The 60,948-nt window shown below is 41.5% G+C and overlaps 6 protein-coding genes across 6 annotated transcripts in view; 4 read left to right on the top strand and 2 right to left on the bottom strand.

Annotated features, from left to right (window-relative positions):
• Positions 1-4,193: 4,193 nt before the first annotated feature.
• LOC306753999 (V-set and immunoglobulin domain-containing protein 1-like) lies at positions 4,194-8,592 on the top strand (the record flags this gene model as incomplete). The annotated part of the gene is made up of 7 exons (XM_079237911.1): positions 4,194-4,236; positions 4,353-4,513; positions 5,379-5,586; positions 7,800-7,955; positions 8,061-8,177; positions 8,264-8,408; positions 8,496-8,592. The coding sequence occupies 7 exons, from the start codon at positions 4,194-4,196 to the stop codon at positions 8,590-8,592; spliced, it is 927 nt and encodes a 308-aa protein (XP_079094037.1).
• A 2,552-nt stretch (positions 8,593-11,144) lies between these two features.
• On the bottom strand, positions 11,145-18,413 carry tmlhe (trimethyllysine hydroxylase, epsilon; the record flags this gene model as incomplete). Its single annotated transcript, XM_079237910.1, has 7 exons — positions 11,145-11,276; positions 11,462-11,600; positions 13,707-13,943; positions 14,137-14,256; positions 14,414-14,693; positions 17,986-18,162; positions 18,257-18,413. 7 exons carry the CDS (start codon positions 18,411-18,413, stop codon positions 11,145-11,147), a joined length of 1,242 nt encoding a protein of 413 aa, XP_079094036.1.
• Positions 18,414-24,425: 6,012 nt separating this feature from the next.
• On the top strand, positions 24,426-34,082 carry mpp1 (MAGUK p55 scaffold protein 1). The gene is made up of 12 exons (XM_079214196.1): positions 24,426-24,669; positions 28,106-28,234; positions 28,324-28,402; positions 28,821-28,906; positions 29,014-29,082; positions 31,014-31,210; positions 31,361-31,464; positions 31,557-31,637; positions 31,844-31,924; positions 32,025-32,227; positions 32,683-32,757; positions 32,841-34,082. Exons 1-12 carry the CDS (start codon positions 24,547-24,549, stop codon positions 33,015-33,017), a joined length of 1,404 nt encoding a protein of 467 aa, XP_079070322.1. The 5' UTR covers positions 24,426-24,546; the 3' UTR covers positions 33,018-34,082.
• Positions 34,083-40,490: 6,408 nt separating this feature from the next.
• Positions 40,491-41,867, top strand: vamp2 (vesicle-associated membrane protein 2; the record flags this gene model as incomplete). The annotated part of the gene is made up of 5 exons (XM_079237909.1): positions 40,491-40,495; positions 40,923-41,016; positions 41,295-41,453; positions 41,673-41,724; positions 41,851-41,867. 5 exons carry the CDS (start codon positions 40,491-40,493, stop codon positions 41,865-41,867), a joined length of 327 nt encoding a protein of 108 aa, XP_079094035.1.
• Positions 41,868-51,778: 9,911 nt separating this feature from the next.
• On the top strand, positions 51,779-56,243 carry pcolcea (procollagen C-endopeptidase enhancer a). The gene is made up of 9 exons (XM_079214320.1): positions 51,779-51,908; positions 53,643-53,751; positions 53,846-54,104; positions 54,549-54,673; positions 54,801-54,937; positions 55,042-55,370; positions 55,458-55,535; positions 55,614-55,784; positions 55,891-56,243. Exons 1-9 carry the CDS (start codon positions 51,820-51,822, stop codon positions 56,019-56,021), a joined length of 1,428 nt encoding a protein of 475 aa, XP_079070446.1. The 5' UTR covers positions 51,779-51,819; the 3' UTR covers positions 56,022-56,243.
• Positions 56,244-58,331: 2,088 nt separating this feature from the next.
• tmem88a (transmembrane protein 88 a) overlaps positions 58,332-60,948 on the bottom strand; it is a 10,945-nt gene continuing 8,328 nt past the window's right edge. Inside the window, exons 3-4 of the mRNA XM_079237142.1 lie at positions 59,320-59,646; positions 58,332-58,869 (exon numbers count right to left, since the gene is read on the bottom strand). Coding sequence (XP_079093268.1) covers positions 58,582-58,869; positions 59,320-59,628 — 597 coding nt within the window. The 5' untranslated portion in view covers positions 59,629-59,646 and the 3' untranslated portion in view covers positions 58,332-58,581. The remainder of the gene's footprint in view (positions 58,870-59,319; positions 59,647-60,948) is intronic.

Genomic DNA, 60,948 nt, shown 5'->3' with positions numbered 1-60,948 from the left:
GCTTTAAATATATAGTCTTAAACTGATTCTGACCGATGCATTAAGGTTGATCTGCAATCTTTATGGAATATTTTGATTTTTTACAGGGTATAAAAAATGGTTAATGATGCTGAGCTGCTGGTGTTTCAGTGGTGATTGCTGGAACCGTGCAATATTTAAAATGAATCCAGTAATTCAAACAAAACTCACGTCAAACATTAATGTAGACTGGAGACACAGTGGTGCTCCTCATTCAGGGACATGTACCGTTTCCCATGGAACTGATTTTTTCCTGGATTGGCTGGATAGATAACGTCCACTAAAATCATCATTGTCAGTAAACAGTTAAATCTATATTTACCCCCCGAAATCAGAATCACAAATCTTTGCCATGATAAAATGTCAAGCATGCCTCTCCTGTAGCGCGGCGTGTCCATCTATTTTCCTTTTACAGGATGTTCATCTGTGTTGCCATGGTGTTCTTGTTTGGGGGTTGAAAAGAGAGTGAAGAGATGAAGAAGGATGGAAACATAATGTGTCTAATAAAATATTAAGACACATCTCTTTTATGCATTGTGACCACGGCTGAACCACTAAATCCAAACCCCCCCAGGGGGCATCATTTATAGAGGGTATAGAGAAAAGGGTGAGATTATAGTTGCACATATGTGCCAAAGAAAATGCAAACACCGCACATTATTTGATGAATGTAACTGAGGTGGTGCACATGCCATCGGTGTCAAAGTCAATTTTCACAATTAATTGATACTGCCTGGCTTTGTGTGAGCTTGTCATTGGCCTTCCACATTTGCATTATTCCATGAATATCAATCAGCGCACAAGATCTAATTTTAAGACACTGAAATCTCTCTTCAGTATTTTATATTAGGCATTTAGAAAGCACGTAAGAATCACTTAAAACATTAGTTTGGTATGCTGCATGGAAAACACAAACTGCACCTTGCCAAGTGAAATGTTTCACTTAAATAGGGATTAGATCACAAGTCAAACACATAAAATTCTACTTTCCTGGCAAATCTGCTTCTCAATTTATTTTGGCATTTTCCCTGGATTGAAGTCAGTCACCGAAGGACAGATTTGAGATGATCAAAAAAGCCATTAGACAGTGTGGATATGGGAACATAATGTGTCTTAGGAAAGTGTACTTCTTATTTTTGCCAATAAGGGTCAACAATGTGCTGCCTCCTTTTTTACTGCGGGCACTTTATGAAAGTTATAGCTTGAAGGCAACACTGACGGGCTGTCAATTAGACTGTTTGCTGATGTAAACTTTCTTCCTTCCTCTGCCCTTTGTTTTTCATGCTCTCTTCCTCTGACGTTCATGACAGGTCACCTTCACCAATAGGAGATGTTGCCTCTGAAGCCTGTGCACCGTTTATATATATATGTATATATATATATATATATATATATATATATATATATATATATATATATATATATATATATATATATATATATATATATTAATTTGTGCCGTTGTATCTATCTTTGTGAAAGCTGTGTTTCATGCTTACACTTGATTCCAATATGAGATGATATTTCAGTGTCACTGCATGTGGCTTTTTGTGCCAAGAAGAGAAGAAAAAAATAATGCAAAGGAGACCTTTTCGTCTGTGAGACTCAGATGATTATGATTCAGATGCTTATGTTTGTGTGTGGTCTTGTTCTCGCATATGATGGTTTTGTACCATTGCTATTCTTTAAAGTACTGTCGTTGCTTGGGGCCTGTAGGGACAGTAAATGAAATCATGCTAAGGGTCTGGCATATATACTGTATATATATATATATATATATATATATATATATATATATATATATATATATATATATATATATATATATACATATATATATATATATATATATATATATATATATATATATATATATATATATATATATATATATATATAGTATACCCCCTCTCCCCAAGGCCGTTGAGAGCAGGAGAGCGGGCCAGTGTGTGGCGCTCTTGGCCCTATTGCCATCAGCATCAGCTCTCCCTGCAACCCCCCCCCCCCCCCCCCCCCACACACACACACACACACACACACACACACACACACACACAAACACACACACACACACACACACCCACACACTCAACATCTAACAGCCTGGCCTGTCATCTGCTGGCCAGCTTCTGAACTGCACACCAGCGTTCCTTCTAGCAATAAACAGTATCTCAACGGCTACCAAATCCACTGTAAATAAAAACATTGCTAAAATGTTCAACTGATACATATTTGATTGCATGCTGTTGTTGTTGTTGTTGTTGTTGTTGTTGTTGTTGTTGTATTATACACCCTACCTTCAGACAGGTCTGTCGAAAAGGAAAAGAAAACACTGGCTCCTTCTGAGCCAAAGCTCTGATTCACACCTCCCCCCAGTCTACTGACGGGGAAACACTGGCTGTAGTGGGTGGATGAATAAGTGTGTGTGGAGGTATTGCACTGAATCCTGCTGGAGATGTGTGCAGCACACAGTTACAAGCCCAGAAACCTTCATGTCAGTGTGTGAGACATCTCTCCGGTTCTGTGCATCATCGGTCCTCCAGTCACATTAAAATTAGCAACTGCAATAATAACTATTAATGTGACTGGAATGTTATTAAGGTAGATAGATATATGGATAGATAGATAGATAGATAGATAGATAGATAGATAGATAGATAGATAGATAGATAGATAGATAGATAGATAGATAGATAGATAGATAGATAGATAGATATGTATATCCTGTGTGTGGTCTGGTGCCCAGTAAAATGATTTGAATAACTAATATATTTTCCTTTAGCAGCACCAGCAAGTCAAAGTTCACATTTTCATTATTTTATGTTTATGACTGATTTACCTGCAACACTGTAGCTTTGATATGATAACTTTCTGTTTTGGTAAACATTTTGCAAGCAAATATATACACAACAAAGGGGAAAAGGTAGGACATGAATAGTAAACCAAACCTTGCACGCATGACATACAGGATTTAAACAATCTGATGTGTACGGTGTGCAGTACTCAGCATTTATTGAACTTAAGTCAGAATGGATAATTAGCATTTCCAAAATGTAACCACAAGTTTGCATTCTTTTTTTTTTAATTTATTCTTTTTTGGTTTCCCCACTTGACTTTCATTCACCCTCTCCCCCTCTTATCACTTATTTACTCACGCTGGCAACTATTAACACGTGTTTCTTCGTCTGGGATCCTGAGCAGTCGCTCATGAGTCATCCTGTGTTGATTTCATTGTATTTACAGACGGCCCCTTGTTGTTACACAGTACAGTTCTGCCCAAACACACAGCTGCCAACACACGTTGTTTTCTCCAGACAAAGTCTTGAGACACCGAGTCCGTCTCACTTCCCATCCGATCACGTTAGTGTCTCCTCGATAATAAGCTCCACACGCCTCCACCCACTCTCCCACCCGATCCACCGCCCCCTCCCTCACCCCTCCAGTCTCCCCTGATCAACATTTTTCACATTGTTAATCGCTTATGTCAGCTTCTGGTAATTATAGACACTTAATCATGTGTGATTCACTGTCTCACTCCGTCAGCATTGTGCTGCACGTTGCGTTGAGCGAAAACGACAAAGGTGAAACTGCCTTTATTAAGTAGGCAGCGCCAGGGAGTGAACTCCCCAATGATAAGCAGCATGTTGCAGTGCTCTGGCTTACACTTCCTGGAGGCCAGCGATAAAGGCCAGGTGGAGATTAAATTACATTAATTCCTTCGCCAGAAGCCCTGACCCAGAATGACTTACAAGACAAGGAGGATGGAGTGATGAGCTGGAGTGAAACTACTGCCAAAGTACTGAAAAATGAATTAACCATTGGTGTCGCAACACACTGTGGTCCTAACCTTGCCTCATGAAGTCAACAAACTCAAACACAAACAACAGGCTGCACTGACGAAGAAAACACTGGAACGTCATTGGCTGTAATTTACAATTCCCACCGAGTGACTCATAAATGTATGAACAGGGGGAGGTTGGTATTTCCAGCTGCCCCCACCCAAAAATTATTAACGGCCAAATAGACGCTTTTTGAAATACAACAAAGTGCGCACACCCAGTCTGGCAAACATTGATATGCAAACATTGTGTTATCAACATGCTCGGTAAAAGCCAGTTGGTGTTGGAGAGTGCAGGAAGTTCAGTTCTGTGAGTGTACTCCAACCTTGTGTGAAGATGTGCTCCCCGCTGCGCTCGTTGCTGCTTATTAGCATGATAGGTGAGTACATTTACTGCTTGTAACTCTGAGTTTATAGGAGCATTTGTCAGTGTAGGTTTGAATTGCACGGCGCTTTCAGTGATGTCTGATTTTGGATTAAACTTGTTGTTTTCTAGGATGTGTTGAACTGATCTCAGTCACTACTCCGCACAAACATGTCAACGTAACAAAGGGTGAGAGTGCCCTGCTCCAATGTATGTTCCAGTCTACCGTGCAGACCACCACGGCCCTCACCGTCCAGTGGGACTTTGTTTCATCGTCCTCCTCCGTACTGCAGGTAGAGACACACTGCTGCTCAAGATCAGAGCTTTGCGCCAAATGTGCTGGAAATGTGCCGTATTACCTACCCACTGGGACGCTCTATTCTGTAACATAGTAGTTGCTATAGTATCAAACTATTTCAAATGAGATTAATTAACACAAAAGCAACCCTCTCCCCTCAACGTTGAGTTTCGGTCTAGTCGCTCCCAGTGTTTGTTTAATGACTGCACAAAGATTTGAGCGATAATGTTAAGTCACTTTTTTTTCTTCACGTTTGCAAATGCAAGACAAAAATCACCGCTCGACACCAACACGGCCTGTTGGATGGACACTGGAAGAACTCAATATTTTGGGAGATATGCAAAGGTTAAGTCGTTTTGTGCTTTAAATGAACTGCATCCGAATCGTGTGCACGGGTTTGCGCCTTTTTTCCGGTATCCCGCGTGTTTTTGTCGAACCGCCAGGAGACACACCTCGATGAAACAACAGAGCCTGTGACTGCCAAATCAAACACAAGCAGATTTAACAATAACAAAACCCACAATTTTGAAAGATTGTATGAGTGTGATTATTATTTTGAGTTCTAAATTGACATAACAGGGACAACTGATTTCTAATTAGCTGCAGCTACTTTTTGTAATAAAATGGTACCGTCCACTGGGCGCAAATACACTAAAGGTCATTCATTTAGGCCCTGTGGACCTTCTATTTCTACTCTTTTTTTATGATAAGCGACAAAAATCTCTCTTCTGGCGATGCTAATTTAACCAACTGCCTTACTAAAGGTCAGTTTCATACAACTAGTGCACATTGTACCTTGTCACAGTGAACAGAAACATTTGTGTCTTTATCGTGTCTAACGTGTGGCCATCGGTTTTCAGGTATATTACTATCAGGCAGGAAAGGATGTCATCCCAAGTTCTTATGAGGGCTGGGTTCAGCCTCCCTATTCTCCCGGTACGACCAAAAACGCCTCAATATCGATACGCAACATGCAACCATCAGATGCCGGAATCTACACTTGTCAGGTTCACAACTTTCCTGATGTGGATGGACCGTCTGAGGCCAATATCTTTGTGAATGTTCTTGGTAAGTATTCTTAACTCCAGAAGGGGTGGGAAAAAACATATTGGATATATACTTTGAAGACTCTGAGTTTTCTTTACTTCCAGTAGAATGAAAAGTAGTCAAATAACTATTGAGTAAGAGGAAGAAAGTACCACGATCTGTACACATCCGTATAGCCCAGAGAAGTGTACAATGGGTGCGTAGGGGATTTCATACCACGGGACCACACTTGTGCGCGGTATCAGCTTAATATTTGCATTATGACCGAATACAGAAGTAGCTGAGGATGTTTGTGCCCGTATGGTGCCATGATGTTCTGCTTTCATACCCGCGTTCACACCTGGACTTGAGTGTTAGCCGTTAAAACAGAGAAAAGAAGGAGAAAAGGAACCCTACCCAGCCCTAATCTGATCCTCATGTTGGTGTTTCTGCTCATAAGGGCGTGGCTCCCTGAAATGGGAGAGCCAAGGCGCACCATTGGTTTCTTACCTGACAAATACGTTGTGTGTTTGATTTGAGGTTATATTTAAATTTCGTAATTTCCATAGTACTAATTTTGCTTCCTCATATGTCTTCTTATATTTTCCATGTCAAAGTAAGGCTTCATGTTTAAAATGCAGTATTTCCTCACACAAAACCCCAGCGTGAACTACAGAAGGAAGCAAGCGTACGTTGAACTACTTTAGTGCTGAGATTGCTGTATCTGTTATCACTGTTGTGATATTAACACATCTATTAAAACAGTGGCCCTGAATCGTGGGTGATTAGGGAATTATATTCAGGTTGAATGAATCCTCTCGCTCTGAGTTACCAGGGACAACCTCGCAGGCCTCAGTATCCTGAGTAGTTTCCATGGTTACTGCAGCAGTCTCCTCATTGTCAGCATTGGAAATTAGAGAAGGACTGTGACTGCACCCTTGTGCTGCATACAGAATATATATATATATACATGCAAAACACACGTGTTGTATTTCATAAGCTTTATGAAAATGTTTAGTTTCTGGGTGTGATTCTTACTTCAGGGCTGTGTGAATATGTATGAATGCTTTCATGCTGATTATCACGAGATCAAACATTTGTATCACCACTTAGTGTTACATAGAATTATGGTAATATTGAAAAGAGAGGGAGTATTTTATCCTGGATTACAAATAAATGGATGAGAATTCCCCTTATTGTGAAAAAAACAGATGCAAAAAGATAAAAGTTCTGTCATTTTACAGAGCTGTCCGATCAATACACTAATAACCTGATGATTAGTCGGCACCGTGGGGACGCGGTGTGAGCTCGAGAGTTGGAAGGCCACTCCCAACATCACCTCCTGCCTCGTGATGACTAATGGACGGACGCAATGTTTGATTAACAAGAAGCAAAGGATTTGCCATTTTAACAAACTCAAATCTGTCACAAGACGCACAGATTTATACACTTCCTCTTTTCTCCAGAATCCAACCATTCTGTTCAAATGAACTGAAATAAGGAGCAGCTGCAATATTAAAAACCCTTTTGATTTAGTTTTTGACGAATCAAATGCATTAGCAGAAACTGTTGGACTGTGATAAATACACAGGATAAGCCAATCTTAAAGCAGTGGTGCAAAGTCAGTTATGTACTGTACTCCGCTACATATCTAAATATAATGACGTTTTTATTCCACTACATTTAATTGAGAGATAAAGTTACTGGTTATTTTCAGATTAATACTTTAAATAATGTGCTTATAAGGTACAATGCATAGTTGAAGACCATTTAGGCTTGTGACGTCTAAGAGTTGTTAGCAAAACTATAATTTCCCATTTTAACTGATGTACCTTATTTAAATTAAGCTTCAATTAGAGTTAGTTTTTTTACTTTGGATACTTTAACTATATTTTGGTGATACTATTTTGTAATTAAACTTGTGCCGGAATATTCTTTCAAATGTTGTGTTGGTGCTCTAACTCACGTGAAGGGTCTGAGTAATTCTTCCCCCGCTGTTTAAAGTACAATTATCATGGTTAGATGAAGCTGGTAGTGGTTGATTGACAAACGGGAACAGGCTTAATGCATAATCATATTATGACACAATTGTATTATCAAACCGCTCAAGATCATATTCAGTCCGAAGCTCTTTCTGAAATAGTATGATAGTATAGAATATCCATATTTTCTACTGATTGAAGATAAACTTCGTAATATAGGTAGAGTCACTAAACAGTCTCCTGGACTCATGCATCCTCCTTGTCCCCTGACAGAGAAGCCCAGCAAGCCTTATTGCGCCGTCCACGGTGATGTGGAATCGGGTCACCGGGTCACTCTGACCTGCCACAGTGAGCATGGCAGCCCGGACCCGAAATACACCTGGATCAGACTGGATCAAACCAAGACCAGGAGGCCTGTACTGGGAATAGGTCAGTCAGTGTGTGTGTGTGTGTGTGTGTGTGTGTGTGTGTGTGTGTGTGTGTGTGTGTGTGTGTAACATTGTTAATTTTTTTTGTGTGCCCTTGGTTCTTTAGGAACCGAAAAAGGAGTACTGGAAATCAGAAACATATCCCAGTTTGAGTTTGGGGAATACCAGTGCAACGCCGAAAACGCGGCGGGAATTTCCACATGCACCATCGAGCTGAGTGCTGGTACGTTTACAGTTTTGAGGATATGGATACAAATGTTTCAATCAACACAAATGCTAAGAAGGCTTCATCCGCTAATGTTTGTACAGAAGTGGGCGATGGAGTGATTGCCGGCGCCGTGATCGGCGCGCTGCTCGGGTGTGTGCTGATCCTCCTGGTCGTGTGGTTCATCGCTCACCAGCTGAAGAAGCGCAAATACAACCGGGTCAAACAAGCAGAGGCCAACGAGATGAAGTAAGATCCTAGGTTCTTGGATGTTGTTGCATTTCACCAATGTCGTTCCCTACTTTCAAGTGTGTGATGACAATTCTCTGCCACCAGGAGGAGCACTCCTCAGGCCCAGCAAGCCTCAGATCACGCTACCGTGGCAACCCCAGCCAGCAACCTTCATGCTGAGGAAGATGAGCCACATGTCTAAAAAAATAAAAAGGTCTGTTGGAAAACAACTGGAGCAACGTCACTCTTCTGAACAACAGGCTGTCCAGGATGCTCTCAAATGTAATCAATAGGACCGCGCTCATGTCCGTGTTTAGACTTGCATTTGAATCATGAAGTTATTCTGCTCAATCTTGAAAATGTCTTTCATGTGTATGTGTTTTTTTACAAAAAAAATGCGCTTTTGTAGTTCTATTGTTTGCTTTACCGTGTCATAGTTAGTGTGCCAATCAAACCGTGTTGAAGAGCCCTGCGTTAGTCATACAGGCTGCATAATATCAGAACAAATACATTAATTGTATGAAATACGACATAAATAAATGTAGCTTGAGGGTAGAATCTGAATTATGCAAATGATCATTATGATTACCTTTTTATATATATTAAGAAATGATTATGTTTAAAAAAGTCCAACTTTCCAATGTAGTCTGTTATAACATAAAATAGATTAAAGGCTCTATCAAGTCACTCCCCCTCTGTGTGTGTTAGAATCAAAGCTCGTCTGCTTTGTTGACTGAGCCGGTCCGGCGCTTTTGCTGCATGTTTTTGCAAGCGAGTGAGCCCCACTGGCTAGCTCTGCACTCATACGGCGGTTAAGGCCGCAGCACTGAAGTGTAGCACCAACCCTCTGGTTCCCCCCCAGGGAAACTGTGTTTACTCTGCCAGCACATGTTACGCTGTGTGCATCGTTAACACTGTTAGGACTGTTAGCACTGTTAGCGCTGTTAGCGCTGTTAGCTGAGAGCTGCAAGCTATCATTAGGTGTTGCTACGCTGAGCGCTGTTGAGAGGTAATAGAAATGCTCCCAATTTTGTATGTAGTACTTTTAAGTGTGACAATTCCCATATACAATTGAATAATGTTTTACAGTTAATGGACAGTACAAACTAATTAACTCCTGAAGGGATACATTAACTTTTTTCTTTTAACACAAACTGCAACACAGCTATGGATAAGGCATGACTACTTTATGTAATGATATCCAGAGATTCTGATTTAATAAAATATTGTGTTTCCTGAGTCATTGAGTCGTGTAGCTTATAACTGATAATATCAAGTTTCATCAAACACTGGAGCCTCCAAATCAGGTCAGATTTGAGTCTATTGGGTTTCAGTGGCTTTGTTTCTATTTAGTAATGTGAGGGGTCAGATGGCTTTAAAATGTGATTCAAGCCATGTGGCTTTGAAGTCTTTTAGATTTGTGTGTTTCTATACATGTATAAATGATGCGGGGGGACAATTTGGACCTCTTTATTCCAACGGAATAAAAGGAATGGAAGGTAAAGGCCAGACAGCTGCAAATGAATTATGAGCCTTTTGTACTACACTCATGTCAAATTATTTATTCCCACATTAATAAAAGCAAATATTAAACAGCTCCTCGGATCCATAAATTGGCTACCCCTCTGCCAATGCCAAGCTAATATCCACACATTTATCATTATTTAGCAAGTGAGGAGGCAGCACAGAGACCGTAAATATGTTTCCTTTAACTGAGCTGCAACGCAGACATCCTGTACCACGATCGCATTAGAACGCATATGCAATGTGAAGTTTACACACTCATGTAGGGCACAGTATTCAATAAAGAATTATGGATTTTTGTTTGCCAATTGCCAAAATGTGATTCGTCAATAAACAAGCATGTCAGCAAACAAATTGTTATCCAATGAGTACATCTGCAGGTAGGTGTTTGACAGCGATTCTAAAAAATCAATATGTTCTGATTTGTTTGCATTTAGACTTAGATGTCATAAGCATACACATATCTCACAGACCTCACGTATGTGAAATACAATAACCCATAGTGTTACTTGAACTTTGGATCAGTCCACCACATTGGTCCAGACATAAATATTGATTCCCAGGATATTCTGTAGACATTCAGAAGATGACTTTGGCGATCTCTCACCTTTTCATTTTGTGCCATCATCAAGACAAAAGTACTTGAAAACCACTGATCTACCCATTAGCCTCGGCTATCCTGACTCTTTTTTTGGTGCTAATTAGCTGTAACGTACTGTAATGTAAGGGTAATGTTACAGAACCAGTCCCATTCCCTATTACACTATTTCATGTGATTATATGATTGGATGAGATCAATAATTTTTGTTTTTAAAAACACGTTTCTTGAATACATTACTTATACGAAGGCAACATTCCTGTGCTACGTTCTTGTTAACTTTTACAGAGGACCAATAGCACTAATAGGCACGGGATGTGCAGAATACAGCTGATTAATACCGCTCAGAACATCTTTGTTACCAATCTACCGTGCAGAACTGATATCAGTGAGGTGAGGGGCCTCCACAGAGCCCAAAGGATATTAAAAGAAAACACAGAGTGCAGTAACGGCGCGTTCCCCTCTGCTGCCGTCTGGCAGGCGTTACAGAAGTATCCTCCATACTCAACATAAAAAACGGTTGTTCTCTTTAGTTTCTTGCAACTAGAATATTGTTGTTTTTTGCATATAGGCAATATATGAACCGTTAGATCTTTCGGCTAACTGATTACGAGGAACATTCATGTCCAGGATCAGACCCGCAGACCCAAGCAGCGTGCGGAGCTGAGGACGTCGTCTCTGGTCAGGTAGCAGCCGCAGAGCTGCCTCAGGCCAGTGAAAGCCTCCCTGCCATGCAGGACACGCCAGTTGTCGATGAAAATCACCTTGCGAAGAAAAGAGAAGATAACGTTCTTAGATCATAATGAATGACACTAACATCTGGATCCTTTCAACTGTCTTAAAGCTGAAAATGAATTGGTTCAATTGGACATTGGGAGAGCTTTTATTCATTTTTGCTTTCTGGCTTGGTCGTTTCTGAATGCCCCTTCAAGAAGTGTACGTTTCTTACTTTCCCTGGAGTCAGTTTCACCCACAGCTCGTTCTCTGGCCGCTTCAGTTCTGTCGTCAGCTCTCGATGCGCCACGTACCATCGCTGAACAAGGTCATGGGGTATCGTGTTTATCACCGATCGGTCATAGTTGTTGTATCTGTTGATAAAAGACACAAAAAATCTTGTTTTTGATTTGAAATAAAAAAATACGCCATCACACCTCATCAAACTACTAAATATTCTTTTAAAAATAATTAAAAAATGACAAGAAATCAACTTTCCAAACTACAGAGGAACTACAAAGTGTCTCAACCAACTTGTAGTGGGGACAAGTTTGCCTTTTTAATATTATTTTCCAAACGGAAGCATGAATAACTTCATAACAAGACATATAAAGCTTTACCTCAGGGTAATAACCAAACATAAAAGGCCGCAGGAAAAGACTCGGCCTGAGACTCTGATTGTTGGATACTGTGCTGAAACCCCTCCAGCTAGACCTCCGTCACTGGTTCTAAGTGCTATGACGCAAACATCGAAGTTAAAGCGCCATGCCCCTCCCCCGCCTCCACAACATCTCCACAACCATCCTCTATCTCCACTACCTGATAAAGACATTGATCGATATCTTTTGGGTCCAGAATACAAGGTTAATGACACCACTGATTATCTCCAGGAACAGTCGAGGCCCTGTATGAAGTTAGCCTTCTTAATTCCTGTCCTGACTTATTGAAAAGGAAAGGTGAGGCTGCGAAGAAACATTAGTAAATCTGCAAATGTATCCAATTTAACATTCATTCCTCGTCAGCCTGTCCAAAGAAATAGGGCAAATATAGTTTTAAACACATTAAACTTAGCTTTATTAAATGTTAGGTCTCTGTCAGGAAAAACATTTTGAATCAATGATTTCATTATTAGGCACAAACCTGATTTTTTGTTTTTAACCGAAACTTGGTTAGACCAAGATAACAGTGCAGCTGTTCTTATTGAAGCAACACCTCCCAACTTCAGTTTCATGAGTGAAACAAGAATGCATAAGAAAGGAGGTGGAGACATTTCAATAATAATTGTTGATGTATAAAACTCATGTTGAACTATTTTTCTGGGTCAGACCTCCGAACCATCTGTGGGGACGAGCTCTGCCCATTCAATTGAATAATTCCAAGTTTCTGTTTAATAAATGCTTAAAGACATTTAAGTGTTTCACATCGCATTTGTCTTCTCTAAAGGAGATTGAGGAGGTTAATTAATTTCCATTACACACACCAGGCCTCTCTTGCATCTCAGTCAATGAGCTTGTGGATGGCTTCAATTCTAAAGTTAAAAATGTTATTGATGCCATTGCACCCACTAAGGTGAAGGTTGTCTCGGGTAAGAAAAGATCCCCTTGGAGAAATGCCACGCTGGTCAGAATAGAGAAAAGAGAGTGTCGGAAAGCTGAACGCAGGTGGTGAAAAACTAATCTCCAGGTTCACTGTGGTATCTTTGATACGACAGTGATACGACAGTTCTGATTCAGAACGCTGGAGCTCGAGTCCTCACTAAGACCAGGAAAGTGGATCACATCACTCCAGTTCTGAGGTCTTTGCACTGGCTCCCTGTCACTGTGGCACTGGCTCCCTGTCAAACAAAGAATTGACTTTAAAATCCTGCTGCTGGTTTATAAAGCACTGAATGGTCTAGGGCCTAAGTATGTTTGTGATCTGCTGCTACCTTATGAACCATCCCGGCCACTCAGGTCGTCTGGGACGGGTCTACTTTCTGTTCCAAGAGTCAGAACTAAACATGGAGAAGCAGCGTACAGCTTTTCTGCTCCACTTATCTGGAAGAAGGTCCCTGAAAGCTGCAGGTCTGCTGAGACCCTCTGCTCCTTTAAGTCCACATTGAAGACTTTTCTGTTTGCTGCTGCTTTTAATTGCACCAGACTCAAATACTGCATCTCACTACTGCATTTTATTTCTTAAACTGCACTGCAACTTTTATTTAACTTTTATTTTTTATTTTGCTTTTTCAACTTTTATTTTTTATTTTGCTTTTTGACTGTTTTAATGTTTTCTTAACTGTTTTTAAATCTGCATTATGTTTTGATGCTTTTAATGGTTCTATGTGAAGCACTTTGAATTGCCTTGTTGTTGAAATGTGCTATACAAATAAACTTGCCTTGCCTTGCCTACCTCTACATTTAAATCCTAAAAATCTGAATATCTGATAACTCACTTCCACACAAACGCGAGTAACATCGCATCAATCTAAAGCGCTGACGTACCTGATCATGTGCATTTCGTTGTTCCCAGGGTAGACGTTGAGCACAGGGCCGATGCCCTTCATGTGGTTTCGGTGGACGTCAGAGATTTCGATGTACTCGTGCTCGATCGGCACGCTTGTAAGCAGCTCGAAGTTCTCAGGAGACTGCTGGCGCACTTTTTCAGCGGCGTAGAACCCATCTACAAGTAGCGTCCTTCCCCCAGTTCCCTCATGCTTGAGGAGGTGGAATACCTGGATTCTGCAACAGCAATCAGCATAATCGAGTGAGAAAATGCTACTTTTTTGGGCTTCGTTTAAGATATATGAACTGTAATGAAAACGGTTGACTTAAGGTCTGTTTCAAAGCTTCATCCACTAAATCCCTTTCTTTCTATTGGGGCTGCATTGAAACCCCACATAGTGTAGTGTACGCTCATCTCTGCTGCACCTACCCACATGGTTCCTGAAGGTAGGAGGTGTCCGTGTGACGGTCCAGGCCCAGCTGGGTGTAGGCAGTGTCTTCTCTGGAAAGATCGGAAGTAAAACACCACATTCTTCCGTACATAGTCTCCCTTGTGAATCAGCAACACAAACAACACAAGCGGATTAGGGAGAGGAGAAAGGGGCCGAACATCTTCTGGGCTGCCCGAGAATATTGCCATTGAAAGCAAATCGCTGATGCTGAATATGGTCGCATGAGAATAAAGTTTCACAGTCAGCACTTAATACCTGATCAGACTGACCCTCTGGGTCACTGCCTCGGTGGCCTCGACTGTAGCGGGCACATCGTCGACAAAAGCGATGCCATACAGAAGATAGTTTTGAAGAAACTTCTTGACTTCATCGTCGCTGCTCATGAACGTGTCCCATTTGGCGGAGGGGATGTTTGCATTCGTATAGACGTCTGAATTCCACAGGATGCGTTGCTGGACGGTGCTCTGCTTCTTTCCTTCATAGCTGTTCTCAGCGAGCCAGCTAAGGCTGTATTTGGTCACATGACCTCCGGACCCTGGGAGACATGACAATGTAATATATTATTATGAAGTACAGTGAATGGAAATTGCATGAAATCCTATGCATCACATGATTTTGACTCGTCTTAATTAATTTTAAGCCCCGCAGGACCTATATAGGTGCTTTTTTAGACATTTTAGTTAAACTGTGTAAAACACTACAATAATCATGAACAAATGTATTGATGCTACACATCAAATTAAACAAGAGAACGTGGGCTACAATAATTAGTCAGCCATTTCAACACAACTCAAACATCAAATATCATAGTCATAATTTTGTCATGAGTCAGCCCACTCTGCATGTTTCCGGAACTAGCAACCCGTAGCTTGGTGCTATCAGAAGAAACCAGATGGCAAAAAGCAAGACAATTCCACACAGATTCCAAATCTATTCACCAAATCCTTCTGCTGTAAAGCTATGATATGAACCAAAGAACACAGCAACATAAATCGCTGAGTCAGCAAATTTTGAAAATTTTACACTGATACAAGTTTATTGAACACCATAAGTCATATACAAGTGAAATATAAGGTTTGCTACATGAAAAAATTCAAATGTCACAGATGCACAAAAATATACGCAAATGTGCCCAAATGCAAATTTTGGAAACCTCGCCTGAATTCTCTCTGTACTTTACCTCTCTGTCTTTGTTCTGCTTTCCTTTTTCAAAGTCAAACATTGCAGAGAGACTGTTCACATATTGTGCTATGATTTGGGAGAGCTTCAGAGCTTAGTGAAGCATCATTTCAAAGAGATAACAATCCTGAAAGTGCTTTTTTTATAGGCGGACCTGAAACTTCTATTTTGTCTGTGTTTCAATCTTTATTTACTCTTAGTCAGCAACATATATACTAATAATTACACATCTGACCAAAAGCTCACATAGGTTGCCTTTTTTAACACCACAATTGTTCAAACAACCCTTGTGGTTGCAGAGATACACCCTTTTTAGTTTGGGTATGTTATTTCGAGCAGAATCCTAAAAACTGCCATGGGGCTTAAAAGAATGTAGCATCTAATCTCTTATTTTAAGAGCATGTGTCACACTTTTCTGAAACAAACATGAATGGGAAATGAACCTTTGTACAGCAGCACACAAGGGTTATAAATGATTACTGAACATGTAGTAAAGCACCCTCCCCCCCATCCTTTTAGCACCTGACCACACCCTAAGCTAGTGGTTCCCAAACGTTTTCTGTCAAGACCCCCTTTAATGATTATAGGAACATTGGACGACCATTTATATTGTTTTACCGGTGTATGTGTGCGTCTGTGTGTGTGGGTTGGTGATGAAGCCGCGACCCCCCTGTAGTACCACCGCGCCCCCCCCTAGGGGTCGCGACCCCCACTTTGGGAACTACTGCCCTTAGCCTTAGTGTGTCAGCAACCTTTTCTATCCAAAGAGCCATTTTGCCCTTTTTTCCACCAAAAACAAGTGTCTGGAGCCGCAAAAGCTATTTGATATCAAAGCTTATGAAGTTGAATATATAGTTATATTATATGTACAACAAACTATAGTTTGTTGTATTTATGAAATTATAGAACAAGAATAAAGACAATTGTTGACATTGTATTGCTATTTGACCTGTTTATAACTATCAAACTCTGATTAAGAGGAGAAAAAAAATAGTCATTTATTGGCTACATTAAGGTCCATTAAATACACAACTAAGCAGACCTTGAGTCCTATCATATATGTGTGGCTCACGTGGTAGAGTGTTGATCCTGTAACCACAAGGTAGCAGGTGCAATACCTGTTATCCTCACGTGAATTTTACATTTAAAACGCATATCTTTTGCTACGTTTACACTGACCGTCCTCACTACGCCGGACTTTTAGGGCACTGCAAACGTTAAAAAAAAAAGAAGAAGTATATCTACTTTGCTCAGTTTGCTGCAGCAGTTGAGAAATCGCTCTTCTGCAGCTTGATACTGTTCATCAGATGCTTTGTGCTTGTTCTGGAAGAGTCTTTCAACATTAAATGTTTTATTGTTTGCTAACTCCTCGCCACATATCAAGCATACAGGTCAGCAGCATCGTTGGCAGTGAAAGCTAATTAATACGTCCACGCAGAATTAAACTACCTTTCTCCGTTGATAGTTTAGCGAGGGCCGAGCTCTGTGAATCACAAGTAGCACCTGCAGGAGAAGCTGCTTGACAGTGACGTGACAGGATGTGATGAACATTTATTTTTATTTTCAGTGACTCAATATTACCTCAAATGCCAAGATGTGAAGAATTCCCTTTGAAAGATTTTATACTGGGCAAAACAAAAAGAATAAAATAAAAACGTGTTTTTTTTTGTTTGTTTTTTCCAAAGCCTCAGTGAGCCGCAACAGAGGGGCTAAAGAGCCGCATGCGGCTCCGGAGCCGCAGGTTGCCGACCTCTGCCCTAAGGATTAACTAACAACAGAGCTCATCTGCACAAAACACAGCCTGACACAACAGCACTTTGCTCTAATGATCGACTCATTCACAGCTGTATCCACGCGCGTTTGTGTATTTCCATATCTGACAATAGATGCAGTGGCGGTTCTACATGAAATAACCCCAGCAAGCAGCCGCAGAGGGCGCCAACCCCCCACACAGCGACACGATAGACGTTGGAAAACCGCTTTACGGCCCAGATGATTTTTTTTTTTAAGTGGACGTGCCGCCCCCCCACTGCCGCCCCGTGCCCAAAACCGCCCCTGATGCTATGTATGTGTTCATTGAAAATAAGTGACTGAATCTGGCCTCCGGTTGCATGTTATAAATGCCTCATTCAGGGTTCATACACATTTCCGACCAATGGATTTCCAAGACTTTTCCACGATTTCCATGACCAAACATTTTGTGAAATCTCTGTGTATATATGAAAAAGTGAGACAATTTAGAATTTAAACTAACAATGATAATTCCAAAGCATACAGTATACCTTAAATGACACAAATGAATGAGATACAACAGTTTAAAAGAATAAACATGTATATATGCCTGTATGTCCGCCTTCTTATATTTTGAGCGTCTTTCTTTTAAGCATATTAATCATTTCAAACTCAGCGCAAATGAACGTCATGAACATATGAATAAAACAAATGTCAATGACTTCAAGATTTTTAAAATTCCATGACTTTTCCAGGTTTTCCATGACCGTAAAGAACCCTACTCATTTCACATGTTGTTGTTTTGCTTCTTGGTGCTGATGCTGTGATGGGTTCTGAGGTGCGGGACACCGGGCCTGCAGAGTATAATCTCCCGAGGCTCGGGTGGGTAGAACTGCAAATACTTTAAACGGACTTACACGTGAGGACGAGATGGCCATCTTGCACGGTCGTGTGGTCGGGTCGGACGTGGAGGTCGATACTCCCGGTGTCCAGGTTCCTCTGGTTGGTCTGGGAGTTGTAGGAAGAGGGGGAGCGGCAGTGATCCCGCAGCCACAAGTAGTTCAGGCGCATGGGCGACCCTCCGTCGTCGAGCACTGGCGATTGCATATATGTACGAGGTTATGTATCTGTGTGTGGTTTAAGATCGCAAATACACTGCGCACGTGTCACAATGTTATCAAAACTCACCGAGACAGTCTTCCAGTGCCTGAAACGTTGCCCCCGTAGCCCCGTTGCGGGTCAGGGTCTGGAGCCTCCGCGGTGGCTGGGACCGGGAGGCCGGCAGCAGCTGAGGCTGAGCCCGGCTCAGCGCGGGCCGCAGGGTCCGAGTGAACGCGCCCAGCATCGTGAACACGACGGTGTGACGTCAAAAGGGGAATTGACCCCAAACTTAAAATGATAAACTTTCCTCTCTGCCGAGAAGGCAGCACCGACACACCCCCTCCCCTCCAATACAGCGCTCCACCTCTTCAATCTTTAATCTCTAAAGATGTATTTGTGTGCCGAGATTAATTATTAAACACGGCATAATCGGCCCTTGCGATTTCGGTTCACACGGAGGTCGTAAGCAAATTGCGATCCATAAAGTCTACAGAGAGATGCTGACGTTTGGCGCATGCGCGGTCCCCTCGACCTCCATACCCGGATGTCCAGCGCCTATGCTCGTGTGTTGTGTGCGCGCGCGTGTGTGCGTGCGTGTGCGCGTGTGCATGTGTGTGTTGACTCAACTTTATGGTAATAGATAGATAGATAGATAGATAGACAGACAGACAGACAGACAGACAGACAGACAGACAGACAGACAGATAGATAGATAGATAGATAGATAGATAGATAGATAGATAGATAGATAGATAGATAGATACTTTATTCATCCCCAGGGGGTAATTAGTTACATTTTGGAGGCCGTATGTTTGTAGTGCTGTTCATAACTGTGTTATGTTATACTTAGAGGTAAGTCTGTTATTTAGCTGATGCCCTCAGATAGAATAGAGGAGCGATGTCAATGCATGTGAATAAGTGAAAACCCATGTGTATTCAGTGCCTTTGGGCCTCACAGGTAAAGACTCAACAAACAACGCTGTTTGAACCCAGTCTTCGCTTAGTTAAACTCTAGTTTACGGTAAAGCCACAAAGAAGCAGAAATAGGCAAACAAAGATGAGTAGAGCGGCTGACTGCAGGCGTCAGGTGTGCAGGAGTGATCAGATGACTGCAGAATATCCCTCAGGGAACTGTTTAGCTGGGGTGGAAGGGGCTTATCTCTAAATATGTTCCCAGGATCTCCTGCAGGCAAGAGTATCTCTTGTACATCGTTAGAGGCTGGTCGGGGCTATCATCGCCGTTCAAATTGCAAAAGAGCGAAGGGAGATGGACGATTCAGATGCAGTTGGAATGGTAAAAGTCTGTTCAGCCACTGTAAGTGAAAGTAAGTAAAAAATCTATTTGCATAGCACTCTTCACAGACATGAATCACAAAGTGCAGAAGAAGAAAACATAATTAACACAAGGTGAGCATACAAGGGCCACTAATTTACAGGATGTCTTTTTAAAACATGAAACGTGTTAAGAAAAGCCCAATAGACAGTAAAATGCACAATAAAAACATAGATGAAAGATAGATAAACATACATAAAAGCAGACCTTGCGCATGAATAAATGTTTAGCCAAACGCCTGTCTAAACAGGTCTGAAGCAGATTCTTTTTAATGAATTCCCCGAACCCGCGAACCGTAAGGGTGCAGACAGAGCGTTCCACAGTGTTCCCACTACTGCCACAAAAGGTCGGTCATCACGTGTCATGTGTGTGGGACGGACAGAAAATGCGTTTGACCTGAAAGGAACTCGTTAAGGGTCTGACCGTGGAGTGCTCTGCAAGTGAGCGTTAGAGTTGTTGAGTGGATCCTTTACGCAACAGGGAGCCAGTGAAGAGATCTGAGTATGGAGGTGATGTGAGGCCGTCTATTTGTCCTAGTGAGTAATCTGGCTGCAGCATTCTGGATTGCCTGCCAACGGTTACGGTTTACTGATATTTCTGAGGTGGAAAAACAACAAGACAACAAGCTGCTTAACATGGGGGTCAAACGACAGCAATAGGTCAAATATTATGTTGAAGTGGGCCCTGACTGGTACTTGTCGTACACATTGGGCCTGTCCAGAGGAGCAGTACATTGGTTGGCCGCAACCTTCTGTAAGATCTTTGATAGAAAAGGCAGTTTTGACATGGGCCTGACATAGTTCATGGGTAAAGCAGGATATGAGTTAGTTTTCTTTAATATAGGCTGGATAGTCGCATGCTTAAAATAGGAGGAGAACCGGCGGTGAAACAATTGCATTAAATGTGTCAAACACATCTTCGAATTTCTCTTTGAGGAAGAAATAAAGTTTTCAAAGTAAGCAGCTCTCACTTCCTTTACTACAGCATTAAGGAAACTCTAAGATCTTTGAGACATTGCGATGCACTTCTAGCCCAGAGGTTTTCCATAGCCGCTCTGTCGACGCTTCCGCCTCAGGGTGGAGAAGTGTTGCAGACATCCCTCGTCCTATCCTTAAAAGATGCCACTTTGTCCAGCAATGTACAAGATAGCATTAAAAATTCCACATCATTAAGATTTGTGTTAATACCAAAGCAAAAGTGCGTTGAGAACTAATCAGTTGTAATAATGCGGAAACGCAATGTCCATTTGAGACACAAGGGGTCAGCATTTACAGAGAGATCAAAGAAAATACATGTATGATCACTGATCAGTATCTAGACCCAGAGAGAACACATGGTCCAAGGTGTGAGTGGCGCTGAAAACATGTTACTTGAAATTAAGAGATCATTCTTGTACTATGCCCTCTGATCCATGGGGCGTAGTTCAAGAACGATCCGCTCTTTTATTCATTTAACTGTTCATTCATTCATTTAACTGTTCGGCCATCTTGTCATAGCAGCCAAAGTACAGACAATGGCTCTGTTCTCGTCAAGTGTGCCAGTAGGCCGTGACAGAGAGCCAGCATTCACAATACCAGGACCCTGAAACTGAAGCAGCCATCATTCATTAATTGTCTTACTGTGACAAATCCAAATGTCTCCTGTGAAGAAGCCCATAACTGCCCTCGTTAAACATTTAACATCGGCTGTGTGTGCATGTTTTATCATGTCAGCTGTAGTGGTCTTTGTTTTGGATGAGGTGCCCCACCTCATCGAGGAAATGCTAGCATTTAGGAAATGAGGACAACTAGTGGGCAGAAGGAGAGTAACTGGATGCGACATGACAGGAGACGGTAGGGATGCAGCAAGACGCTGATGAAACAGAGTAATTAGTCATTAGAGGGTAAATGAGGGGAGTCTGTGACAGACCAGAGGCCTTTTCCACGATGGAAACCTGACAGCTATTTGAATGAGAGGCAGAGGTGAGGCTAAAAGCTGGCTAACCCCATATTCACAAGGAGCCAGGCGTCAGCAGACGAGGCCATGTCAGTCAGTGGCGGAAGGCTGATACAAACGTGCATGCTGGCTCCCTCTGGAGTGCTCACTGGCACTTGGCTGCTCTTAATACACTAATCACCTGGCTGAACACCGCTTTCCTTCTGCCCCAATTTCCAATGGTTTGTTTTGGCGGGCGTCACAATGAAGAGCAGTCGATGCAGAATCGCTTTGGCCCTGCTGCACACGTTGGTGTCCATATGGATCGGGAAGTTTAAGAAGATTTATGATGCATAAATCATGATAGAAGCATCCAAACAGAAGCGTGCCGATTTCACCGTTACGATTTGTTCTGAAGTAAGCATCTGTAAGAAACTTTTGTACTGCAGGAGTGATTTGTGCATAAGTAAAGAATTCTCTTTATTATAAATAATAATAATACATTTCATTTTACGGCTTCATAACAAGTCACCACTTGTTAGTTCCTCTGTGGATTAATTCATCACTGTACCATACATACTTTGCTTTTTTGTTTATCTAATTTACTTAATTAATGAATACACTCTGCGGCTGTAAATATAAATATATTCTCCAGTTAGTTGTATTCTATTCTATTTTATTGTGTATATTTAAATATATATATATATATATATATATATATATATATATATATATATATATATATATACATATACATATACATATATATATGTATATAAATATATATGACTTTATTTTAATTTGTATATATCTTTCATCCCTGTTGCTTCTTATATATTTGATCTTTTATCTTGTGTGTTTGTATCTTCAATTGCAAAGCGCTACTGATGACGACAAAAAAATTTCCCCTTGGGGATTAATAAAGTATATATTCATTCACTCATTCATTCATTTTTAACGTACTTTCCTTTCAAAAGAATCTCAGAGTGCCACAGAGCCAATATATAGTAAAACAAATAAAAGTAAAGTTAAAACATAGTTATAGCAACCCATAATAATAATAAAAAAAGAATAGCTGACAATGAATTAACACAATATAAAAAATGCCTTCCTGAATAAAAAGGTTTTTAGGCCAGTCTTAAAGGAGTTCAGTGTCTGTCTTGCCCTTAGGTGGTCAGGGAGACGGTTCCATAGGCTGCCGAGCAAAAGGCCCGATCGCCCGTGGTGCGGAGTTTGGTGTTGGGGACCCGAGGAGCGAGCGGTTTGTAGATCTGAGGGTGCGGGTTTAGGTTTGGGGAGTAATGAGTTCTTGCATGTCCATTTATGCCTTTTTGAGTAGTCAGACTTTTTAGTCAATCCAGAATGAGACAGGGACCCAGTGTAGTGTGTGTAGAATGTGTGTTATATGCTCATATTTCCGGACTCTCATCAGGATCCTGGCAGCTGTTTTGAATGTATTACAGTTTCTGGATGTTCTTGCCAGTGATCCCAGTGAAGAGTGAATTACAGGAGTCCAGTCTTGAGGAGATACAGGCGTGGACGAGCCCTCTCTGCATCTGACAGGGTTAAAGTGGGGTGCAGTTTGGAGATTTTTTGAGATGATAAAAGGAGGTTTAGCACAGGTATTTTATATGGTCCTTAAAGGTCAAGTGGGGGTCAAACCGAACTCCCAGTGACTGTGGAAGAGAGGGCCTGAGCGCCAAAGGTGAGATGAGTTCTGGAGGATGACTGAACCTGGTGTGGAGTGCCAACAAGGATTGCTTCGGCCTTTCCTCTGGTAATACATGGTTTGGCATTCTCTGTTGAACATGTCATTGATCAGTTTGGTTTCAGGGGCCTAAAGTGCAGTTTGTGTAAATGTAAATTTGCAATCTGAGGTATACAGGAAAAGGGACTGGAACCATCAGGGAAAATAAACAGATTTTATATTTAAATATGTAACCATATACTAACGCCCTGTTGTCAAAATAAAGTGCAGTTGTATAATTGTTTTGCATCTGTAGCAAACAGGGTGTCTGCCCGAAATGCCTGTGCATTAATACATCACGTGATCAGTGCAGGTCAATTCCCCGTTGACGATTGTAAAAAGTAGCACCTAGGCAAACATCCCCACGCTTTATTTTGTAACGGACATCCCTACAAGTCATCTGCTGGGAGGGGATGACCGCCAGTAGCACTCCGGCATTTCTCTTCCTTGTAGCTTGATAGTGCAGCCCTGCTGAGAACGCTGCGGTAATGCCGCATTCGCGTACTGTCGGAAATTTGAAGTTTCCGTTGGGTGTCCACGAACTGCTTCGAGTGAGAGATCTGAAGGTGGATTCTTTTAATGATCAGAATGTGGCGTTAAGTGGCCATACAACATAGGAGCGACAGCTCTTATCCATGCTTATTATTGTATTTCTCTATTGTTTCTTGTCGGCTCTCACACAGAACTTGAAAGTTAACTAAATTGCAGCAGATTGTGAAATCAAATATTAAAAACGTGAAATAACAGAGTAAAACCGAGCAAGGCAGCCAAACAGTAGGCTATACATATAATAACAATATTAGCATCCACTATTGTTTAAGCTACAGTTAACTTAGTCTTAATTAATGTCTACATCTAAAGAAAGTATTACATAAGCACATATTACGCAGTTAATATACGTATTCAGCTTAAGTACAATCTAAACACATCAGCATAGTAGCCCTTGATGTAGGCCTGACAAGAAGAAGAAAAACAAATCATATTACATGCTCTACTGTGCTGTCGTGCCACCGTAGGAACAGTTACATAAATAGGCTCGGATAACAGAAACAACGCGAGTGTTAGGATTTCGAAGCTTATGTCGCGCACCTGAAGGCAGCATAAGCCTGCCCCTCCGAGCAGCAGTCAGTCGCATGTTTACTTGCTTTGTCAGCGGTGTCCCCGCAGCACACATCTCGTGCTCCTCACCTGCTGCTGATCAAAACCTTGGACTTTCCCCTCAAAGAGTGACTGATCGCGTCGTCCCGGCTCCTTATCGCCAGTTTCCGCTCTCGCAACGCTTGTTTGCGGCGAGGCCAGCAGCGTCTTGCGGACCTTGATCGGGGGCACATCGGGTTCACCGATTTCTTTTCCTCTTTTCCCCTTCCTCTAGCTAGCGGAAAGATGACGTTAAAATCCAATAAAAACGAACCCGCCGTCATACTGGAGTCGGTGAGCAGCGTCCGGACAGCCCTCTCTGATCTGTACCTGGAGCAGCTCCTTCAAAACAAACCAAAGTCTGACAAGGTACGGTGTCGTTTTTTTTAACCTTTTTATTCATTTAATTTGACCCCCAGATGTTGGTGTACATGTTTGCTTCCGGAAAGCAGAGATGGCACACATGGCCGTTGTTTGTTCCTCGACAAGATCTCTAAAAAATAGACCGAGTCTATAGAAACAATGAACTGTACATGTAGATCTTTCTCTCTCTTTTTTAAAAAAAATCAGCAGTGTGTGTGTGTGTGTGTGTGTGTTGTCATCCACTGCATTGCTCAGCGGTGCTCAGTCAGCTGTAGCCGGATCCAAGTAGACTTTACATCGGCAGTTTCACTTCCACCCACAACTACGTATGGAAATCACCTGATTAATTTTGGGGAAACGAGCCATTATCACATGCCATCCCTCTATCTCTCTGTGATCACATTACCACGAGCCTGTGAACTCCGCCTGCAGCTACAAGTGCTGCTGCTGAACGGGAGTGAGCTGAGGGTTGTTTACTGCAACACACTATACCCAGCTTGGCTTCTAAGACATACTTGTTTTCCAAGTTAAAGCCAGATTATGTTGCGAAACCGCCTTGCCTTTAAAGCTGGGCAACATGTGAGACCACAATGTACTTGATAGTGTTGCAACTTCTTTTTTTTTTTTAAGTGACTGATGACCTCAAGGCATCAATTTAGCAGCCAGTGATGCTTTCAGGGAACACTTTGTCCTAAACCGCTTCTCTGAATGTGAAAAGTCAGCAGTCGGCTACCGAGGGGAAACGGAGAACAGGAGGAAACTCCTTTCCTGACATCAGCAGTTTGAGGTTCAACGGCCTTGAGTTTGCAATCTTGGCGACGTGTTCTTCTGCTCAATGCCGATATGTGAAATCAGTGTCTTTTTTTTTATAAGCGGGGCCACGTGGTCCATTTATCTCTCAGTGCAGAGACACTGCAGTGTGTGTGTGTGTGTGTGTGTGATGCTCATATTGTGAGTATCCGACTGGTTCACTGAACCGAATGGACGGGCTGTTTTGTTCTGTGCGTGTTTCCGGCTCAGGAGTGTTCTTCTGCCTTTTTTAAACGGGGTTCCAGACTCACTGTTCACACCCTTCATAAACAAGTCATTCATGTCAATTCCAGGGCAGTTGCATAACTTGTTGTTTTAGCCACACTTCTCCTTGTCACTATGGGACACAAACAAGTTTACGCAAGTCAGGCTCCACGTCTTGACTGTCCCTCCCGGCTATTTCTGTACAATCTATCCAACATTCTTCTGGTTCTCATGTAGGTCAAGCGTTGATCTCCTACTGTATGCCTTCGAGAGATCAATACGCCTTTGCCTTTCGGGCCGCAGACCCCGCCCTGAGTCCCGTGATTAATAAATACTACTTCTCGGCTGGAAGAGACGAGTCGTCTCCCGAGAGAGGAGAGATGAGAAAGAGGCGTATCGTTTTATAACGCAATCAGTCGTATTGGATCAGGGGGCCGCGAGGAGAAAAGCAGGCCGAACAATAAGGTCCAGACCTTCACAGTGTGTTATCTTCTCCAGAGATTGGCTTTTTTTCCTCAATGCGCCCTCTGTTTGATCTATTTCACTTAGAGCCCAGCGAGATGGGCACTCTGCTCTTCCCTCAATGCATTTTGTATTTATTTATTTGGCTTTCACTCGGCTGTTTGTTTCCCCTGTTGCTTCTCCACGCCCCGATGCGGTCATTCAAGTTCCTGTGAGGGCCTCCGGACCCTGGTTGGAGGAACGCATGTTGACCGTGATTGCAACACAATGGGACAAAGCCGATGAATACCTTTTTTTTTATTTGTATTACTTCACACTCTGATCGTGCGAGTGATAGAGCTGACTATTTCATTGTTGAAATCCTCACGAGACGCATTTAATTAAAAGTGCCTTTCGGTGCCAATCTGAAGCGTATCACTTGGGGATGTCGGCATTCAGTGGTACGCTGAATCTATTGCCTTCTGTATGCGATAGGCCTAATTTTCAGATAGGTTGAGTTGTTTTGTGCTAAAGCCTTTAGATTGACTCTTTGTCAGTTTCCTTCCTGCTCAGTCAGGGTCAGTACTTTGTTGGAAAGGAAATAAAGTCTCCTGCTCTGTGCCTTGGGGCAAACTACCTGCTAATTGTGAATGTAAGTTGAGCATTTATCCCTTCCTACATAATAGCCTCTCTAAATTGGGGGGAAAAACAACAATTAATGTTAGTATTTCAATTTCTGGTACTTTTTTACACACTTTCATCAAGTGAATTTACTCTAGTCGTAAGATCTGTGATACGTGGTTCCAAAAAATAACTATACTATTGTCTGTGGAGCAGGTTTGAACCAAAAATTCAGTTTTAATATCCTGGAATAGGAACAACAAGTAAGAGACATTTGGAGTTCAGAGATGTAAATCAGCCTGTGTTGTTTCAGGATAGATTTGTTTGTGTGGATTGTAACTGTAACAAGATTGCTGTAACATAGACTCCTTTCCTCAGTGGATGTAATTTCATCGGTTCACAATTGGACGCCGTCCAAATCCTCCCTCTCGGTACGGCACAGTCCTGGCGCATGACGGCACGAGGCCGGTAAATAACTATCGCGTTGCACAAGAAAACATAACAACAACTGCGTGGCTCTTATGACTCCTGCACCCAGTCCAGGACTGTTCACTCAACGAAGACCACGTTTTATTAAGATGAATGAAACAAGTAAGAAGGAATAAACATGCGGTAGAAAATCCTCCCTGTGCACCACACCAAGCTGCTGTTGTAGCATGCAGCATTTTATTTTAAGACTGAGGTTAAAGGCGAGGAGGAATGTGATAACGATATTTATTGGTTTATTGCAGTGCTGATGCTGGAAGATAGATAATGTCTTTATTGTTTTATTTTTTTGCTGATGTGTCATTTCCATGCACAACATGTCTCTTGGCTGACGGTGATATAAACTAGAGACCACCTTTGTTGACACAATGGAAGTGGGATGGACATTTTCTGGGGATTTCCTGCTTTTGAACTCATCTTTGCGTAAAAGCACAGCGTGACTCCACAAAGTCAGCCTTCTTTTTGATTTCCATACCAAGCAAGACGTTTTCCTCCTTACATTAATGCTGCTCTTTGGCATGGTCACCTGATGAGACTGGTGGTATCCATGACCACATGAACCAGGTGGACCAGATCACTGGACGCGGCTAATGAGGTGTGATTACGCCGGGTTAATTTTCAACCTCGAACATATGTTGAAACTGCAAATGAAACACGGCTGTTGGCACACATTAGCAAAAAAAAAGTTCCACTGCAGTTATCGGAGATACCAGCGTGATAATGATCAGATCGGTCCGCTGGAACTGACTAAAGGTTGAGTTCAATTATTTAACTGGTTTACATGTTGTTTGTTTCATTTTAAGCAAAGTTGATTTAATTCAGTATGACATGAAACAAGAAATGTTATATCCTTTTTCTTCTTTTTCTTCTTTTTCTTCAGGCTGCTATGCAAACCTACGAGAACAAGGGGGCGGACGTGTCCACCAACGGTAGCACTGGACACATGAATGGCACAGCACTGACCAGGATGAAAGAAGTAGAATTTGAAAAGAACCCCTCAGAGCCAATGGTGTGCTATATGCCCCTACACACACATTTAAACATTTTGTATATTTGTGTTGCCGATTCCTCCTCATTGACGGTGGTCTTTGTCTGCAGGGAGTCACTCTGAAGCTGAACGACAAACAAAGGTGCACTGTGGCCAGAATATTGCACGGGGGCATGATCCACAGACAAGGTAATTAATCGTGTGTGTGTGTGTGTGTGTGTGTGTGTGTGTGTGTGATCTACCCAAAAGGTCAATAGTTGTTCCATGCAAATCTGTCTTAGCATCTGTATGATCATTATCAGTATATCTCAGGCCACACAAGCCGACTATTCAGGGTTTAACATATTTTTTGTTTACGTATGATTTAAGATTCGGACTGCCACTCACTTTTTTATTCAGTAAAAAAAAAAGGAATTTCTACTGCAATCACAGCCGTTGTGGCACAAGGCTTTCCTCGTCTTCAGTTTATCTCTCAGGAGAATAGATGTTTCCTCAGGAGCTGCTGACACATATTAGGACCACAATGCAGCGAACAGAAAACTGAGCGGGAACACAGAAGATCATAGTCAAAGTTACTGAACTTCCTCTGGTTTCTGCCTCTCTGCAGGCTCTTTACATGAAGGGGACGAAATAGCAGAAATCAATGGGAAAAGTGTGACAAACCAAACTGTAGATCAGCTACAAAAGATCCTGGTAAGTTCATATCTCATTATTTTCATTTTGGCACTAAAGTCATTGCAAATGTAATTAATGCATTTATACAACTCGATGTGAGGTAACCCTTATGAGTTCACTCGCAGAAAGAAACCAATGGAGTAGTCACAATGAAGATCGTTCCCAACCTGCCGAGCCGATCCCGAGTCTGTGAGGTAATACCATGACCTGTGGAACATACATTTACCTTTTGGTCTTGTGGTTGGTTATGTCTTTCGTATTTGTCGTCTCCAAACTGTAATTCTGCATGAGTTAACCAAGAAAATGAGCCCAACAGTCAAATCCAATGATGATCTACAAAGACGAGTTTGATTCTGCTTTTCCTCTCCAAGTTACTTCTTAAAAGGATTCTGTTCTTTGTTAGGTGAATCTCCTGTTAGTCAGTGAGCAGCCCAGGTGACTATAAAATAAGTTTAACCTTGAAGAGCATCACTCACATTAGTTGTGCTAGTTTGACTTGAACCACTTTGGTGTTTCATTCTGCCATCTACTGGCCACATCACATCACCCCCCCTCCCCAACTCCCCCCTCCCCCCCAGCGGCCATTTCTGTGCACGAAGGAGTTGCTGCTGGCTTGATTTAACAACATATAACAATTGTATGTTGCGTAATAAAATAATTGTAAATGGCTTTAATTAAATGACTGCAAAGAATACATTGCATTCTGTGATGTTACTCTGGTCTTAATACAGTTTATCACTGCATTAAGTTTCAACTGTGGTCAGTGATGGCAGTCTACTTCAACGTTTATAGTCCTTTTAATTAATATGTAGGCGTAGTTAATACACTTCTGAATTCTTTAATGCTCAAAGAGCATCATTTTTGGTGACCCAACCCACTCCAGTATACCCACTATTTGTACATAATAGGTGTATTGACTTTTTCTGTGTACAACTGTCACTGGAATAACTTGGGGAAACCACAAATGTTCATGAACTCTACTAACAATAGTAATATTTTACCCTGAGGAGAATGTACATGAGTTCCTGTTGTGATCTTGAATAGTTGAGGACGGTTTTGTACATAAACGTGTCACTCTCTCTGTTTCTATCTCTCTCTCTCTCTCTCTCTGTCGCTCTCTCAAAAAATAAGTAACCTCAGCAAGAGTTGGTATTCTAATCTGGAGTCCGAACACGCTTGTATGCAACTACTCATTTCTGAGCAGCTTTACAATTGGATGTTGAAAGGTTGTGAAGAAATGTAGCTTCCGCTTATTTTAATGTATGTTTTCTATCAATATAATGGATGATTTGATAAATTAGACCTCAGGCCTGGAACCGGGAGTAAATAGTTAATTTTCACAATATGTATTGCGCTGTCCCAAGATCACATCATGAACATGTGAATTCTGTTAAAGGGTGGATTTTCCAATTAACCATAGCAGAATCTAAATGTATGTGTTAGAAAGTCCCAGTATGAATATTTATTTCAACCTATGTATAACTGCTGTAGGTGTTTTAAAGTCTGATTCATACATGCTCATACAGTTTGGCCCTCATTACAACACAATGGGTGTATCATGTACGCTGTTAAAGGCTTCTGTTACATAGAGACATTAAAGAAAATTGATTGGAAGCATAAACTTGAAATGTCCCTCTACTACATTGAAGAAAAACAAAATGTTGAATATTAAATTTCAAGCTTTGCATGAGCTTACTTAAAACCCTCAGTGTAAATAGTGACTGTCTGACATTGCAAAACATCTTCTTCTTTCAGCAACTACTCATGAAAATAAATGGCAAGCTCAGTAAGCGTCTGGTACAGCAGTATATCATTTGTGACAAATATCACAACAGATTAAATAAAAACTGGAGACAGTTTCTTCATAGAGCTCAGAGAAACTGTTTCTTTTGTGTTTCATAGTCAAACAGTTAGTTGAAAGACATTTTTTGTTTGAGTTCAGCGATAATAAATACTTAGATATCAGGGACTATTTTCACAGCTGACGTAGATGATGGGAGATTGAACACATTAATACGATCTGCAGATGTATCATTATTGTTCAGTATCACCAAATACACAGTGCAAATGTCCATGAGCTCCCTCTCCGCCTCCATAACCCACATGTACTCTTCTATATCTATAGATGTACATGAGGGCCCAGTTTGACTATGACCCCACCAAGGATGACCTCATCCCGTGCAAAGAGGCGGGTCTTAAGTTTCAAACTGCTGACATCATTCAGATTATCAACAAGCAGGATCCAAACTGGTGGCAGGGCAGAGTGGAAAGCGGCGTCGCCGACTTCGCTGGACTGATTCCCTCCCCGGAGCTCCAGGAATGGTAAACGTCTGTGACGACCAATCCTGCACTATGAAGCCACACTTGCCGTGACAACGCCAGAGATTGACGTGATATTATGAACCACGTCGGGCACGCACCCTGAGCAAAGGTGATCCAATCTTAACCTTCATCTCTTTTTCACACTGCAAGGAGGGTGGCAAGTAAAAGCAAGGCCAGAGAGGGCAGTCAGTCCTGCAGCCCCTTTGGAAAGAAAAAGAAGTGCAAAGACAAGTACCTGGCTAAACACAGCTCCAGTGAGTGGATCACTACAATCATGCTTCTTGGACATTTTCTTTGACCTCAGTTTTGTGTAGGTTTGTCTAAAACAAAATCCCTTCTGTTGCAGTTTTTGACCAGCTGGATGTGATTTCTTACGAGGAGGTTGTTCGGCTCCCTGCTTTTAAAAGGAAAACGCTGGTGCTTATTGGTAAGCTCACATCATATCACTCAAGAGGGCTTTCAAACTCCTTTGGTCAGTCATTTCTGATGCACACGTTGGCTCCAACATGTACAGAACTCGAATGAAACCTCAGTGTGAAGATAGTGTCTCTGCAACCAACGATTCAGACATGGAGATTAATGTTTGATTGAAATGTCCTGGGAAATTAAAACAGAAATATGTGTTTCTTTTAGGTGCACCTGGCGTAGGAAGAAGCCATATCAAAAATGCACTATTGACCAAATACCCTGAGAAGTTTTCCTACCCTGCACCTCGTGAGTAGACCACCAGACGGTTATGCTTTTTCGTTCTTTCACTAGAATATGCAAGTTTGATGACGTGTCCCTTTTGCTAAGTCTTAAACTTTCTACACAGACACCAGCAGACCCCAACGGAAGGAGGAGGAGAATGGACAGGAATATTATTTCATCTCCAATGAAGCCATGACCAAGTGCATCTCTGGGAATGAGCTGCTGGAGTATGGCAGCTTCCAGGGATATATGTTCGGTACCAAAACTGAGACCATCCAGGAGATCCACGGGCAAGAAAAAATCGCTCTGCTGGATATAGAACCACAGGTTGGCATTCACTGGTTCTAGGGGGATAGTTGAGGGAAATTGTGCTATTAATTCAACATCGCCCAGAGTCAAGTGAAGTCAAAGGACGTCTTTTCATGCCTGTTTGCAAGTATTTAAAATTGTGCGATTAACCTGCGTCAAGCATCAGCTCTTTTTCTGCTGCGCTGGCTGCTTGTAGGTTAATAGGGAGAGGAACATTTGAACTATGCGATCCTATGTCTTTTATTTCAATAATGAATCTGTGAATAAGCAATATAAATGTATTAATTAAAATGTGTTGGTAAATTAGACCTACTACCTTTCTTAAGAGAAGTAAAAGGTATACCAAACACAAAAATGACCCTCAATATGTGTTGGATGCAAACACATTTAAATAATGTAGGTGTTTACAAGCGGTTTCCATGTAGTTAATCAGTTTAACAAAATTCTTCTTTTTCTTTCACATTTGAATGCAGACCTTGAAAGTCTTGCGGACTGCTGACTTTGCGCCTCTGGTGGTGTTCATCGCTCCGACCAACACAGCCGTCCAGGTGCTACATCTTTATCCGAGTACACCCAAGTGACAGCAAACTCCTCCACCGACCGCTTAACCCTTCTCTGTCTTGTCTCCTAGACGGAAAACCTGCTGATGATCCAGAAAGAGTCGGACGCCATTCTCACCACATACAGACATTTCTTTGACTTGGTTCTCATCAACAACGACGTGGATGAAAGCGTGAAGGGTGTGGAGGAGGCCATGGAGCGTGCCACCTCCACCCCCCAGTGGGTGCCTGTATCCTGGGTGTACTGACAGATGTCGGGCACTAGTATAAAACCTTTCTGTTTTATAAACAAAGCAGTGCAATATCACTCCTTACACGAGAACGAGTTAGTGACGTCCCAGGTGTGTATGGGTGTGCTTTTGGTTCCTGTTAATTGTCACTGAGATTTATTTGCACAAATGCATCCGAAAAAAAAAAAAGAAAAGGAAAAAAAAGCAATATGTAGAAAGGTTTATTTTAGAAAGTTGAGGACCTCACCAGGGATGTTTTGTTTGGGTGTTGTAACATCTGTGCTTCAGGATTTTGAGGGTCTTAGGGATAGTTTTGGTGCCGAACGCCTTTGTGATTGTTGGAATGTGAGCAAATGCAAAATAGGACCACAACTGTGAATGAAATCCTCCCTTTTTAAATGACAGGATTTTATCTTCTTTTTTTCCTGTTCTCATTAGATTGTGCCATGAAATTGAGATTCTAGAACCGTTTGTTCCTACAGTGAGTGTAACTCTATACAACCACAATATCTTCTAATCCAAACCTTTCAGTCAGCCATTGACAACATCTCATCTCGTCCACATTGTATATCTCACGGGGTACTGTAAAGGCACTTTTAAACAAAAAATAAATTAATAAACCGCTCTATTGCAACTGCTTCTCTGCCTGTGTTTCATGTGGAAACCTGTTGTCCAGAGCCCTTCGGGAAAACAATGGCAGTTTTATGTCAGCGGGGAATCTCCAAAGGGCGCAAAGATTCTTTCAACTAGATCCACATAAAGCAGGAAAAACACACGGCAGTGTCAATCATGGGCAAAACCACTGCAATATAGAAAGGTTGATATCCATCCTATTTTATAATTTGGGGTTTGAAGACGTCACGGCTCAAAGCTTTGATTAATTATAGATCAAGACTTGTGTATCAGCTGTACGATATGCCTCCCACACATTTCAATTCTCTGCTCATCCACAGTGTGGGAGAAGTAGTTACAGGTTATACATGACAATGAATTTGTTCACAGCTTCTATCCAGAACACCATTGCACAGTTTCCTGGTTGCGTTGTCAAAATTGTCTACCTTAATAAAATCAAAATATATCATGTGAAAAATATAATTTTGTGTTCGAGTCATTCTCTCATCTCAAGTGCACATATTTATGACTTTTTTATATTTGTGTTGAAACCTTGGACCTGGCTGCGTACAGATGTGTGTAATTCTTCTCAAATTGGATTATTAATATAATTTGCTTTTTCTATATATATTCCAGCCTGAAGGTCGGAAAAAAAGGATCACGATGAACACAAAATATTGATATGAGCTCCATAATATAAATATACTTCCACATCAATCTTTTAGAGCCGTGAGCAATAAGACAAACTGTCCTATAGCACCACCATGTGGGTCCTACCAAGTTATCACCCTGTACAATATTGAACCTACATCCTTCTTTTTTTTTTACATCCTTTTTTGGGACTATATATATATATATATATATATATATATATATATATATATATATATATATATATATGCCACCACAGAAAAAGACTGGTTACTTAATCCTAAATCACAGAAATTGCCACTAAATGCTTTTTTTGCGAGAACAGATGAAGATACTTTTATCAAATTCTTCATTTCAGTGCTGCTCCTTTATAACAGCCCGATATGTGACTCAATATGATCCAATTTACTAACTTTATCAATAATGTACAAATACATCCACAGGAACACTCACTGTATAAGAGGAGAGTTTAATAATGCAAATATTAAAACCAAACAGGAGACTCTACTTTACACTAAACATGAAAGAAGAAACTATTACAGTCAACTAAGTGTATATACAGAAACAACAACAACAATTTAATTGAATGGAAATTTAATTCACACAAACAAATTAACAAACATGAATTAACATGTGTCTGTGTGTCCTTATAGGCTGAAACACCTGTTTCCAAACAAGGCTAAAACAAATATTATCGGCCATCATATAATATATACAGTATATATAACAGAAAGTTAGTGAGGCTATTATTCATCTAATAAGGAAACAATAAATATATGTATTCTTGGGTCCCAGGCAGCAGGAAGAGACCCCATGGCCAGAATATATGCCTTCAGAGACTCCATCCTTCACATTATTGATATCAGACTCATACAATTTACAGCAGCTCACTGGTTGTAATGCCTTCAATAACAATGAAACCTTGTTCTTCAAACAAAAGGTTGGTTAAAAAAAGAAAATGCTTTCAGGTGGGTTTATTCCCACTAAATCCCCATCCCCATTTACTACGAGACAATCAGACACCTAGTGCGAAGCTCGCCACGCCCCCTTTCGAGGAACGCCATTTTGTTGACATACAGACTTTCAGTCCAAATAAGCTCCTTTACTACTTTAAACACCAACGCGCCACCGTGACATGCCGCTCATATAAAGACGCAATGTGCACACAGTCCCGATAACAGCGCCTATAGCTCCAACTGCGCGCGCCCGGGCCCGATAAAACGGCGCGTCCGAAGTCTCCGGGTCACCCATTTCGGCTTGAAAACTCGCCTCGATTGACGTCACCGAGCCATCTTTGCCCACCTTAATCCGGGCGTCTGTTTATTAGACCTTCATTACTACACGGACCCCCTGGCAGTTCCGGGCTCCAGCTCAGCCTACAGGTGCCGTAGAAATAGGAAGAAGAAGAAGAAGAACGGGGCTTCTTTTTTTGTGGTAACAACGAAGGAGGCATCTCTCAGCGGCAGGAACAAGCCAGTGCTCCTCCTCGGCTATATAGGCAGGGAAACGCCACAATAAGCAACCAAAGGGTGCCAGAGGGTAGAGAGGAGCGCAGAAGGCAATCCACATCCATCTGCCAGCCGCTTAGTCCGCGATAACATTTCCAGTCCGGATTTCAGCACAGCTGTCCAGCCAACACTACCAGGAAAATGTGAGTACGCCGTCGTTTTAAAAAGCTCTTATTTGAAATCCTGATTTATTAATGAATTCCCAATTCCGTCCCCGCGACTGGTGTTTGGCAGGCTCTCTGGGATTAATGGTGTCTGAATGGTCTCCTGTGTGTCTTTGGCATGAAATGGTCGGGTTATTGCACTGGACTCGCGTTAGTCCGTGTTGCATTAATATACACTGCTGTTGAATCTCATTGTACTGCTTTTATTTATTTCGTGTCATCCGATCCTGTGTGGAGGCGAACGCGTCGGCCTAACCTTGGAGCAGATGGAGGGTGTATCGGCTCAAAACACATTATTAGCCTTCCTTATTTTGTATTTATTTGAGCATTACACGGTAAACGAGCTCCGTGTTTTATCACGAGCCTCTTTTATTTAATCGTCTGGAGGCTCTTTTCTTTTCTCTTTTTTCCCAGTTTTTTTTATATTTATATACCAGAGCCAGCACGCACGCATCTTTTCCAGTTCGGACTGGTTTTGATTTTTTTGAAAAGGACACCGTCTGTGTGCGTGATATCCCACGGGCTAATTAAAACCACACGGAGAAAAGAAAACATCGCGTACAATAAAAAGGCTTTTTTCTGTTGTCCTTTCTGAACATATACAGGCCTTCATTTGTGTGTGTGCGTGTGTGTGTGCGCGCGCGTGTCTCTGAACCACAGGTGACGGCGACGCTTCCTCGAGCAACAGCAAGGACACGATGTTGAACATACAGCGCGTCGACATTATTCGACGGACACTCCGCGGACCTTTATATAGACGATGGTATTATTAGCTCTGAAGGAGGCTTATAGGCCTAGTCGACGTGATATTTGCAACCCAAAGCGGTGTGTGTGTGAGGGGGTGGGGGGTAGCCTCCTACTGTATGTCGTCAATTGTCGTGCGAGGGCGGACAGTCACACATCTCGACATATTACTGGCTGTTTGGGACTTAAGGACACATTCACCTTAACGTGTCTCCCTTCCTTTGACCTCATGTGTCCCTCTCGTTTTTGACTGCACATGACAGATCAAAAATGTTTTCTATTAATAAATATATATATATATATATATATATATATATATATATATATATATATATATATATATATATATATATATATATATATATAAGGGTAAAAAATATCTATGGCAACCTCGTATGTCGGTTTCCTTTTATTTTTTGTGTGCAAAGCAGGCAGTTAACACGTTGGTGCCAACAACACACGACATGACATTGAACCGACGCGTCCGGTTACACTGCCTGTGTGGCTGTAAGTTACGTTTGTCTCCAACGTTTGGTGACATTTGATCATCCATAGTGATTCCCCCTCCTTCATAAGGAGCCTCCCCGCCGCCGATGAGCGGTAGGCTGCCACTGTATTTACAGGCCCCGGTCGTGCGCGTCGTGAAACGTGATGTCTTGACAGGACACCGTGTCTGTGTATAGGGGTCCAAAAAAAAAAAAAATGGAAATCAGTGAGCACTGTGGGTCGGGCTCTTCCAGTTCAGTAGCATCAGACAGAATGGGGTAGTGAGGCTGGGAGCTGACCGTTTTCTTTTCGTTTTTTTGTGGTCTGGGCTGCTGTGGCGCTGTCCAGTGCTGAAATGTCGCTCTCCAGTGCTCAAAGTCAGACAGCCTGCTTTTTCATGACAGTGACGAAAAAATAAAACACAAATCTATGAATGCTAAAATAAATTAGTAGCCTAGTCGTCAGTTTAAATCAAATGTAAAATTGGGTTTTATTTATACTTTTAGGACACATAGGGATACAATGCCCCACAATGTCACAGGAGTCCTCTTTGGAAACCACATGACTATTTTTTGTTTTATTACCCGTGTCTTTAAAGAGGGTTGAATATATTACGCTTGCATGGCAAATCTGACGTTATCAGTGGACTCCAGCGTGTTAGGTTAGCTGCCTTTAACAGATCAAAGGGCTTATTTTGGTTGAATGTGCGATGTTTGATTGAAACGCAAATTCCTGTTTATTTCTGTTCCATTGTCCCCCTTATTATTGTCTTGGAATAGGGTGAAACTGATGTATGTGCTCTCTTTATCCACATACAACAGGGATTTTGAGACAGTGAGATGGGTTCACTGTATTACATTCACCACACACATCTCTTGACTGTAACACTGAAAGCCAATAAATCCATGAGTACACACGGGGTGATGTTACGAACCCATGTGCCGTAGTCAGTGGCGCAAATTTCAGTGTACCATTTCCAATTAAAAGGGAAGATTGTGCACCAAAATGGGCCATTGGACACAGTCACCCCACCTGTGTTTGTGTGTGTGTGCGTGTGTGTGTGTGTGGAGCTTCCAATCTGCCGGGTGGAGGCTGGTGAGAAATCGTGCGTCTGCACCAGCAACTCTTCCTGGTTGGTTTCTTTGGGCCAGTGCAAAAGGGACGATGCCGTGAATCTCAGAACACATTACACCTCTGTGGTGATACTCGTGCTGGCAAGGGAAAAGAAGCGTACATAGATGTTATATTAATATTGGACATGCACAATTCTTTACTCGGGCACAGCTCTTGATTCGTATGCATGCTGCCATTGGAGAAGGATAATCACTCTAGTCTCAAGAAACAAAAACAATACATGTTATTTGTATGAAACGCATAATACTAATTCATCATTATTTATAATCACAGGTGGCCCTGAGGGGGTTTATATTGTCAGTATCTATTAGGACACCACCAGCACCAGCAGGCCAACTATCCAAAAGGATTTCTTGTTGTTAGAGGATTAGTGATGTGTGAGCGCGTAAAGGTGACCTTTATACAGAGTTTTTTATTCCTCACACGGGTAGAGCAGCTGAGTTACAACCGAGGGAGCTTGTCAGAAGATACTACAGCCTGAGTCAATGTCACGCTCTAATTTTAGAGACAGCTTCCCTGTGTAATCATATTGATTGATTGGTTCTCTGCATTGATAGATGGCAATAAAGCATGCTAATTAAGCATGCAGGGCTACTCAACACTACATGCAATATTTAAGTCTTTTAAGCCTCTTGAGCATTACCGTGTTTGCTTTTTATTAATGCATCTGCTGCGATATCAGGTTACAGAATGTTTAAGATGTAATGTCCAGACTATGTTAAGACTTTTAATGGGCACATATTATTATCAAAGGTAAACTGCTATCAGTTGGTTGAGGGGATCATATCTCATTTAATATTGTTTGCGACAGGCTTGTTGTTCCTTTTGTAATTATTGTTCATCAATCATACTGTTTTTGTGCCTGATTTGTGAGGTTGTTGTGCCTGCTGTCCGTTCTGCAGTTCAGTGATGACATGCAGAGTTAGATTTTCACTCAAGGGGAGTCTTTATACATCCGATTAAACGGCATTCAACGTTCCTTTAATGTTATAAAAGAATAGCTTTTAGAATAAAGAGAATAATGCCTTATTGGTGAATCTGAAATATTTTGGAAATTCTGTTTAGCCCTGTAGGTTGTGGCTCAGCTGTTACTTGATGTTGTGCTCTATGTTTCTGATCGGATGAGGTGCCTTCATGAGACATGGAGTTAGTCTGTGTTTTTTTTATTCTGTGCACCCCTGAAGCTGTCACTCAATTTAGGTTTTTCGTCATCTGTCATGTAACATTTAGGACAGCAGGAGCTCGATAGAACGGGTTTAGTGACTCCGTTTTGGTTGAAATGTTAAACTAACATTCGTACATTGCCATATATACTTTGAACATTTCGGGTGTATTTGTTTCTTCTGCTGCAAAGAATAGAGGTACAAGTATGTTTTGTGTTAACACGAAGGCCAAGACATGTTTTTCATGGATTTTTCACTTTCCACTGGTAGTGGAGACTCTCATTCAAACTGCCTGTCTCTCCTCGAGGTCATTATTGATGCAAAGTGCCTCCAAAAGAATGGGACCATGTAGGTCACAGTACAGCATGACATGACAAATCCCACACTTGGCATTTGCAAAACCTCATTAGTTGATTCTCTTTGCGATAGGAGATAATTATCCAGCCTTTTTGGAACACAGTAAATCACATACTACAAGTTTGAGTCTGATTCTAGCTTGAATCTCAAAACCATCATACAAAGGGTCAATTTTGCTTTTCTTTTCATACACTAGCAGTGTCTTCATGACGTTGCATTATCTGTTCGCTCTCAGCACTGCTCAAAACTCCACAATCTGTGAGTGAATATAATAAGTGAGGGAATTAACAACAACAAATGATCCTCCAAATAATACATTTGTCAGCATCCCACATGAGATATTTGTCTTCCTAAGAAGTGTATGATTACAGATATACACCAGAGGGGCACTCTGAGAGCGCAGATGTCAGCCAAGGCCAAAAAGGTCATATCTCAAAATTAAAGTAAAAAAATATATCATGTATCCGCCCCCGTAATTTACATCCTTCCACCAATTGTCATGTAAATCGGGCCAGTAGTTTTTACATAATGCTGCTGACAAACAATCAGATTTTCTGGGGAATTTGAGTTAGACAGAGCTTGCTATTTTCTTTTTAGATAGCGTATCATATCATTTTTAACTATTGCCCAGCCCTGAGGAGGAGTGGGACATGGTACACATCTTTAATGATCATGGGGTATTAGTGTATGTGACATATTTAATCTGTATTATATTTGAATACTTTGAGTATAACGTTTGAGTTTACTCTAAATGTCTAACTGAGACTGTAGTTAGACACTTACTTAAAAGTTGCAACAATTAAAATGAATGTTCCTGGAATCACTTAGCCCATTAAACATTTTAATGTCTGATAGTATTCCTATTCTATACTTCCTGAACTATTAAATATATATGTATTCAAACCAAACTACTGTATTCGTGTAAAATTCTTTTGCAAATGGAGAATATAAACCCTGGGATGTTTTTATTATATGTATTTAGAATGGTTCTGTCGTGACGTTTTTTATTGTTACTATTATTATTTTCAAGGCTTTCTTAACTTTTTCTCAATGACTTGCTTTATATAACAACTGAACATTTGCATTTTTGTTTTTCATCACCAGGTCTGCCCCAGCTGGAGCCCCCGCAGATGCGAATCAGCCCCCCAACCTCACCAGCAACCGTCGTCTGCAGCAGACACAGGCACAAGTGGATGAGGTGGGTACCAGCTTCCCTGCAAAGCCAAAGTCGTGCTGTCGGGCTGAGACGTAGCCATTTTAGAATCATTCATTGGTCACGTGCTGGTAACTCAATCTTCTCAGCTTGCCAATTTGAAGTGGAAAAGCACAAATCATTGTTGGAGCTTTATATAAAGCTTGAATCCCGTGATTTGACACTGAACTTAATAAATGACTTTCAAACATCATCCTCATCTTTAACAGTTGCTCTGTCTTAATAGCTGGTCACACTACATAGCTCTGCGTGTCTTTCCCCAGGTGGTGGATATCATGCGTGTAAACGTGGATAAGGTTCTGGAGCGTGATCAGAAGCTGTCAGAACTGGACGATAGGGCTGACGCCCTGCAGGCTGGAGCCTCTCAGTTTGAGACCAGCGCTGCAAAACTGAAGAATAAATACTGGTGGAAGAATGCCAAGGTGAGGACATGCAGACGCGCCGACTTGAATAGCAAATACCTGCGTATGAAGGCCGCCTTAAACGTCCCTGTTTACGGACAAAGGAAGAACAAAAACACATGAATAACCATTCAGACGATTTTTGTGCTTTTAAGAATTTGGTTTACAAATGAAAAAAGATAATTACAAATCTTACTGCTTTTCTGATGACTTTTTTTCAAAAAATTTCCCTGACTACAGATGATGATTATCCTGGGTGTGATATGCGTGATTATCCTCATCGTCATTATTGGTAAGAACCTTTCTCACTTTTCTGCACACATATTTGTCATCGTTGTCTCAATGGACCTAATGAACGCTAAAACAGTCTACACACATACGCGGTGTGGTTCAAGTTCTTTTCTTTCCTTTTTTCCAGTGTACTTCAGCACCTAAGAAGAGTTGCTCCTACCCCAGTCTAATCCTTCCTTGCTACAGAAGAAAAACCCTCAAATTGATTACAAAATTAACCATGATAATTCATTTATTATATATATCTCCCAATTAGCCTCAATATATACCACCCCTAAACCTCCAGGGCCCCATGGCTCCCCCACTTCCACCACCTCGCCTCTGGACCCCTGTCAATATTTGTCCTGTGAGTGTGTGGCCCTGTCTCCTTTCTGGGTACTCTTGGCTTTTCTAACCTGCCATACTGAGAACCAAACTCTTGTGACGATGCAACAACAGAAAAGGAAGCAACAATTGGCGATAATTGTTACATAAGTGATATATATATATAGTTCTTTGTAGAGTTTTATTCTGATATATACTGTTTTGTAGGTGTGTGTGCGTGTATGTGCGTGTGTGTGTGTGTGTGTGTGTGTGTGTGTGCATTTTGTATTTTTTAATTTTTTGTATTAATTTTACGTATGCTTCAGCATTAACTACTGCCTATTAATCAAAGTGTGTATCTTGCATGTTATCATCATCGTTCTGTCGCCCTGCTTACTCTCTCTTTTTGATGTATTTTTGCAAAGTGGAGTTATTCTCCATTTCACGATGGAACGACTTTCTGAGGTTCATCTGTGTTACTCGTGTCCACTAAGAAAGTCCAAAATAAGGCGGAGAACTAAAACTTGTACAAAAAAAGATGACGTCAAGTTACAAAGATTTGAGCTACTACACAGACAAAACTGCCCCTGAGGATGCCCCAGGTTACTCTTACCTCAGCTCCAAATTTCTATAACTTGATGCCATCAAGGAGTTCAAGTCTTGGCTTCTTTGCGGGCGTGTTAACGCTCACTCATGTTGATCAGACATTCAAATAATGCATGAATTGTGAAACTAATTCCTAGTAAATATCGTTTTCCAGCCCTCTTCATCGGATCCTCCCACTATCTGTTTCATTTCTCTTCCTCCATTTCACTCCTCTAACACCTTTCATCTTCAGCGCCCCAACACCTCTGTCTGTCAGCATGCTTGAACACCTCAATTTCTTCTGATAAGTTCTAAAACTGCCATAGTACCGTCGGACCAATGTCTGTAGATGTTTCTTTTTTATTTCAATATTACGTAGTGTCTTATTTCGAAAACATTCCTTCATTGCAGTCTAGTGCAATTGGTCTTACCGTAGCACATGTAAGTGTAAGTATCTTTAAAAAAAAAAGAAAATTCAAGCAATGAAACTTGTGTCGAAAACGTCGGTCATAAAAACCATAGTAGAAAAATAGTTAATAGCTGTAAGGGTACGTTTTGGATAGACAGGATTAGACTTTCAATCTGTCCAAATTATTTTCTTTTGTAATATAGGCGATGTTATCTTTACATTACACATAGGCTACAGTATACTGTGGAGATGTCATTAATGTCAAACTGTGGATATGGGCTTGAAAAAAAAAACTATTCTAATGCATAAAATGGGGCCGTTGCATAAATTGATGAATTTCCATAACGCAAAGGTTCATTCTTACTGGCCCGTTACCTACATAGACACTGAAAAGCCTTAGTCTCCAGTCACTTCTATTAGTTACCGTAGAATATTTCCAGTCAAACCTGCCCTCACACTTTTAGTCTGTGGCTGACTGCAGGAAAAAAAAAGAATCTGTTTAAAATGCACAAACAACCTTGTTTTTGATGGCGCTGTCTGGCTGGTCAATAGCCTGGCCAAAGGAGATCCTCATGCAGCGAAACCTCTCCACACGAAGAGCACATTAAAAAAAAAAGAGAGATAATTCCGCCTTATTTGCAAATCCAGGAACAGGGACAGATGCTAATGAGGACAATGTCAAATTCACAGTTGAGTTTTTTGGTCAGCAACTTTGTGGGTAGGCTCAGAAATGTACTGTCAAAGGCGACAAGAAGCGCGAGAAGCAATTATTCAAAAATAGTAGCGCTCCTAAGAAGAGTGTCTTTGCCAGCGCAGTGGTTCTGTCTCTGTGTTTCTCCCTCTAGTTAAGGCCTTTTTTCTTTTTTAAATATAATAGATTCTATTTTTATTATAGTATATTTTTGTGTGAAACAGACAGGTAAAGAGGAAGTGTGCAATCAGTACTATTTGCTGCCAACAGCGGTGAGCTCCTCTTTACCTCAGTCTGCTGTGTTTTTTGTAATTCAGCTCTGTGCGTTATACACTGCCAAGCAACAAGGGAGAGGCTTCTATTCTTATTGCGGATTTCTTTCATTGGTGCCCAAGCTGGTTTGGTCTTAAGACATTCTTTTACATGTTTCTGGCATCTTCTCCTGAGTGTACTACTTTTGGCTACTTTATGAGCAGGAGAGCAGGGCAATATGATGCACTGGTTGGGTGTTTTTCAGTCAAACTAAGGCCATGAGATGACATTGACCTTCAAATGAAATGTCCTTGATTTGAGACTATTTTACTTTCACCTATGGAAGTCTGCATTAATAAATGCTGAACAGGAAGCAACTCAACTAAACTAAACTAAAAATGCATCAAATTTTCTTATAGGAGGCTAGAAAGATAAAGACCACAAAGCCACTAACGATATTTCAAAACAAGTGTGTGTAAAGCCTTAGTAGCCTTGTCTCTTTTCAACATGACTTTTTATCTTCCCCACCAGCTGAGTAAACCAACTTGCCCCCGTCTGCTCAACCCACTGATTCAGAATCCTAGTGTGTGTGTGTGTGTGTGTGTCTGTGTGTGTCTCTGTGTCAGCGCAGGTGCATCAATGTGTGTGTGTGTGTGTGTGTGTGTGTGTGTGTGTGTGTGTGTGTGTGTGTGTGTGTATGTGTTAGAATAGCTCTGTCTCGGGAATATCCCCAGTTTATCCCGACAGATTAGGCCGCTTAAATCTCAGAGTGAGGGCACGTTGTTTCCTTGACCACTGGAGTACACAAGCAGACAGGTTACAGATCTGCCGGCCAGTTCTAATAAGGAAGGACCCAAACCTTAACAAACCCCCTCCTCCCCTTCCCACGTTTTCTTCCAAACAGAGTAAACTGCAGAAGATTACCAAAGACCAGATTTCCATGCTTATGCTGCCAATTGCCATCAAAAACAAGTGGAGAGAAACAGGTTATCTAAACTATCCAAGTATGTTTTAAATACCCGTACCCTATTTATCCACAGATGACAGGACCTTTTAACTATTGCACACTATATATAGTGTGTCAGTTTGGCTTGTGAGTGTGCCACTCTAACATATGCAAGTTGAACCAAAACACGAGGGCCGCAAGCTTCAAATCTCAAATACAGCCCGCTCCACCAGGCGCACCTGGGGCCGAAGGACCTCTTTAATCTGAAACGAGTTTCAAGACACAAGATCCTGTAACTAATAATAGCACAAGTCTTCTTTTTTTTGTCTCCATAGTGCTGCCAAGTTCTAAAATGAAAAGACATAAACGAACTATATGCTATCAAAAATAACCGAGAAAAACGTTATAAAAATCTGCATTGTTTGGTGTTGTAATATGGGGGTGTTTTGGGGGGTAGGGGGTCCTATATCCTCAGGTTTAAGGTATTAGTAATTTACCAAAATATATACGAGGACAAAACTATATAAGCAAAGTATAAAATTGGGTTTTTGGCAATAGAAAATCCTTATAGGGTTACAAATGTTAACCACACAGTGGGCTGAAGTGAAGTAACTCTACTGATTGGGGTAGGACTGCTGTGTTATCCATGAATCCGTAATCCATAAATCCGTTGTGAGTACTCAACCAATTTGGTCACAATGGTGAAAATGAAGTGAGTGCTCTCTCTTTTCTGTTGCTTTACTGTCTGTATGAAAAGGAGTGCGTATATATTTTAACACCGTGGCACTTTTTCTGTTGTGATTCAATCATTGTGGTGGGATGGGAACATGATTCGGTGGAGAATATTGTCTTATATGTCAACCTCACGAATTGTTCAGCGACCTCAATTTAAACGCTGTGTTCAAGTCATTTGGGGGTGCTCCGAAATGCAAGTTGCCATCACGGAAAACAATAAAGTGCGCAGACACTCTTCCAGGTTTGAAATATAACTTGTGAACTTGTGATTCAAACTTGGAAGGAAATAAGCAGAAATGAGAAAAGAGATCCAATCTTTCAACAAAGCGTTGCGTAATATGTTTTAGAGCAGGAAATGTTCCCCAACGTTTACCGTCACCCCCAAATGGGATGAATGCAGCAAGAGGAGGGAACCTTTTGAGTCTCTGAATGTTCTTTGGAAGGTTATAATAGTACAATATTCTACTTAATGTATGTTTTGATTTTCGGACCAAATATTGTGTTTTTCTTTTGCATCAATTTAGTAATAACTCCAGATGTCACTGAATTGTTTGTATGTAAGCACTGACGGGTAAAGGTAAAGGAAAGGGGAGGTTAATGGGGGGGAAAAGTATTTTTACCTTCAATTGTCCAGAATGCTTAGAATGATTCTACAGTTTACATCAGATTGCCGTTTGTATCTACAAGATCTATTTTTTGTTTAAATCTGTTTATTTTTTAGGAAAGATTTTGATTTCTCTTTGGGACTGGGGTTTCAGGGATGAAGGCCCATATTGCCTCTGGTCATCTGGCCTTACAGGAGGGACATGACTGGAGGATCATGGGCAATGTGCGCAGTTTGATCTTACGTTTTTTCTTTTTCTTTTACTTTGCTCTTCTTTATTGATAGATTTATTGTGCTGTCATTTGGTATGGGATTAGAAACTAAACGTAAAGAAAAAGGAGACTGAATGAAAAACCGAAGTACATAAAATAATTGTAGTGTAAATCTATCAATGTCTTATTATATTGATGAACATCATGAAATATATGTATATTGGAAAAACAGTATGACAACTTGTACTTTTGTGTGTGCTTCACGTGCTTTGTGGGTGTGCAACAATGGGCAGATGCAATTTTGACTGCAATTCTGGGACCTTATCTGACCTGTATCAATAAGCATAAATTTATTATCAATACAAAGATAGACCTCTTGCTTTAATTTATACTAATCACTTTAAAAAAGAAAATACATGGAGACCTGGAGCCATAAAAGGGCATATTTCTGCATCACAGTCACTACATGGCTGACCTCCACATCCAGCCTCCACCCAACGCACTCACAGGCCTCCCACTTTAGGTCCCTTCATGCAGAACAATGGAGCAGCGCTGGCTCATTCCCCCTCTAGTCTATTACTAGTAGGGTAATGGTGGCCGTGGCAGAGTAGTCACGTGACAGTAGCAGTAGAAAAAAAATAGAAAAGTGCAGTTGCTTGAGGGTTAGGAAGCCCATTTCCGTCAGAGAAAAGAAAAAAATAAGATGAAATTGTAGCTATGATAATACAAATATCCCCATGGTAAGTCAAAATGATGAGATAGAAAGTCGAAATTATGCAATAGTAAGTGCGCATGCGCTTCAGTGGAGCTGGCTCTTTTTCTTCCTTCCTATTCACAGGTCTCTTCATCCCCTCGCCGGTCTAACCATGCAAACGATGTGCGAAAGGTAGCAAATTACTGTTGACTTTGGTAAATGTTAGATGTTAGATATCATTATACAGTATTTTAATCAGTCCAAAGTTTTAGATAAACAAATAATAACATTGCTATAGCTGTTGCTTACCATTCACTTACTATTTCTCAAAGGACCTTCACATCAGACGCCACACAGCCCCTTAAGTTCTTCCGAGGAGGCAAATCATATTCAGTCATAAAGAGTGTATGACACAAATGCCATTACAGAGATAGGTGAACATTTTCCTGCAATACCTGCAAAAAAGTAATTTTAACACATATGTTGCAATAATATTTCACAGCCATTAAAATGTGGTAGGACCTAAAAATAAAGAGTCTTTTCCATCATTATGTCATGCCATTACACAATTCTCTGCACAGAGCATAGCCAATTACTTTCTTACACGTGGTAAGCATTTGCTTAGTACAATCCCACGTGAATTAGCAAGCAATTTAAGTATTTCATCTGTTGTAAAGCCACGTTTAAAGTAGTCCTCACAAATCATTTCTGTCAAATATAGGGTAACTTATGCCAAAGAGCTGCTTCTGACTGTTGAGGTTAAGTATCTCATAATTTCGACTTTTCTATCTCATAATTATGACTTTACATAATCACAGCTACATTGTCATCTTGTTTTCTTCTTTTACTGTCAGAAATGGACTTCCATACACGAGCAATGGTTACTAGTCTGTTGGAAATATAAGCCACCCGTAAGAGTCGCTTCCGGCCACTTTTATTTTGAAGGGCACCACCAGTCGGCTCCACAGGGCAGGAATCAGGTTGCATCCAGATATCCTACGTCCTGCTCCTATGTCCTGCATGTTTAGTTCCTAGTGAACACGTTTCATACACTCCCCGACATGTTTAGCTGGCTCTCCTAAACGCCAGTAAACGGCACGGTAAGGAGGGCTTGGACCCTAGTAGCGGCTGTCCGTGCTTGGTGTGCAGGGCATGGATTTAGAGGACAGCTGACACATGGCGTCGCTGCCATTTCCCTCGTGTTTCTTTCTTCAGTTGCTTGGTGAACGCAAAATGCCCCCCGGCTAACCGACTTGATTTACGACAGCTTACAAAATAATTACATCACTTGTCGGTCCACGTGACGTAACGTGAAGCTAAGCTGTGCGACTGGCTAATACTACCTGATACTAGAAGCCTAATGAGCTCTCGTCTCCACGACTAACGTGACTGGTATTTGGTCTGCTTGTGTCCCAGTGCTGTTCGCGGGGACAATGGTCTGCGAAGGGGAAGTATTATTATTAATATTATTAACGTTTAATAATGAAATTCCACGAGATTCAACCCGGGATACAGCAGCTTCGCCGCTCAATGCTGTAGTTCCCAGTGTTCGCCACCAGGTGTCACCGTGGAGCTGCACGCTGTGAGCCCGCTCACAGACGTCTGTGGAGGGCAAGATGTCCGCTAATTCACCGTAAATCTATAACGTCACGTAACGGACTACATGTGAACATTTAGAGTTGTCAACATTAAAAGTGTAGAGAAAGTGCTCCACCGTGTGGAAAACCAAGCATGAGTCTTTACTTTTTGTTTCAACACATTCAGATTCAGAAGTACTAGGACAACGAAATGCAGTTTAGTATCTGACCAGAAGTGCAAAAGACAGCAGTAAAAGTGCAGTGCAATGTGCTGGATAAATACAATATATACAATAGTAATACTTTACTATATACAATAATATATAGTAAAGTGAAAGTGTGTATAGTCATTGATATACCACCTTAATTGAGATTGTAGTTTAGTTGTTATTAGGTTGTTGGTATTCAACACTACTATACTGACTATTGTGTATGCAGTAAAAAGAGTGGGGGAGACTCTTTTTTTAAATGTATTTACAAGTAAAAGTACATCACTGCAACAGCAATTCCTTTTCTTTGAATTCTTTTTTTAGCCATTAGTCATCCTTATAGTTAACAAGTCACAATGACTGTGAGGATGTGCAAAATTTCCACTTGGCTTTTTCATATTCGTGTCTACTGCTGTTTTCCACTGTGAAAGCCTTTTTTACTTCCCCAGCTGTGCTATTGTCATTCCCACCCGTGCGCTCACTCACTGGCAGATGATGATGCGTCTCCTGAGCGTTTGCCGTGAAAAGGTGAAGGAAGGCTCGCAGCTTTAAGTGCGATATACACCGCTCGCTTCACTTGAGCTGTTATTAGATAAACGGATGCGCCTGCAGTGTGTTTCGGGTCCCTGCTTTAAGATATCGCTTCAATGCAACACCCACGCTAATGCCAAATGAGGTGCTGTGATCTCTTCTGCACACTGAGCACACAATATCACGCTTTCTCATGGAGTGCACAATGACGCGTAGTACTTGTACTCTTTGAGACATCGATGGAGAATGTGGATGTTTCCTACTTCCAGTTGGGCCTCCTCTCGGCTCCATCCGTAATGCTCCTGAGGGATGTCTCAGATCATCACTTCTCATCGAATCTTCGTCTCTGAGCACGTGTTTCTATTTATTGCTGAGGTCACGTGAAATTTGGCCGGGGGTCACTTTACTGCATAATTCAAAGACTGGTCTTTTTTTTTTTTTTTAACTGCGGAGAGTAAATTTGAGAGGAACCACAATTACAGAGAACAGATGGGTCTATGATTGTTATGAAATCAAGCGTTTCAGTCCGACCACCTTCTCCAAATGGATTTGCACAACCGTTTTAATTCTGTTTTCCAGCTCTCAGGCACAGTGTCACGTTGTGTAAGTGTGTTTATGAATGTGAGGGATTATCTTTGACATAATCAGGGAGTAATACTATTACAGTCCTCTGTTTCCTTAGGGAGGAACATGTCCTAACTTCAGAGTGCTCGCAAAAAAACTACTCTTCACTCTGTCAACTGCCTGGGTCTGGTCATCTTAAGTTTGTTGTTCTGTTTCTCTGCCCCCCCCCCCCCCCCCCCACACACACACACACACACTCCTCCACACTCACAACTACTCATCTACTCCCCCGCTGCTATTCCCTTTGACTCTCCAAAAGGAATGCACGTCCAGCTCGAAGGGCTTCGTCAGGAGTTATTGCAGAAACCTACACCCCTGGCTTGGATTCTCGCTAAGTGTAAAGGTCACTGTTACTCCCACACGTAATGGCAGCGGTTGTGCACGCTCAGACGCTGTCCGCCCCCCAGCAGACGCTGCACGTCATTGCATTCCTGCTTCTGCGGACTCTTATCAGGACTTTGGGGTCAACTCAAACACAGCAGAGCACAGCAGGACCGAGGACGGCTCAAGTCTCCAGTTCACTATGAGCAGTTCCTTCTCAAAGTAACTGTTTTACTTTGAGAAGGAACTATGAGCAGTTCCTTCTCAAAGTAAAACAAAACCAACAACTACTGAAGTCGTGTGGGGATGCAACCTCTCCATACGAACTCTGCCTTGTGTTTTTAGGAGCTGTCCATCCTGCCGGCTCCAGACTTTGATCAAGGTGATGCAGCGCTGTAGTCCGTAAAAGTGGCTGATTTTAGAGCAGTGTTGAAACATCATCCCCTCCACAGGCCTCAGTAATGTAGGCTAGAGGGTTCGCTCTTCAGTGAATCTTAACAGTGAAACAATCCCCCTACCCCTCCTCCTCTAGAGTGTTATTCTTGCCTTGGTGGATTGCGGGGGCACATAAACGCTCTCTGGCTCAGATGCTTTGGAGCCAAAGGAGCCCCTGGGGCTTAGGGAAATATGGTAAGAGGAAAAAAGATCATTAGTTTTATGATACTTTTTCGACTAAATCTTTTTGGAGCTTCTTTTTGGGCCCTGCATGTATTTTAGTTTGTAAGCTCGATGGCTAAAGTGAATAATTCTATTAAGAAAACAAGAATCTGTTTTGTAATTTAAAGGTCTCCCACGTTGCTGTGGAATGTAAAGATTTATGGCCCTATCTAGCGGAGCGCTCCATCCCAGGAGCGCCTCGGGGCTCTGCACCCACCTGTGCACCCTCGTAATCAGCCAGGCACTCGGGATGGACGCTGATGGATTCAACTGGCCCTCTTAACCACATTTACGCTTCTTTACCGTAAGCGAGAACCAGAAACATCTGTAAACAGTCGAACGTCCACAAAGCCTCAGCCACAACTTCTGACAGTGCTTCCCTCAGCACCTTTTTCCTGCTGCCCCCGCCGTTATATTGAAACCAGGGTTATTACGGTGAAACATCTGGCTCTAATTAGAGCCTTCACCTCCCTCCCTTCCCACTCACGTCACCCCACGCACACACACACACACACACACCCCTCACGGCTCTTTGTCGCCGCTGTCGTCCCCTTCAGCATCTCTGTCCGTCTCTTCATCCCTTCTGGAACTTTCTCCCCCTCCGATTCCTCCCCACTCATTCATTCACTCTTTCTCTCCGCCCATCCAGAGCGAGCGGCCTCCCCCTATCTTCCACCTCCTTGCCTCCCACTATCTCCCTTTTCCGCAACAGTTTAGCTTTGCTTTTACACGTGTGAGCTTGCATCATGGTGCATGTGGACTGCATCTGGGGTCTCTCCTTGTTCCTGTCTCTGAGTTTAGGATGGACGAAGGCTCAGCAGACCAACTTCACCAGGTGAGGCCAATGTGTGTGTTTGAGGAACGCGTCTAATCTTCAATTGAATTGTGTTCATAAGAGCCTGTAACTTGACGACTAAAATACTCTGAATTGTTTTTGGTTCCTGGAAGCACATTCTTTCCACTTCACTGTATGATTGGGCACAGAGTTGTCCCGTTGGTTTTTGGCTCGGGATGTGAGGCAGGAGTCCGCAGTGGCCGAGCTGCCACAGATGTTAATGCTTTCGATTCTGCCTATGGGGTCGAATCAGAACAACTTTGCTCTGGACATCTTGGCCTTAATCAGCCAGCGTCTGACTCTGCTAGGGTTGTCCGGGATCGTAGTTTGTGTGTTTTTCTTCTTCTCCCATTGCATCTGCGTGTATGTTTACGTCTTCAGAATGGGGGCGGGGGGCTGACAAACGTTTTTCTCACTTGCTCCCTTCTTGTGAAATCTCATGAATATTTGTTTTGCAGTTTTCTCGGTTGAGCCAAAAAATATGGCGCCTTCAAGCCACAAACTGTAAAAAGCCCAAAACCGACAACTTAATAATAACAGACATATTCTTATTTGCTGACAAGTATACAAATGGGTCTTATGTATCCCAGCTGGCATCAGCCTGAAATTTCCCCTTCTAGGAATTTCAGCAGCGTTTATGATATAAAGTAACACAATGACATCGTTGGAATAGTCTGTCAGCTGTAAAAATGTACTTTTGTTGTCCATGCTTCTTCATGTGTACGACTTTAAACAGCGCCCCCCTGTCATTTTAAACCATGGCGACCATCCAGAGTGGGTTTTTTCACTCACTCAACGTTAATTACTACGACAATCATCAGTTATGAGCTGTGGCATAACTTCATTTAACGCCGTATGGGGATTCTGATGTTTATTGGTTGGATTAAGTATAGTTAAAGTATATGTGGTGAAACGGTATAAACATTTTAAACACCGAAAGGAATCTTTAGTCCATCCATAACGGAAGCACTTCTCTAAAGTATTTAGTAGCCAGTTTTAGTGTTAGTTTTAGTATGTTAGTATTCAGAAACCACTACAGGTTTCTGAATAGTTGTTGATTGATTTCAACATCAGGTTAAGAATGGATGAACCTGGATTGAGCTTTGTTATCTTTGTATTAAAGTTGGCAACACTTTCCACTGAGAGCTCATTGTTTCTCATGAGATCATTATTATAACATTTTATTTAATCATTTTATTTTCTCAATTACAGTTTTTATACTATTTATTGAATTACAGATGAAGTATTTTTTTAATTTAATTTCAATGTCTGTTTTTCCCAATGACAGTTTTATTTCATGCCACTTTTCATGACCCCTCACCTCTCAACTATTCGCATGTCTCTCCAGCTCGACCACATTTAGCCAGTTAACTCCTGTTAGTTAGAGCAAGAATAATGCTAAAAGTTATTCTGAAGTAACTCGCCAGAGAAAAAAAACACAGTGTAAATAAACACAGTGCACAGACACTAATGAAGCCAGAGACAGATCCGAAATGCCAGAGCTCAGAACTCATTTGCTAAATATGGCTGTTGGATGTGAAAATATCTAAAGTTGGCAAAGAAAATGTAAACCCGTTATCAGTATCCTGTCGAGGTTAATAACTTTTGGTCCGATAAAAATTCTTGTTTTGACATGACACAGTTTTTTCCAATTAGTCTGCAATGGCTCAGTGGCCAAGAGTAGAGGGAAACCAGTCACACCACCATGCTGTCTCACTGTGTCCTTCTCCACAGGCCCGTGTTCCACTGTGGAGGTGACCTGGTCACAGACTCGGGCTTCGTTGGCAGCGAGGGGTTCCCGAGCTTCTACAAACCCAACAGCAAATGCACCTGGCGCATCACCGTGAGTCACTTTGCCTGCAACATGTCGTAATACTGACTCTTTCCTCACTCGGTGTCTCCGTGTGTGACTCAATCACAATCTCTCTGGTTTCCAGGTCCCGGAGGGAAACGTGGTCATGCTCTCATTCCGCATTTTTGACCTGGAGGCTGACTCACAATGCCGCTACGACTATCTGGATGTTTACAACGGAAATTCCAACTTGGTGCAAAAACTAGGCCGCTTTTGTGGAACTTTCCGGCCTGGTAGTCTCATTTCGACCACAAACACCATAATGCTAGAGATGGTGTCCGATGCCGAGACGCAGGGCAGAGGGTTTGTGGCGTATTTCAGTGGAGCCAAACCGTACATCGATGGTATGTTGCCGCATCATTTTTAAATTAGATTCTACTTCATGCACACGAATGCGGCCACCGTACAAAGAGCAGCACCACTCTGAAATTGGGAATAATGGGGTTCAGAGCTCAGCGGTGCAGGGCACAATGGTGACCTAGAGGTTAAGGTGCCAACCATGAACTGTAACATTTACTGTTATCTCTTTAATGTCTGCTGGAATTAAATCATAAAAAGCCCAAAAATGATAAAGAGGGAAAAGACCAGTTTTACTTGTACATGTAAAAACTGTAACATGTGCATAAGTGTCATGCCATGCCCCTGAGCTTGCACAATGTATTTCCCGTATGTATACTTTTGACTTGTAGTCAAATGCAATAGCTCCATTGAGAATACCAGCCCTTAATTGTGCAAGATCTTTACCTCACAAAATCACAAAAAAATGGAGTGTGCCCGACTTGTTTCAGACCAGCAGTTCTGTGGGGGGAAGATGACAAAAGCCCAGGGTGAGATCAAGACGCCCAACTGGCCCGAAAAGAAATACCCCGCAGGGACCAGCTGCTCCTGGCTTATCACTGTGGAGCCGGATATGGTCGGCAGCACACCCACTCCCAGCATGAAAACGTTTTACTTTCCAAAGTTTCCACACACCCAACATGGGAAACAACAGCTTAAGTGATTGTTCAAAGTCCTGTTTCTGTTTCTGTTTTGGACACCAGGTAATTCAGGTGAATTTTGGCAAGTTCGTCCTGGAGGATGACACCTATTGCCGGTTTGACTATGTGGCCTTCTTTAACGGTGGAGAGAAAGACGATTCACGGCTGATTGGAAGATACTGTGGCGATCAGGCCCCGCAGTAAGTGGCAAGAGATCCCTAAAGGTGTCAGTTGGCCTTTAAAGTGATTTTAAAACCCACCGCTCTTAACGTTCCACCCCATCTTCTACCTGTCTCCTGTCCAGGCCTATTACTACCAATGGCAACGTGCTACTAGTCCAATTCGTGTCTGACCTCAGTGTGACATCTGATGGATTCCTTGCCCACTACACCAGTGTCCGACCTGGTTCTCAGATACCGACAACCAACTCAGGAGCCGGTACGAGGTTCATCCCCCCAATACCTGCAGTCAAACCCGTCGCCACCATAAAGCCACCGGTCCCCACCGCCAAATATGTGGCACCGGAGCCCACCGGGAGACCCAGACCAGTCAAACCCACGAGGGGCCGCGGACAGGGCACCACGGGCCCGGACAGGAGGGTGCCCGTCACAAGGCCGAATGGAAAGAGGCCTGGTGGGTGACGCTATGTGCACGCTGCGCTCGTGTTTCAATGTGTGGAAGATGTATATATCTAATGTTTGTCATTCTTTGTGTTTTTAGTCCCTCAAAATCCTCTGTGTGCCAAAGCCTGTAAAAGAGATGGAACCATCAAGACCAGTTTCTGTGCCAGTGAATTTGGTGAGTTTCCTCCCACTCACATGATGCAACAAGTAACTGATGCGATGCTGTGTTCTCACTGAGCTCTCCTTTTTGCAGTGATAACCGGGAAGGTGACCTCTCTTGCCGCCGGGCCCCGCGGTACTCTTCAAATCAGCATCTCCCTCATTAAGGCCTACAAAGTAGGCCGACTAACAATCGCGCAAGTCGGAGAGACCATGTCTGTGAAGCTGGTGTCGCAGTGCAAGAAGTGCCCGCTGCTCCGCAGAGGTATCTTGGATTTACATACGCATACACCACAGACTATTAGCGTTTCCCATTTACTCAAAAATGTATATACTTATCATTCGTTCTGCTCCTTCTTCCTTTCCTATAGGTGCCAATTACATTATCATGGGTCAAGTGGATGAAGACGGACGTGGTAGCCTGATACCTGGTGCATTCACAGCTCCATACAAAGCCCCACATGACAGATTATTAATGAATATCAACAACCAACCCTGTTAACCTCACACGTCTTTAAAGGCTGGGAAATTCATATGGCCTATCAAACACACAAATCCAGACCTTACAATGTGAAATACAGATCTGTTAATGGATGACATTACAGTGAAACATAACTTCAGTTTAATCCACCATTTTAAAGGACTAAAAATGATTTTATTCAAACATCTGCCAAACCTAATGTTTGTAATTTATACATGAATAAAGGTTTTATATCTCTTTCAAGTGGTTTGGCTGCATACTTGTTCATAACTTTGTAGCCTAAAGCTCTTTCCAACTGTATCTCTGTTTCCACCTAGTGGATTTAAAGGGTAATAGCACTTAAACTCAACCACCGCTAATCCTACAAGCTTTTCTTTTTAAAGCAGGTCTTGAATTCAAATCCTTTGACATGAGTTTAGTTGACCATTAGTCATGTAGTCTACTATCAATATGTGACGTGTGACATGGGGATTAATGATCCCAGAATGTTTGCTTGAGTTTTAATAAATGAATCTTTGAGTAAATATCATTATTACTCAACTGTATATATTTTCCAAGAAGAAGATTCAAAATCAAGACTTTTTGATTTGCTAGTTAAAAAAGTATTTAGAATCTAAATGTACCCTCTGAGTCAATGTATTTTACATACATACTATACTATGGCTTTTAGTGACTTTTATTCAACAACTATAACTAGTTTTACTAAATTAATCTTTATTGCATCAGAGGTAAAATGAGAACAATGAAATATCTAAAATCTCGTATTCTGACAGTGTGTTACAAGATCTCGATACAAAAAAATATCTCTTTATTTCGTATCTTTCATGACCTGGTGACCTGTCCAGGCTGGTCTGGGATCAGCTCTGAGCCAGAAATAAGCAGATGAGGAAGATGTATGAATGAATTGATGTTACTATGGTCCATATTGTCAGGAAATTCAGACCTGAACAGTGTTTCACAGATACAACATTATACTTAATAATATTGCAGTGCCATCTAATACAACTACAACTGTAACTACTCCATCAAATTATATAAATCTTTGACCATTTTCTTTAAAACCAAGCATATGCTTAATTAAATGAGCAGAAATGTCACAACTGTATCTCTACTTGTACTTGTAATCCACAGAAATACTTCTAATACCACCGACACTTCAGTAAATGTGTATCCCTGAACAAATACAAAGGACCAGACTTCAATACTCATAACATTTATGGCAGAACATAAATATCCCTCACAAAAAAGATTACTGAATGACATTTCAAAGTACTGCTCACAAAATATAATTATTACTCAACTGTGTATATTTTCCAAGTGAAAAAATGTGGATTCAAAATCAAAACTTTTTGGTTCGTTTAGTGAAAATAATTTAGAATCTACATCTACCCTCTGAGTCAATATATACATACATACATCACTTTTTTCGCACAATTTTACTATGGCTTTTTTTTTAACATGCTAATATATATTATTAATATATTTTTGTCAACATATTAAACTAACATTTCTTCATGAAAATGTTTGACCAGGGGAATCCGACTGTTTAATTCAAACAAAGCCCACGAGGGGTGTAACTTTTTAGGACTTTTTAAAATACCCTACTATGACCTACTATGACCTACTCATGACGTTTTTCGACATACATTATTATAACTTTCATTACTAGCATGACTTTTTAATGACTTTTTTACAGATCTTATTCGGAACCTTTTTAATTACTTTTTGGACTTATTATGCTATTACTTTTACAGTCAGAATACATATTTTCTACTATACTATGCCTTTATTATGACATATTATGACCTTGTTATTATGCCATGACTTTTTATGCTCTGTTATTCATTACTGTAATTTCCCATTCTGCATTTGAATGGCATAATATGATAATTAAAGTTTAAAATAATGAAAGTAATTACATTCTTTATCTCTTTAGCCTATTGAAAGCTGCAGGTCTGCTGAGACCCTCAGCTCCTTTAAATCCAGATGGAAGACTTTTCTGTTTGCTGTTGCCTTTAATTGAACCAGATTCAATTGCTGCATCTCACTACTGCATTTTATTTCTTAAACTGCCCTGCAACTTTTATTCAACTTTCTTTTTTTTTGACTGTTTTAATGTTTTCTTAACTGTTTTTAAATCTGCATTATGTTTTGATGCTTTTAATGGTTTTATGTGAAGCACTTTGAATCACCTTGTTATTGAAATGTACTATACAAATAAACTTGCCTTGCCTATTCTGTGAACTTCTTTACTTCTTTAAACTTCATCTTCTTTTCTTAAATGAAGTTCACAGTTCATTCAGGTGTCTCCGTAAAACAACAAAGCAGCCGGTCGAGTGACACTTTATTGTAAAAAGAAGGTATAAAAGACACTCAAAACATTGAAAATTGCATATAAAAACCAATATTGACTTCCAAACAATCACTATAAATCATGAAATATGTTGGCTGTTTGCAATGGCTTAAGAAATAGAAGAAAACTGTGGTAATTTGCATAAAACATACCGAGACTCAAACAACCCAACTTTCATCCTTAAAAAGAGATACACATTACAACCACACACGATCCTCCTTTCCTCTCCTACACCCATACGCTGCCCTTCCCCTCCCGCTCTGAAGGGCCCTGCCGGCCACAGCAGCCTCCTGCGTCAGCCCTCCGGTGGCGAGAGGCAGGAAGGTTCTTGTAGACAGCGCGGCTGTAGGGAATGAAGCACATTCCCAGCTGGAGGTGGCGGGCCAGGCGACAGTAGGCAGCGAGTGCCAGGACCAGCAGAGGGGTGAGCAGCAGGAATCCCACGACCAGCAGAGCCACGCAGCCGGCGTCGTCCAGCATGTCTGAGCAATATTGAGATGTGCCATGGGGCCGCACCTGGAGAGCAAGAGGAAGAGGAGGAGGAGGAGGAGGAAATGGATGAGTAATGGGGCATGGATGCAAAAATGAAGAAAGTATGGGGGAGGCACGCACACATGCACACACAAAACTACCTCTAGTTGTTCGGTATGTTCACAGTGGAAAAGTGGATAATTTAGGGTACTCAAAATAAATCAGTATGCACAACATATGCAGGATTTTTGAGTGAGCCGGTGGGGTAGACTACTGTCCCATAATTCACAAAGGAACTAGGCTCAGCCACAGCTGCGAAAATAAATGTAGTTAAGCTCCAGGAAGATTAAGTAAGATCATGGAAAAACAGTTTTGAATGTCTGTAAAAACATATGGCTTTCCATTTTTGCAGTTTAATTGAAAATCACAGTTTGATTGATAGTTTACATCATTTCCTGTTCAACAACCAAAAAGATTTCCGTAAAAGGTCGTCACCGTGGAGTGGCAGAGGAAGCCAAATATGATCATGGCAAGAGCAGGGGTGAGGATGGTGCCAAAGATGATGCTGGCCAGCCCGCCATTGATCAGTGCTATGATCATATTCTGTGCAGTGACCAGCACAGAGCACGCCCAGCAGTCCAGAGAGCCCCTCAACTCTAGAGGGGTGTCGGCGGCGTCGCTGCCCCCCAGAGAGTACGGAGGCGGCACCACGACTCCTGAGCCCACCCTGGAGGGGGAGCCCGGCTCAGAATAGGCCGGCTCAGGTACGGTCTTCTCCAGCGTCCCGTTCCGCGACAGACTCATCTTTCCTTGTGGTCGCTGCTGCGGGAAAGAAAAACAGCTTTAGGTCAGTAACTTGACATTATTTAATCTATTAATCTGCTATTGTTCTGAATTTCGGTGGCTTTATTGTAACTTTAGGTCTGAAAGTTTACACTTGGGGAAAATCACAATATCACAATATTGGGATGTTTTTCAAAGTCTTTTAAGTGTCAGCACTTTGTTGAAAAAAGATACCTATAAACTTGTACGTCTATTTTTTTCGGTTGCACTAATTTCTTCTCTTCCCCGAATTCTTCAGTACATCCACTAAAATCATGGAAAGCCAAAAGAATGTTAATCCATGAAGTAATGGGTCCCTTAAATAATGTGGTGAAAGGTGTGGAAAGTCAACACAGATAACTGCACAGCTCTAAGTGCGAGGAAATGGGGCTCTGCTGACCCCACCTCCAAACTCCAGGACCAGAACAATGAGGCAGCAACAGCTGGAAAACTGAAAAATCCCACTAATGACTCATGGTAGTGTCAGGGAAAAAAACGTTGTGACTTTAATTTTCAAAGAACTAATAATGTGGTACAACTCCTTTTTTTCTTTTTCTTTTAAAACATCAATGGTATGTTCCCATGTCTCGTTTCACTTTTATTTTGTAACCTCAGTGATGAATATGTTCCATTTCCCTCTGTTCTTGAGTGTGTTAGCAGCTACTGTTATCATGACAAGCACACATGGGTTTAACAAGCAATATTTAATCATCTGTCAGTACCATTTAAGTAAATTCAAGTTACTAAATCACTAAATTCATAGGATCCAACCATTGTCAACTCACTTGTTTGTCATGCTGCAGGAAGGGAAAATCTACCATAAAACAGGATGTCCATGTACATTGTATGAGTTAGACCCTCTTTTGTTTTTAGAATGTATGTATTTTAATGGTTTATTGTTTGTTTTTTAGATTGCATAAATAGCAATACCAATAATTAGATCTTATTTAAGGGTTTCCTGCTCTTATAAGATAATGTTATAGGTTCTCCAACAATCCTGAACCACATGAAGAACATTTTTGATTTGCTTTCTATTTTTAAGATGTTCTGTCTGTGAAAGTAGCAGCGTCTGCCTTCCTTTCAGCTTAAACACTGGCCTTTTTTATTTTTATCTTGATCAACTTCAGATATCAAAAATAACTATCCATAATCACAGGAATAAAATTACAGAGGAAACATAGTCAGGATGTTTCTTTCCAAGTATGTACTGCTGAGCATTAAAGTAAGCTGAGCCCTTTTGTTTAGCATTTTTCTGTTTTTTCCACATGGTTGTATTAAAAAAAGAAATGGTGACATTGTTTG

Source organism: Taurulus bubalis, assembly GCF_910589615.1.
Source record: "Taurulus bubalis genome assembly, chromosome: 2".
Taxonomy (NCBI): Eukaryota; Metazoa; Chordata; class Actinopteri; order Perciformes; family Cottidae; genus Taurulus; species Taurulus bubalis.
This window is presented reverse-complemented; position numbering and strand designations above follow the sequence as displayed.

Excerpts from the sequence above, each read along its gene's own strand:
- mpp1 (XM_079214196.1), top strand. The coding sequence starts at position 24,547 with ATGACGTTAAAATCCAATAAAAACGAACCCGCCGTCATACTGGAGTCG. Across the intron at positions 28,235-28,323 it reads AGAACCCCTCAGAGCCAATG|GGAGTCACTCTGAAGCTGAA; the intron begins GTGTGCTATATG and ends CTTTGTCTGCAG. Across the intron at positions 28,403-28,820 it reads GGGCATGATCCACAGACAAG|GCTCTTTACATGAAGGGGAC; the intron begins GTAATTAATCGT and ends GCCTCTCTGCAG.
- pcolcea (XM_079214320.1), top strand. The coding sequence starts at position 51,820 with ATGGTGCATGTGGACTGCATCTGGGGTCTCTCCTTGTTCCTGTCTCTG. Across the intron at positions 51,909-53,642 it reads CAGCAGACCAACTTCACCAG|GCCCGTGTTCCACTGTGGAG; the intron begins GTGAGGCCAATG and ends CCTTCTCCACAG. Across the intron at positions 54,674-54,800 it reads TCACTGTGGAGCCGGATATG|GTAATTCAGGTGAATTTTGG; the intron begins GTCGGCAGCACA and ends TTTGGACACCAG.